General features: G+C 44.5%; 1 protein-coding gene across 1 annotated transcript; it reads left to right on the forward strand.

Annotated features, from left to right (window-relative positions):
• The first annotated feature begins 226 nt into the window (after positions 1-226).
• LOC140724167 (NACHT, LRR and PYD domains-containing protein 3-like) lies at positions 227-26,891 on the forward strand. Its single transcript, XM_073038652.1, has 13 exons — positions 227-379; positions 1,792-1,886; positions 3,911-4,192; positions 6,005-6,171; positions 11,514-11,685; positions 11,786-11,851; positions 22,213-22,405; positions 23,264-23,950; positions 24,985-25,071; positions 25,227-25,397; positions 25,553-25,723; positions 25,879-26,046; positions 26,189-26,891. The coding sequence occupies exons 2-13, from the start codon at positions 1,877-1,879 to the stop codon at positions 26,274-26,276; spliced, it is 2,262 nt and encodes a 753-aa protein (XP_072894753.1). The 5' UTR covers positions 227-379; positions 1,792-1,876; the 3' UTR covers positions 26,277-26,891.
• The last annotated feature ends 41,186 nt before the right edge of the window (positions 26,892-68,077 follow it).

The raw sequence follows: 68,077 nt of genomic DNA on the forward strand, positions 1-68,077 counted from the left end.
CTCTGATATCGTATGTTACCATGACTGAACGATGACTCCTTCATCTCAGGTTCTGTGATGTGTGAGGGACAATTACAGATTTATTCACTGAGGTTGTTAAATTTGTCTTTAATGTTTAAATTTCAGTGAGTTTTGCTTTCAGGATATTGAGCACAAATGTTTTGTTCTCCTTTATATTGTTAACATGCTTTATTATCTCTCTAATTAAAGTTAGACCTGCGGTGAGAGATTTATTAGTAGAAATGCCCACATCTGGAAGCAAACCATGACTGAAGACAAGCGAACAGTAACAAGTGAACGAACCTGAGGATTGAGAGTATCAACTGGAGAGAACCCATCTGACTTAGATTTGCCACTGATTCAGTCAGGAGAGAGTTCGGTGAGTACCATTGAAACACTGGTCCTTTAGATATTATATACCGGTACAATGGAAGGTAAAAAATAGTTGGAGTAAGACTGATTGTGCCCAGAAGTACCAGTTATGCCACTGCCAGACCCAGTTGCAATCACTTCAGGTCTGGTAATGTGCTTTCAGCAGCCCAGCTCTTTAAAACCACTCACATTCCCTCAGTGTTTGCTCATTTCAAATCTTGCATCTTCCGATGGTAACTTGTGCTCGGTTCCGATGCTTCCTTGCTTGTCTGTGTTACCGCATAATCATCTCAAAATGTGATAACGATTTATACCATAAATGCTTTGCGCTGTGGTGATTGCAGAAATATGGAATTACCATGAGCTACAGTAACATGTCATTGACCGCTCTGGTTGTTGCAAGCTGCAATATTTACTTACACTCGAGTATATCGACATAGAAGCCTCTGCTGATAGCAAACCTTTTTGTAACACAATGTACAAGCACCACAGTTCATTCAGTCCTCACAAGCAAATGACAACCAATGCTTTATATTTACGCACCCTGACGTCATCAAGTACTTTTCTACTAATTGCATTGTCAGAACCTGTGAACCAGACATTAAGCAGAGGTGAAAATTCGAAGATATTTTCCCATGGATGTTCTGTATTAGACTTCAGCAAAATCTTTGATAAGATCCCACATGGCAGCTTGGTCTGAAAGTTTAGGCCCTTCATGCGGACAACAGAAAGAGCAAGTTAGATGGATTTAACTTTAGCATAAAGTAGCAAGCAAAGTATAGTGATTGAAGTTTTCTCCTCGTGATGAAGGTGGGTAACAAGTGGTGTGCCGCCAGGGCTACAGGCTATGAACTTTTAAAATTCGTTATTTTGTGTGCAGTGATTTGAATGCGAGTGCAGAAGGCTTGACCAGTAAGTTCACGGATGACATAAAATTAGTAGACTGTGCTGACAGTGAAGATTGCCGTAACTTATAGGTGATCTAAGTTGGCAGGAGTGGTAAATAGATTGCAAAACCAACAATGGTTTCATGCAAGAGTTTGGTGATTATGTGAAGGGAACTGCCAGGGGAAGTGGATGAGGCAGGCACAATTGTCTAATTACAGAAGCAGTTGGGATGTGTAGATGGAGTGCGGAAGCCAGGAGAGAAATGGATCCATCATAGGAAATTGGGTCCATCTTGGTGGGCACTGTGGTTGGCATTGTCTCATTGGGCAGAAGGGTTTGTATCAGTGCTCTGTTGATCTGTGACTGTATCAATAGGAAGCGTCAGATATCACTGGACAGACTTACAAAAGTTGATAGAAACGGGGACGGGTTGGCCCCTAATCCAACTGCTGCTCTGATACAGGGGATGGACCTGTTGTCATATTTTCAATCATACTCTGACTCACTGTTTGCTTGTTGTGTAATTCACAGCATCACCAGCAGGTGGGGCTTCCCCGCACCGGAAACATAGTGTAAACAAGTCGACGACAATTAGCAATCTTCAGTCAGAATCAGAATGGCTACAGGTATGTTCACTGGGAACTTTATAATTAAACTTCCGTCCTGTTACTGCACAAGATTTTAGATGAAGAAACTTGCACAGATGTTAAGGTTTCATCCAAAAGGGCCATTGATCCTACTGGTATTGCGGCCTTGAGTAATTGATCAACGTAACAGGTGCAGCGCAGGGACCTGTCACCGGTAATGGTGAAATCACTCCGCTCGCCATGCAAAGCTTCTCTTCTGTGAAAGAACCAGGAGGTTCTGAATTAGGTGGTGGTGAGTGAAACAGGAATGCAACAGCAGGTTTGTAGGTTATGTAAAAGTCAAGAGTCAGGGTCTGTTTTGCCTCTAGAGAGGTACTGATGTGTGAGACATCTCCAACTTTCATTAATAAAACTCAATGCCAGCTGATAGGAACTTTTCCGCAATTTCAGAAATTGTGTGATAACACAGCATTTCATGTTTTGGAAAGGCAGCTATCAACACCCTCCGGGTTTTCTTGGCTGCTGCGGAAAGGAGATGAGGGGAGTTTACGAAATGTATTTTTTGTAGCCGAGCCGAGAACATTGCCAGCGTTGGGAATGGCAAAGGATCAGGAGACGACTTACTGTAGATATGTAGATATACTTGTGGTTTGTTTCAGTGTTTTACTACCCCAATGAATGTGTGCGCTGTGGACAAATGGTGAATTTGGTTTCTCAAAAAAAAGGGAGTTTGAATGCTGAAATGTCACAGGAAAAATAAAACAGCAGGAGACAAACATTGAATCAAAAAAAAAGAATCGGGTCAATGTAATGTTATCGGTGTGTCGGAATAAAATGAATCCCACTGCATTTCAAGGTGGGATCTAGAGCGGGTAACACATACACATACAATGATGGAGGAACTCAGCAGGTCAGGTAGCAACTATGGAGGGAAATGAATAATCTAAGTCTGAGCTGAGACTCTGAATCAGAAAATGTGCTCATCCAATCCAATCTCTTGTAATTGAAATGTTCAATTTGCAAACTCTCCGGTATTAATACATCCTTCCTGTAGTGTTGTTACCAGAAACGCACACACTATTCCAACTGATTCAACCAACAGTTTATAGCCTTGTCACAAGATCTCCCTGTGCCTGTATTCTGCGCTGCAGCTAATAAAGGTAAACATTCTGTCGACTCCACACATTGTATACCTGGAAACTTCGGGGTTCGAAGTTAATTGAATTTATTATCAGTGTACATATAGACACCACAAAAAATACTGAGGTTATTTTCTTGCGGGCAAGCCAGCCATCTGGATACAAAACTGACTAGGAGGAAGGAATACGAAGGTTAATAATGGCGGGCTATTCAGTTTGGAGGCTTATGACCTGTAGTGTGGATGGGCACAAGGTCTACTGTTTGCTCCTTATTTTAAAGATTAGGTAGGTAAAGTTGTTAATGTTGTTCGGAAGTTTGCAGGTGTCAGCAATATTGGTGGTAGAACGGACAGTGAAGGGGGTTATGTAAATTTACAAGGGGTCTGAGATGAACGTGAAAAGTACACCAAAGAATAGGTTCATTTTGTAAAGTTAAAGAGAGCAGGAGATGCATAGCAAATAGTTGTTTTTCACCCAGTGGTGTGGACAGTTTGTTGCACAGTGAATGAAGTATGTGTGATCAAACGGATAGAACAGTCTGTAATCCAGTGACTCATCTGTGTGTGACACAGGCGATTGGACAGCGTGTAACCCAGGGATTTTTCTGCTTGTGGAAAATACACTCAGTAATATTTCCCGGTATCACCTGACGCTGTTCCCTTTAGATTCCCTGGTCATCAGCACCAAGTTAGTGATCAGTATTACTGTGTCTATCCTGTTCTTTTTCTGGGAGTGCATGTGTCCTGTCACCGGCTTATCAGAATCAGTAACTAGTAGGAAGTGCAGTTCACGTTCACCAGCTCAGTCCCAATCCAAATCTGGTCAGCCAGAGTTTCGGCTCAGTTGTACCCACCCATTGTGAATCCTTGTTCTGCTCAGCTCCAAATCACTCCAGTATAACCTGCAATTCATCATTTATTTCAGGTGGGAAATGGTTCTGGACAGCAGTCAAGAGATTCTTCCCAGGCAATGCATCGATGGAAGATAATCAGGACACGGGAAGCAAGGTACCAAAGCAGCTTCGGATTGAGAGCGGTGTCCCAGGCGGATGCAGTCCGGCCGCAGAGAAAGCCGAACAAAATCAGCCCAGACACAGAGGTATCAGGGACACTGATCCGTACTCTGGAACCAGCACAAGTGGGGTCACTGTCTGTGATCTTGGAAGCTCATTAAAGACGGAATTGTCAAATCCCCAACAAGGAGCGGGTGAGTGAAATATGAGGGTGATGTGTTCGCAGAATGCGGCAGGGAGGAGAACATAAAAACATAAGAGCATAAGAAATAGGAACAGGGTAAGGCCATCCAGCCCATCGAGCCTGCCCCGACATTCTATTAGATCATGGCTGATCTGTCTGTAAACTCAGTTCCATCAACCAGCGTTTTCCCATGAACACTTAATTCCCTTACTATGTAAAAATCTATCTAACTGTATCTTAAATATATTTAGTGAGGAAGCCTCAACTGCTTCCCTGGGCAGAGAATTCCACTGATTCACCACTCTTTGGGAAAAAAGTTTCTCCTCATCTCTTTCCTAAATCTTCTCCCCTGAATCTTAAGGCAATGTCCCCTAGTTCTAGGCTCACCGACAAATGGAAACAACTTTCCTACTTCTGTCTTATCTATCCCTTTCAAATTTTTGTATGTTCCTATAAGATCCCCTCTCATTCTCCTGAATTCCAGAATATAGTCCCAGGCAACTCAATCTCTCCTCATAGATTAACCCCTTCATTTCTGGAATCAACCTGGAGAACCTCCTCTGCACTGCCTCCAAAGCCAGTATATCCTTCCTCAAGTATGGAGAGCAGAACTGCACGCAGTACTCCAGGTGCGGCCTCACCAGTACCCTGTATAGTTGTAGCATGAGCTCCCTGTTCTTGAATTCAATCCCTCTAGCAATGAAGACCAACATTCTGTTTGCTTTCTCAATAACCTGTTGTACCTGCAAGCCAACTTTTTGCGATTCATGAACAAGCACTCCCAAGTCCTTTTGCACAACAGCATGCTGTAATCTTTCAACATTTAAATAATATCTGTTCTTCTATTATTCCTTCCAAAGTGGATGATATTGCATTCAGCATTGTTATATTCCATCTGCCAGACATTGACCTACTCTCTTAACCTATCTATATCCCTCTGCAGACTCTCCACATCCTCTGTACAATTTGCTTTTCCACTCAGTTTTGTGTCATCAGCAAATTTTGCTACGCTACACTCAGTCCACTCTTTCAAAACATCAATGTGAATGGTAAACATCTGCGGGCCCAGCACCAACCCCTGCAGCACCGCACTCAACACAGACTGCTGACCGGAGAAACACCCATTTATACCAACTCTCTGCCTTCTATTTGTTAACCAATCCACTATCCATGCCAATACACTTCCTCCGACTCCATGCATCCATATTTTATTCTTAAGTCTCTTGTACGGCAACTTATCGAACGCCTTCTGGAAATCCAAGTATACGACATCCACCTGTTCCCCCGTCTTTTGCTACATCCTTTTTTCAAAAAGTGATGTGACATTTGCTGTCTTCCAATAGGGAGGGTAAATGTAAGGTCTTATTGGAGGGTAGGTCAGAGGGGAGGGGAAATGTGTGGGACTGGTACATGTGATGTAGTGGTGCACCTGTTACCCCACTACTGGAAATGTGTATTAGAAAATATGGAGCTGTACAAATGAAGAGTGCATTTCCAGTATGAGAATTAAGGGACACCTGGATGGATAGAGTATCTCTGGGAAGTGAATAGCATTGGCAGCCCCATCATTTATTGCCCATCCTAAATTGAACCGAATGAGGGGGTGGCGTGGGGAGGTTGATTTCTCGCAAATGTAGTCCTTCTGGTAAAGTAACTCCCAGAGCGTTGTTGGGTTGGCTTAAAGGCTAGTGTTGGAGTTTGGGAGAAATTCTGTGTTTGTAGCTGAAGGCAGGAGTTTCGAGACATGATGTGAGTGCTGTAAAAGCGGTGGAGAAGAGGCATATTTGGGTTGGTGCCCACTTGCTCCTTTTTATATTCGCAGACTCAGAGTCTACAATCTCTGACATCCCGGCAGAGGGGGCTGAATATCGACTATACCAACTGACAAAATTCTACAGGGTCAGACTGAAACAAGCGATAGAAGAAGGTGTTGAAGGACTCAGTTGGATGTTGAGACGGGAGGGGCATTTCACTGCACAGGAACATGGGGTGAGTCTATTTAATGTATCGTCACTGGTATCAGAGGGAAAAGTGATCAAAATTAATCTCCGACATGTTCTAACATTTCTACATGGCCAACGAGATCCCTGAATTGTCTGCAGAAGATCTGGCCTCAGCTGTAAAACCTGGTAAGTTGTGGAGCGTTGGGAACTACAGTTTCAGTGTCACATTTTCCTCTCGCACCGGTATTTATCAGTGGGGTTTAAGAACAGTGGCTGTATATCTGGACTGTTGGAAAGGCATTCAGACTACAATTCAATCCTCATCTCGTCAGGGCTGTCAGTCAAATTCAGTTGACCCACTGGCTTCACTGCAGTCAGTGAGGGAAGGAGGGAGGGAAAGCTGCCAATCACACCTGCTCTGCTGTCCATCTGAGTTCCCAAACAAATGGGTGGCTGACCATTCAAAGAGTCATAGAGAAGTACTGCACCAGCTATATCATGCCGAACCATTTAAACTGCCTACTCCCATCAACCTCCAAACAGACCACAGCCCTCCATACCACTACCATCCATATCCATATCGAAACTTCCCTTAAACGTCGAGATCCACCTGGCTTGCTCCACTTTCATTGACCGCTTGTTCCACACTTTCACGACCATCTGAGTGAAAAGGTACCTCCTCGTGTTCCCCTTGAACATTTTGTTTTAACCCATGACCTCTAGTCGTAGTCTAACTGAACGTTAGTGGTAAAAGCCTGCTTGCGTTTATCGTATCTGTAAACATCTATCAAATCTCCCCTCAGTCCTCTATGCTCCAAAGTATTCTGAGCGAATTCATTTAGTATTTCCTTATAATTCATGCCCTCCAGTCCCAGTAATATCTTGGTCAACTTTCCCTATGCACCTTCAATCTTATTTGCATCATTCCTGCAGATAGGTGACCTAAACTGCACACAGTCCTCCAAATTAGGCCTCACCGGCGTCTTATACAACCTCAATATGGCATCCCAACTCTGTAATCAATATTTTGATTTATGAAGGCCAGAGACCAAAAGATGATTTACGAACTATCTACCTGTGCCGCCTCTTTCAATGATTTAAGTACCTCTATTTCCAGATCCCTTTCTTCTACCACACTCTTCAGTGCCTGGCCATTCAGTGTGCAAGACTTACCCTGGCTGGTCCTTACAAAGTGCAACACCACAATTGTCTGCATTAAATTCCGTCTGCCATTACTCAGCCCATGTTTCTGGCTGGTCCAGATGCCACTGAAAGCTCTAGTGTTCCTCGGTGTCCACTGTAGTACCAGTCTTTGTGTCCTCCGCAAAATCTGCAGAACCAGTTAACTGCGTTATTACACAGATCATTGATATTGTCTGCAAACAATAACAGACCCAGTACCAATCACTGCGGCACTCCACTCGTCACAGGTCTCCGGTCAGAGAGGCAAATATCTGCTACCACTCTCTGGCTTCCCCCATGAAGCCAAAATCTTATCCATTTTATTAACACATCTTGAATGCTGAGTGACTGAACTTCCTTGACCGACCTCCTATGTGGGACCTTGTCATGCGCATTGCTAAAGTTCATGTAGACAACATCCATGTCTTGCCTTCAGCAACTTTCTGGGTAACTTGCTTGAAAAAATCTATCTGGTTTTTTTTTCTAAGAACCCTACACTTCGTGATTTTTTATAAATGACCTGGAATAGGAAGTGGAGGGATGGGTTAGTAGGTTTGCTGATGACACAAAGGTTGGGAGTTTTGTGAATAGTGTGCAGGGCTGTCAGAGGTTACACAGGACATTGATAGGATGCAAAACTGGGCTGAAAAGTGGCAGATGGAGTTCAACCCAGATAAGTGTGAGCTGGTTCATTTTGGTAGGTCAATAATGATGGCAAAATATAGCTTTAAGGATAAGACTCCTGGCAGTGTGACGGATCAGAGGGATCTTGGGGTCCGATCTGTGCCTCTGTGAAGGCATACAGTGCATTGATCTTCAAATTGATTTTAAGAGCTGAGAGTTAATCCTGCAGCTTTACAGGACCCTGGTCAGACCCCACTTGGAGTACTGTGCTCAATTCTGTTCGCCTCACTATGCGAGGTATGTGGAATCCATAGAAAGGGTGCAGAGAAGGTTTACAAGGACGCTGCCTGGATTGGGGAGAATGTCTTAAGAGAATAGGTTGAGTGAACTCGGCCGTTTCTCTTTGAGTGATTGAGAATGAGAGGTGACCTGATAGGGATGTACACGATAATGAGAAGCTTTGATCATGTGAGTAGTCAAAGGCTTTTCCCCAGGGCTGAAATGGCTAGCACGAGAGGGCATAGTTTTAAGGTGCTTGGAAGTAGGTACAGAGATGTCAGGTAAGTTTTTGTTTTACACAGACAGTGGTGAGTGTGTGGGATGGGCTGCCAGCGGCTTTGGGGGAGGCGGAAGCGATAGGGTCCCTTAAGAAACTCCTGGATGACTACATGGAGCTTAGAAAAATAGAGTGTTATAGGTAAAGCCTAGGTAGTTCTAAGGTGGGGACATGTTCGGCACAGCTTTGTGGGCCGAAGGGCCTGTATTGTGCTGTATGTTTACTATGTTTCTATTCGTTAGACATGACCTGCCACACATGAAGCCATGCTGACTATTCCCAATCACTCCACGTCTATCTAAGTACCAATATATTCCATCCCTTGGAATACCTTCCAGTAACTTTCCCACGACTGGTGTCAGGCTCATCAACCTATAATTCCCTGGGTTATTTTTAGATACTTTCTGAAACAGCAGAACAACTTTTTTTTTTAGGTTATGAGGACACTCAGTCCTCGTTTATTGTCATTTAGAAATGCATGCACATATTAAGAAATGATACAATGTTCCTCCAGAGTGATACCACAAAAAAACAGACAAAACAAAGACTCACACTGACAAAACCACATAATTATAACATATAGCTACAGCAATGCAAAGCAATACCATAATTTGATAAAAGCAGACCATGGGCACCGTTAAAAAAAAGTCTCAAGTCCCGATCGACTCCAATAGTCCCGATATCAGGCAGCAGAAAGGGAGAAACTCTCCCTGCTATAAACCTCCAGGCACCAACAACTGATGCATTGGAAGCACCCGACCCCAGCAGACTCTGAGTCTGTCCGAAAACATCGAGCCTCCGACCAGCCCCTCTGATACAGCCTCCCAAGTGCCATCCTCTGCCGAGGGCCTTCGACCTCGTCCCGGCCGCCGAAACAAGCAAAGCCGAGGTCTCAGAGGCCTTCTCCTCCGGAGATTCCGGACCGCACAGTAGCAGCAGCAGTGAAGCGGGCATTTCAGAAGTTTCTCCAGATGTTCCTCCACGCTCTCACGTCTGTCTCCATCAAATCAGAATTGTGCACGGTAACCTACTTAACAAATAACAGATATCGTTCACCGGAGAGACCACGCACGCTGCGTCACGCCACCATCTTCTCCTCCCTCCAACTTTGATTATCCTGTAATCCTTTGCTTCTTCTGCTATCGCTAAGGATGATTTTATTATCTCTGCCCGGGCCGTGGCAATGTGCACACTTGCCTCCCGCAAGCAACACCTAGTCAGGCCTTCGGGATTTATCCACCCTGATTCACCTCAAAATAGCAGACACCTTATCTATAATGTGTATAGATCTTATGAAGTTGATGCAGTTTGGCCTCACTTCAAAATACTTTGTCCATCTCCTGAGTATATATAAGTGCAAAGAATACATTTAAAATCTCCCCCATCTCCTTTGGTTCCATGCATGAATTACCATTTTGATATTCCAGAGGACCAATTTTGACCCCTGCAATCCTTTTGCTCTTAACATGTATGAGGAATCCCTTGATATTCGGAATCACCTTGTCTGCTCAAAGAACCTCGTGCCTTATTTTGGTCCTCCTGATATCCTGATTAAGTGCAATCTTGTATTTTTTCATGCTGACACAACTGTATTTCTATGTTATATTGACTGTTGTACATATGTTGTACATGATGACAAACACCAGAAAATCTGCAGATGCTGGAAATTCAAGCAACACACACAAAATGCTGGTGGAATGCAGCAGGCCAGGGAGCATCTATAGGGAGAACAGTCAACGTTCGGGTCCAGACCCTTTGGCAGGACTAAGAGTCTCGACCCGAAACATCGCCAGCGCTTCTCCCTATAGATGCTGCCTGTCCTGCTGCGTTCCACCAGCATTTGGTGTGTGTTGCTACTTATTATCAATTACTTCAAGCTACACATTGCACATTTAGATGGATACGTAACGCAAAGATTTTTACTCCTCTAATATATTAAGGAGGTAAGTGGTAAAGTCAATTCATTCAATTCATGTCATGGATGCCACACAAAACATGACTGTAAGGGCAGGACAGGGGCTGCATGTCTCTCGTTTAAGTGAATCCTTTCATTACTTTGAAGATGTGAGTTAGGAGTGCGATGGTGCCGCCGGCATTTGCCTCGGCATGTTACCCCTGCAACAGCTGAAGCTGAGCATCACGCGGGGTAGATGGTTCTGGCATCAAGTTAATGAATATTATGTATCCTTTTGCTCCGTCAGGAACTGCCTGCAGTTTGTGCAGAAGTTCAGCAGCACTGATTGCATCTCCCAAACCTGCAAATCCATCAAACCACAGCTAGGCAGTGGAAATGTTGCTCACTGCCACCTGGCGCATCCACTTCAAGTCTCAGCTCAACCTGACTTTGGGAAATCTCACCGTTCCTTCATCAGCACCGGGAATTCATCCTGGAGATCCCCACTCATGGCTGCATGATTTATCTTCATCAGCAGTTATAAACTGTTACTCCTCAACGGACAAATAGGGATGAAGAGTCAACAGTTGGTTTGTAATGGCAGTTATTTAACATGCATTTTCAGATATGATTCCCACCCGTATCTGTTCCAGGCCATGCTGAATGCCTGTTAATCTGAATGTGGCTGTTCTGATTACCTGCATTGCAGCTTCTGAGAATTCAATTTTCTCCTGATGTGTCTGAGATTCGGTCCCAAAATCCATTTTTTTTTGCTCCCTCAGTCCCCCCTCTCTTTTGCTTTTGTTGTTACATGCTGGTTTACTCTGCTTTGTTTCCACATAATTGTGTTAATGCAGACCCCATCAGGAATGTCCCTGGAAATTTTTTCTTTGGATGAAAAGTAACATTCATAGAAGTCTTTGCTGCACTAATCCTCAAACCTATGGCTAAATATGTGATGTAGGTTTTATATCAGCAGTTGTTGTGCCAGAAGAAAACATCTAACATGTCAGACATAAATTCTTAAATTTATTCAATTCTTATTAAAGCAACAGGAGCTGACAGGATCATGTGAAAACTCTTTATGATTTTCTATCTGCTCCACAATAAATTCATTGTTTTCCTTTTGTAGAAAGTCACTGAACTGACAGAGAAGGGAAACCGGACAGAGAGTTCCAGACTCTTCCTCAGTTTGGTGATGGGCAAAGGCTCCCAGGCCCGGAGGGCGATGTGGGAATCCTTTGTGATGTGGAGGACTGAGTTACCGAAGTTGGACAGAATACTGAGGGAAATACAGGAACGAGGTATGTTAAAACCACGCACTGAACACAAAGGCACATTGAAATAAACAGTTTAAATTATTTTAGTTCTGTTTTCAAGGACGTTTTTCTTTGAATTAAACAGACCCTGATCCAGAGGAATACATTAACATCGCCCGAGGGTTATCTGAATTACCCACTCAACTGATAGGTGAGTGATGACATTCCCAGTCATGGGTCACTTCTTTATACGTTATCTGTCTTTCTTAATCATTCAAAATAATGCAAGGGCAAGTGAAGCGATCATTCCTCAGGCCATCATTGCTGTGAGTGGGTCAGAGTGTGATGTAGTTTTGGCTCGTCAGGCTTGGGCTATGGGAAGTATCTGGTAAGATTCCGTTTTTGTTCTTAATTCTTCATTCCTTATCTGTTAGGGCATAGGAGTGGAGTGTGGAGTGAGAGTACCTCCAGGGGCAGTCTTTTGTACTGTGCTGAGATGTACGAGTTCTTGGAGACCTCCAGTCTCCTGGACAACCACAACAGCAGCAGGTGCACCCAGCTACAGCACTGGAGTAGCAGCTCAAGGACCTTTTGCTCATACGGGAGAATGAGGAGGTGATAGATAGGAGCTGCAGGGAGGGGGCAAGAGACAGGGAGCTGGGTGACTGTCAGGAGAAGGAAAAGAAATGCACAATCAGTGCAGAGTATACTTGTGGCCGTTTCCCTCTATAATAAGTATACCACTTTAGATACTGTTGAAGAGAATGTCTAACCAGGGGAGAGCTGCAGTCACAGGGTTTCTGGGACTAAGTCTGGTGTTGTGGCTTAGAAGATACGAGAGGTGAATAGGACGGCAGTGGTGATAGGAAATTCCATAGTCAGAGGATAAGCGACGAGGTTCTGTGGGCACGATAGAGATACACAGATGGTATGTTGCTTCCCAGGTGTCAGTGTCATGGATGTCTCAGAATGGATCCATAGCATTCTAAAGCAGCCAGAGGTCTTGAAACAAATTGGCACAAATGACACAAGTAGGAAATGTGATTAGGTCCTGAAGAGAGATTTTATGGAGTTACGTAGAAAGTTGAAAATCGGGACATCTAGGTTAGTTATCTCAGAGTAAGAGTACAATGAATTGAAAGGTAAATTTCAGAGGAACTCACGGAAGGGGCAGGGGATTGTCTTGCTGCTTGATCCTAATCCAACTCACATACTTTCACTTCTTCATTGGGCAGAAGATATATAAACCTGAAAGTATCAAGGACAACTTTAATTCTGCATTTCTAAGACTATTAAAAGGTCACATTCTATGTTAAGATGAGCTCTTATTTACAACACATATAATAATATCAAAGTAAAAAGTAAGTTTATTATCACCACTTATATGTCACCATATGCGACCCAGAGTTTCATTTTGTTCCTGGCCTACTCAATAAGTACAATAACCATAATAGGACCAGTGAAGGACTGTACCGAACAGGTTGGACAACCAGTCTGCAAGATACAAAAGACTGCAAATACAGAAGAAATACATAATAATAAATATATAAGCAGATTCATAGGATGTGGGAACAATCCTATGGGGCAAGTTTAGTTTCCGCTCTGTTTGAAGAATTATTTGTTGAGGGATAATAACTGTTCCTGAACCTCTTGGCATGAGTCCTGAAGAGGTTCAGTGTTTTAAATGTAATGTAAATCAAAGTCTCAGTTCTTTTCTCCATAAATGTGATATGATGCTTTGTTGAAGAAGAGCTGAGAGGTTCTTGCAACGTCAGCACCACTAATCCTTCAGCAGCACTTGTAAAAAAACTGACCATCTGATCAATTGATTCATGCATGTGTTATTTAAATTACACTTCTTGCAGAGTGTTGGATTCCATCGGATTGTATTGTCCGTGTTGTTGATGGGTTTTCTTTCCCTGATTTGCAATTGATGCAAATTGATTCAGGAGCAGCTCCTTCTCCTTCTGAACCGTCCATGAACATGACCTTGCTAATCCTGCTTTGCGGTATATAGTTCTTTCATTTCTTATTGTCAATTATACTAGTTTTTATGTCCTGCGCTCTACTGTGCCAAAAAGCAACACATTTCATAAAGTTTCTTAGATATAATAAGGCGTATTCTGCGAGTTGTAAGCCACTGGCATAAAACAACAGAGCAAATGACCTATTCTGGAGTTTTATTCACATGATTTATGAAGGAAGACTGAGTTTATACTTGTTGGAGTTTAGACATTTAAGATTAGATTTCAGTGAAACATAAGATCCTCAGACATTTTATTAGGGTGCATCTGAGGGGAGTGGGGAGGACGTCCCCTCCTGTGGGGTTATCCAGAAGAAACATCTGCTCTTTAATATTAAAAAAGTCCATATTTGAAAGAGGTGAGATAATAATAATTACTTTTGAATAATAAGATAAAATGGATCTTTTGCCTAAAGGAGAAATCACAAATAACCCATCAAAATAGCCTCCTATTGTTTTACAAACTAAATATGAAATTGTAACATCATGCATCTCACTACTAATCACCGCTCATTTAGGTAACCACAGTATACTTGCGAAGAGCAGAAAGTGTGCAGTAAGGGTATGAAAAGCTGTAAGGAACAACTGAGAATAGCCAATTCAAGCCAACAGGAAAAGCAAAAAATCATTCACTTTGTTACATTGACTATCAAAAACATTCGATTCTGCCCCACACTCATTGTTAATAGAAGTTCATAATGTACACAAATACACCCAACACTTGCGAAATTCGCACAATATATGATGAGGCATTGGCGTGCTCCAATCGCTCTGTCTATTCTCAATCAAAAAAGAACAACCACCAATAAATAAAACGAGATATTTCTCGGTGCGACTCTTTAAATCCACGGTGGTTTTGCCTGGTTTTAAATTTTCTCTCTAATTTACTGAATTGTATAAAGATAGGGTAACAAATTAGCAAAATGAAACATACAGACAAACAAATTATACCTTGGCATACCTTCTATACATGGATACATGGATGAATTAAAATTATACTCTCCATCCATAAAAGGTAAAACAATTAATTCAAATAGTAGAGCTATTTTGAAAAGATAGAAACATCACCTTTGGTCTTGATAAGTGCAGAACATACAACAGATTTTGTAGTACCATTAAGAAGGCCACTCATGCAAGCAGCCCTGATGGAAATAAATCAAATATTCTCATGTTAGATTTCCAGAGCTGGAATCCACAACTAAACACTTAAATAATGCAGCAAGCAACATCATGTTAAGGTGGTTAAAATCTCTATTGCTACTCAAAGCTGATAAATATCGTATGGTGGTCTCCAGACGCTAGAGCGCTTCCCCTTTACGGAAAGCAGAAAGCAGAAACTGGGCTGGATTAAAAGTTTGTTTACGGAGAAGAGGTTTCTTACTTGCATATGCTATTTTGCTGACAGATATACAGTTTCTGGAAAATATAATCGAAGTTTGCAGAGGATGATTGTTGTTCAGAGGGATATTCCGGATTGTTGTGTTCTTCTGCTTTCGGGAGACCTGGATATCCCCGTCACTCTAGATGCAGTTTTACAGATCGCGGACATCACATTTACTATCAAGATGGGACTGATGAATATTTCAAAGGCAGAGGAGTAGGAGCATGCTTCATTATCCACTGCTGGTGGTGTACAAACATGGCAGTTCTGTTCCAGTCCTGCTCTCTGAACCTGGAAGATCTTGGGAACAACTATACTCCACTTTATCTCTCATGGGAGTTTTCAGCCATCATCTTGGTGGCGGGGTATAGCCCACCACAGGCCCGAGTCCAACAGTCTCTATTGAGCGGGGCGACAGGCATCAATAAACAGCACACCCTGATGTTTTCCCCGTCGTCTTGGGGAATTTTAACCGAGCTAGCGTGAAACAGTCTCTAAATAGTTATTAACAACATATCACTTGTGGAACCAGAGGAGTAACACATAGGACCACTGTGATGCAACAATCATCTCACTTACTGTGCCATTCTACACCTGTAATTTGGAAAGTCTGATCTATGGATAGATATTGAAGACCACAGCAACAGTAGAGGGGACCAATTAGGTTTAGATACAGGAGACACAGGAGCACTTACAAAACAACTTTGAGTTCATAGACTGGACTGTTCAGCATTTTTATTCAAATCTGAATGAATACTCCCCAGTTATTACTGACTCTAAAAACCTGTGTGGATGTGTCTATGCCTACCAGAATATATTATACATAGCTGAATCAAAATCCGTACATGAACCAAGAGATTTGTAAACGTCTGGGGAAGGACAATATCGGTGCATTAAAGTCTGGTGATCCAGGACTGCGCAAGAAGGCCAGGTATGACATACGGAGGATTATCTCAAGAGCAAAATAACCATTCTGATTGAGGTTGGAGGCGTAATTAGATGCACGTCAACTCTGGCAGTGCTTGCAGGCCATTACTTCCCACAAAGCGCAAACACAATGAATTGCGGAGATGTTTCGCTCCCGGTGGGGATTAACAGCTTTTATGCAGGCATTGAAAAGGAGAATACAACTACTGCAATGAGAGTCTCTGCAGCATCCACTGACCCTGGGATCTCTGACTCGGAAGCCGATTTTGGAAGGTCTTTCAATACGTTAAGTGCTTGCAAGGGAGCAGCCCCGATGCCGTACCTGGTAGGGCTCTGACATTCTGTGTCAACTAACTGTCGTGTGTATTCAATGGTATTTTCAACTTCTCATTGCTCCGATTGTAAGTTCCCACCTGCTTTAATAGGGAGAAGTCATACCAATTCCCAAGAAGAACAGGGTGAGATGCCTTAATGACTATTGTCCCACAGCACTCAGTTCCACAATGAAGGACTTTGAAAGGTTGACTATGGCTTGAATCAACCCCTGCCTCAGCTAGGACATAGACCCAATGTAATTTGCATATCACCACTATTTGTCTGCAGCGGATGCGATTTCATTGGCTCTTTCCGCGGCCATGGATCACCTGGAGGATAATAATACTTACGTCAGACATAACACGATCGTTTGAACAGGTATGATCAAAAAGCTCCAGAACCTGGGCTGCCGAACATATCACTGCAAATGAATCGTTAAGTTCCTCACCAGAAGACCACTGTCTGTGTGGAATGGAAATAATATCTCCACTTGGCTGATAATCAAGACTGGCGCAACTTAATGATGAGTGCTTATCCCACTGTTCTTTTCTCTCTGCATCCATAATTGTGTGGCTAGGGACAGCTCTAGTGCTATCTCTAACGTTGCTGAAGACACAACTATTATTGTCAGAGTTTCAGATGGTGATGGAAGTGCGCAGAGGAGCGAAACATTTCAGCTTGTTGAGTGGTGTTGTAGCAAAAATCTTGAGCACAATGTCAGTAGGACAAGGGAATTGATATTGGACTTCACAAAGATTAAGATGAGGGGGCACACACCTGTCCTCAAAAAGGTGTCAAGATCTCTGAGCATCCTACCTGATCCCAACATTGTCTACCTTCAGATCGTTCATCTTCCAAAGAACCTTCTCTCTAGTAATGGTAACTTCAGGTACTCATGACCCGTCAATACCTGGAACTTCCACCATACTGCTGATGTCTTCCACATGAAGATTGATGCAAAATACTTTTTCAGATCGTTCACCATTTGCTTGTTCCACATTAGTACATCTTCAGCCTCATTTTCCAGCGGTCCAACATCCATTCTTTCTTCTCTTTTATGCATCTGAAGAAACTTCTGGAATCGACTTTTTATATAATTGTCTAGCTTACTGTCATATTCCATCTTTAACTTCATGATTTTTAGTTGATATTTATTGATATGTAAAAGCTTCCTCTAATTTCCCACTGTTTTTTGTTCTGTTATGCTCACTCTCTTTGGGATTGACTTCTTTTGTTAGCCACGGTTGTGTCTTCTTGTTTTTGGAACACTTCTTCCTCCATGGGACGGATATATCATGTGCCTTCTGAATTGCTTCCAGAAATTCCAGCCATTGCTGCTCTGCCGTCATTCCTGCCAGTGTTATTTTCCAATCAATTCTGCACACCTCCTATCTCATGCCTCTATAATTTCCTTTACTCCACTGTAATATTGCACTTCTCCTTCTCAAATTTCAGGGTGAATGCCATCATATTATAGTCACTTACCCCGATAGGGTTTTTTACCTAATGCTCTCTAATCAATTCCAGTCTATTGCACAATATGCAATCCAAAATAGCTGATCCACTAGTGGTCTCAACCACAGGAATTCAAGAGATTCCCCCTCTTGGAATCCCACAACATCCTGACTACCAATCCTACCTGCAAATTGAAATCCCCCATGACAATTGTAACATTGTCCTTTTGGCATGCATTTTCTATCTCCCGCTGTAACTTGTCAATCACATCCTTTTACTGTTTGGGGGTTTGTATATAACTACCATTAGGGTCTTTTTACATCTTCAAAGCCCGATGCTCCAAAGAGGCACATCCATCAGTTAGGAACCGCATCACTCATGCCATGCCCAATTCTTATTGCTACAGTTGGGGAGGAGGTACTGGAGCTTGAGGACATTCACACAAGGAACCACTTTTTCCCCTGTGCCATCAGCAGAATACAATGCAACCGATGGATGAATATGAAATATATAAGGATTGTCGATATCAACAAACAATGAAAATACCTCATTCTGCAATAAAGGGAAATGTTTAATTGGAATTTACTTCAATGCTTAAGAAAATCTGCGATGCAATCGTCAAAATGCAGCAAAGTGATAAATGCTTTCGGTATACCTATATTAATATTCTTTTGGTGCAATATGTTGGCCTGTTACCGATCTGGAAAACTTACAAAGAAAAAAAGAGGGACTGAATGAAAAGTTTTAGGAACACATTATGTGCACTCGAACGCACTGAGGTTAAGCAATAGCCTATAACTTTCCTTTGGACTTGGAGGCAATTTGATGCGGCAGGGCTGAGGCCGAGAGCCAGGAGAATCCCGAAGTCCGATTGACTTGTGCACCAGGCCGAGTTGGAAATGTTGGGTACAGTTCCCCGGAGTATTGAAGCGACAGAATCAGATGTTTGGAAGGCACTGGGTGCCGGGTTGAAATTGAAAAGTCGGGTACAGGACGATACCGGAGTCTACGCCCCCAGACCGTATCGAAGTGAGTGAAGTGGTGCTTGGATGATGATTTAAGCTCTTGGCCAGACTGATAAACGTTAGAGTATCAGGGTCTGAGGCGAAAGAGAGGGGCGGTTCAACACTGAGGAGTCCAGTAGAACAGAGGGATCTAGGAATACAGATACAAAATTCCCTAAAAGTGGCGTCACATCTAGACAAGAGTAGTAAAGAGAGCTTTTGGTACATTGCCCTTTATAAATCAAAGTATTGAGTATAAGAGTTGGAATGTAATGGTGAGGTTGTATAAGACATTGGTGAGACCGAAATTGGAGTATTGTGTGCAGTGTTGATCACCTAATTACAGGAAGGATATTAATAAGGTTGAACAAGTGCAGAGAAGGTTTACCAGGATGTTGCCGGGACTTGAGAAACTGAGCTACAGAGAATAGTTGACTAGTTTAGGAATTTATTCCCTGGAGCGTAGGAGAATGAGGGTAAATTTGATAGAGGTGTATAAAATTATGATGGGTATAGATGAGTGAATGCAAGCAGGCTTTTTCCACTAAGGCTAGGGGAGGAAAAATAAACAGAGGACATGGGTTAAGGGTGAAGGAGGAAAAGTTTAAAGGGAACATTGGGGAAGGTGCTTCTTCTCGCAGAGAGAGGTGGGAGTGAGGAATGAGCTGCCAGATGAAGTGGTAAATGCGGGCTCACTTTTAACATTTAAGAAAAACTTGGACAGGTACATGGATGAGAGGTATATGGAGGAATATAGTTCAGGTTCAGGTCAGTGGGACTAGGCAGAAAAATGGTTTGGCACAGCCAAGAAAGGCCAAAAGGCCTGTTTGGTGCTGGAATGTTCTATGGTTCTATGGTTCTAAAAAGATAACGAATGGAAGAGCATGTCCTTCCATGGAAGATATCGCCACGATTTGAGCAGACTAGATTTTGACAAGAACGGCTGGCTCTTAATTGAAGGTTTCATCCCAGAAACAGAAGGATTCCAACCACACCCTTTTACTGCAATTTTTGGCCTACCAATGATGGATAATAAGTGTTTATCCGCTTCATTCCAACGAATGATTGCATTTATTACACTAATGGCTAGAAGATCCATTTTACTGAATTGGAAAGAAGCCAATCCTCCAACAGTATCTCAGTGGTTTTCCCAAACTATTTCCTGTTTAAGTTTAGAAAAAATTAGAAGTGTGGTTTTCGATCCTTCAGTTAAATTTGAGGAAACTTGGAGACCATTTATCCAGCATTTTCATATGAATTATACGGTCTGATCCTGAACCTTATTGTCACTATCCTGAATTGTGTGGATGGAGGTTGGGAGTCATAGGCACTACTGTATATATATAACATTATGCGATTGCCCATGTTGGTTAGTTTTCTTTTTCTATTTAGTTGTTGTTTTTTTTGTTTTTGTTTTGGGGGGGGGGTTTTCTTAATCATTTATATTATTATATGAGTTTGAGAGATTCTATGTATGGATCAATATATATTTGAATGTTTATCAATCTATTATGTACTCTCAAATGTCTTGTAACAATATTTTTCTTCTGTTTTTTTTTCAAAAAACTAATAAAAAGATTTGAAAAGAAAGAAACAGAAGGATTTCTTATGGCAACATGGGAACAGTTGGTTAGCACAAAAATATCTAAAATACAAAAACAAAAGACCAACAAATTGAAGATGATAAATTCAGACAAAGACAAGAGATACAATCCAACACATTACAAGATCCTGCAGCATTGATTAATTACAGTGGAAAGCATCATTCATCAAAATATTGCTTCACAGTGCACATTCTTAAAAGACACAGTACCTTACTATAAATACAAACCTGATTCAGTTTTAGAATCAAAGTCCTGCAAATTACACTATGGCTGATCCATCATTACAGAGAGGACAATGTATCCAGGATAAAAAGTCAAGAAGAACTTACTTACTGAATAGACATAACCATTCCAAACACACGTGACATACAGAAATCAATTGCTGAAAAACACCAGAAATCTGCTGAATTAGCAAAATAAACTGAAAGACTGTGCAGCACGCTGTCCCAATAGTAATATCTGCAACTGGTATCATCCCAAAGTCACTACATAATAACATTAAACAATTAGTTCTACAAAGAAATATTTATGTAAATCCACAGAAAGCAACAATGTTAAACACCACTAGAGTAGTCCGGAATTTCCTATCAATTGAGAGATGAGTGTGTTTGGCTTGCCTGCGCCTCAGGAAAAACCAGTTTGAGCTTAGAAAAAATAAATCATAACCTATTAATAAAGCAATTCTTACCCTGACGATGTAGTTCATAGTGCATTACAATGGGATAAAGTGCAAACTAGGAAATAAAAGACAAAATGAAGGTTCAATATAAAGGCTTTGCATTGGTGTTTAAAAGTGACAGCTTCAGTCTGCATCCTTTACACATTAGTAGCAAATATCCGAGTCTATGCGGTTTATATATATATATATATATGTGTGTTTGTCTGTACCTCAGACATTTGCACAGTACAGTAGTTTTAGGTGAGGATCTCTGCAGTTTAGGAGCGTAGTTCAATTAAAATCTGACCTGCCAATGACCCTTTGGCCTTGTACCTTATTGTCTGCCTGCTCTGCATTTTCTCAGCAACTGAAACACTGTTTCCCTGAGCTATTCTGTTTTCTTTTTCCTTGTATGGCCTCATTGCACCGATATGATGAAATGATGTATTTGCATCTCATGCAGAAAGGTTGTCTATTGTACCTCGGTGCATGTGCCAATAATATGGCAATTTACCGATTTATTGTTGTCAACAATACAGCGCCTCACAGAGTGATCGTCACCAGTTGCCAACACTTCACTAAGCTCTCTGACAAATACGACGTCCATCACTGAGACGCTTCTGGTCTCTCCCATTCATGGAGATTCATCTCCACTTTTCCACCCCTCCTCCATCACTGAAATTGAAAACTATCAGCTTTCTTTCTTCTCATTCCGTTGGGTTATCATTACAAAACATCACTGTGACTCTCTCCACAGAGGCTGCCCGACCGGAGTATTTCCCGCAATTTCTGCTCCTGTTTTGATGCAAGAGTAGTGGACACTTACCAAAATGCACAGTGTCCTGCTCTCCATATTTCCACAGCAGATGAACATTAACATCGTCTGATAATGATGCAAACAATGCGTTAAATAGTGTGAGATGTTGTTGTGTTGGATGTGCAGTCAGGATTGCAATAGGATATCAGGGGAATGTTCGCCTTCACATGTAACTAGTATCACAATATCAGTATTGTATCTTTTCTAAGACATACATCGCTGTAAGTTCCGATGTCTGTGAACAGCATTTTACTTTATGTCCTAATATCCATGGATGCAATGAATTAATTCATGTAATCTCAAACACTGAATCTTGAAATGCAGTTATAATATTCTTTGTCAGTTGAGCTACTGAACTTTTTGACTATGTTCTCTGTTCCCATGAAAGACGTTCAACAGATACACAAGGAGACTCTGCGGGCACAGACTGAAACACTGAGAGTGAACACGATCCTGATGACGGAGAAGGTGAAGGTTTTCCAGCTGGTTGATCGATACGCTGAGCTCACGGTCATTTCTACTGTTCAACATCGGAGTCTGATGGAACATGAGCTACTGGCAAGAGGCAGAGTCCACGAGGAGTGGAGACTGAAGCATCTCAGTGGAGAGCTGGAAAAAATCGGGATAGATCACTTGTTCCAGAGCACCTTTTCCCAGACTAAATCCAAATCTGGGAGTTCTGCAGCATTGGTCGGAATCCCTGGGATTGGGAAAACAACAATGGTGCAAAAGATTGTTTATGACTGGGCCGCAGGGAAAATATATCAGCAATTCCAGTTTGTCTTCAGTTTCAGATTCCGGGATTTAAACACCATTAATTGTCGAATAAACTTGAGGGAACTGATTCTGGATCAGTATCCTTACTTTGGGAACATCCTGAGAGAGGTCTGGAAGAACCCAGAGGGATTGCTGTTTATATTCGATGGTTTGGATGAATTTAAGCACACAATTCATTTTGCTGACAATCGAAGAGACACAGAATGCCACCACCAGTGCTCAGATCCCGAGTGGTGGTGTGAAGTGTCTGACATTGTGTACAGTTTAATCCAGGGTAAGCTGCTCCCAGGGTGTTCAGTGCTGGTGACCAGCCGAACCACTGCATTACCCTTACTGGAAAAGGCAGAGATTAGTGTCTGGGCTGAAATCCTGGGATTGGTTGATGAAAAACGGAAGGAATATTTCATCAGACATTTTGAAGATCAGACGGTGGCAGCAGCTGTTTTCAAATATGTGAAGGAGAACGAGATCCTGTACACCATGAGCTACAACCCCTCCTACTGCTGGATCCTCGCTCTGACACTGGGTCCCTTCTTCACACAAAGAGTCAGGGACCCGCAGCGAGTTCCGAAGACCATCACCCAACTGTACACCTACTATATTTACAACATCCTGAAAAACCACGGCCGTGAGATTGAGAACCCCCGTGATCTGTTACTCAGGGTTGGTCAGATGGCCTTCAGAGGAGTGTATGATAGGACGATTGTGTTTACAGATGGAGATTTGATCAAGAACAATCTTCAGCCTTCCCAGTTCATGTCCGGGCACTTGATGGAGCTATTGGAAGGAGGGGATGCTCCCCCGTGTGTGGTGTACACATTCCCACACCTCACTATCCAAGAGTTTGTAGCTGCAGTCGCACAATTCCTGAATCCACATCCTGGGGATATCCTGAAATTCCTCACTGAAGCCCAGAACACGACAGATGGGCGATTTGAGGTATTTCTCCGTTTTGTTGCTGGTCTCTCCTCCCCAATGACAGCTCGGGGCCTGGAGGAGTTTCTGGGTCCATTTCCTCATGAAACAACCTGCCAGGTGATTGACTGGGTGAAGGAGGAGGTTAAACGCCAGAGTGTAAACACGAGGAGTGAAGCTGGTAAAAAGAGCCTCCTGAACACATTGCACTACCTGTTTGAGTCTCAGAATCGCTGGCTGGCTCAGGCCGCACTGGGATCTGTGAAAACACTTTCATTCAGTGAAATGACACTGACTCCGATTGACTGCGCAGTCCTGTCTCATGTCATCGGAATCTGTGATACAATAAAACACCTTGACGTGGAGAACTGTCACATTCAGTGTGAAGGAATCCAGCGGCTGGGACCCGGGCTGCACAAGTGCCAGGAGTTGAGGTAACTTGATTTGTATCTCTGAACTATGAAACTGTTCCATTGTGCTGTTTCAATGTAAAACGATTTGGGTAAAACTGTAGGATATCAGGTAATAAAAGACTGTGTTAAATGACCAGGGTATAGGTCAGTAATTCCCAAGGACCGGAGGGTTCTGTGGTTCCTTGTGAAGGGATGTTGGAGACTTTATCAGATCAGTGGACAATGGCCATTGGTTTAATGGTAGTAAATCACAGGAATGGCCATGTTTCTCACTGCCTGTGACACGTCCATTGACAATATTCCTTCTCACTGTTACTGACACCCAGACCGACACTGACTGCAGCAGTGGGTCTGAGATTCACTCCCCCTTCCCGGTGAGGGCCAAGAGACCATCAGCAGACTGTCCCAGTGAGAAGGAAAGAAATATCATTGTGAGATTGTCCTCCCCTGCCCTTCCCCATGTGTGACTATCACCATCACTCACTACTAGATACTCAGACTCCATGGGCTCATCTCCCCTTCCAAATTTGGGTCTCAGTTCAGACACACCCCTCCCGTGCAATATTTTACTGGATCATCCTATCATGTTGGACTCTTCCCCATTCTCCTTCCTCCTGTTGGATCTCTCTTCCCCATCCCCTTCCACCTGCATGTTCTGTCTTCCTATACCTTTTCCTCAGGTGGTGACTCTTCCACATCTCCTATCGGAATTATAATTTGTGAATTTATAATTCACAAATCCTCCTCACTGTGGGTATATCTCCCACATTTCTGCCCTGACCCTACCAATGCTCTCAAGTCAGTAACACTTCTTTTCACCGTCTGGGAGTGAGACAGAATGTGTGGAGTTTACAGGGTCACACCGACAGACTAAGTTACTGACATTCGGTGAATACCCTGGAGCTGGTCAGTGAGGGACATTGACAGTGATGGGAACTCCAATCAGTGATTTACTGAAGATTTTAATGTTTCCTGAAATATCCGAGTGAGAGAGGTTTTCTCAGACTCACGGTTTTTGAATCACTTTTTTCATCAATCTGTCTGTTTGGCTTTAGACTTGGGGCAAATAAACTGGGAGATTCTGGAGTGAAACTGGTGTCTGCAGCTCTGAGGAACCCAGAGTGTAAAATACAGCAATTGTGGTAAGTACCAGGCTGTCGGAGATTGTGTTTACCGTCACTGGGTGTCTGACACTGAACATTAATGTGATCAGTAATTGTGTTACTGAAAAACACTGGGGATTTGTACTGTCTCCGGTCTCTCTGTGTCCTTCACCCTCACTCTCTCTCATCTCCAGGCTGAACCATGTTGGTCTCACAGATTCTGGTGCCGAGGATCTCGTCTCGACTCTCAGAACAAACCGATTACTGACGGAGCTGAACCTCAGTGAAAATGAACTGCGTGATTCAGGAGTGAAACTGGTGTCTGCGGCTCTGAGGAAACTGGAGTGTAAAATACAGACACTGGAGTAAGTACCAGATTGGTGGAGATTTTATTTACAGTCACTGGGTGTCTGACACTGAACATTAATGTGATCAATAATTGTGTTACTGATAAGCACTAGGTGTTTGTACCGTCTCCTGTGTCTCTGTGTTATTCACTGTTTGCCTCTCTCATCTCCAGGTTGAGGGATGTCGGTCTCACAGATTCTGGTGCTGAGGATCTCGCCTCCGCTCTCAGTACAAACCCATCACTGACGGAGCTGGACCTGAGTGATAATAAACTGGGAGATTCAGGAGTGAAACTGGTGTCTGCGGCTCTGGGGAACCCGGAGTGTAAAATACAGAAACTGGAGTAAGTACCAGACTGTGGGAGATTGTGTTTACAGTCACTGGGTGTCTGACCCTGAACATTAATGGGATCAGTAATTGTGTTACTGATAAACACTGGGGATTTGTATCGACCCTGTCTCTCTGTCTTTCAATCCCACTCTCTCTCATTATCTGCAGGCTGAGGAAGGTTGGCCTCACAGATTCTGGTGCCGAGCATCTTGTCTCCGCACTCAGTACAAACCCATCACTGACGGAGCTGAACCTGGGAATTAACTCCCTCACAGACCGATCTGCACCTGCTCTCTGTCGCCTCATATTGACCCTCCCAAATCTAGAGTGGATCCGGTGAGTGTTTGTGTTAACGTTCAATGTGATAAAATATCAGGGGTATTGGTCTGTGAGCATGTTGAAACATTATCCCCATCCCCTGTTACTGACACTGATGTGTAAACTGTTTATTTCATCTCTGTTCTTCAATGTGTTTCAGACTGGTGGGGAATCGGTTCAGTGAGACCGGGGAGAAGGAACTAAGATCGGTGCAGGATCACAGACCTGGACTGATAGTGATCCTTTGAACATCTGAATGCGTGAACATCCCCACACTTATGGTGACATTTTCACCGATTCCCCAAGCTCCTCTTTAATGCCCGCACTCCAGGTTTGATTCCTAATGATTCTAACGGAACGGGCTCTAGTCTCGCGCTTTGTGACTTTTGAAGCTGTCCTGCAGTGACGTATTTCCTCCTCTTGTCCAATGCCTCTGATTCTGACGCATGACCAAGTTCGAGATCTCACACAAGTTAGGCTCTGCAGAATTGCACAGTCAGGAAGAGCCCAGTGGCCGGGTTCATTCTAGGACACGAGTATCCCGGGGTGGGATTATCCGGGGAGAGAATCCTTTTGTTTACTTTGCTGAGGACAGTACTTTCGGCTGTCTGGCTGATACAATGATGTTAAATTGACAAATACTTCGGCAGTGACCCTGGATCTACAGGGATCTCTGAATTGTGATTTTGTAATCATCGGTTCCCCGATGCAGAGTGACGGTGAGAAACGGGACTGATTATTCAACCGGTCACTCCTTGTCGCCGGTCAGTTAATTGTGTGTGACTGTGAGTGAGTCGGGAGCAGCTTATTTATTCCCGCACGTCAGCAGCTCACACGTTGTACATTTGTTGATGAAATCAATAAACAGCTGTAACTTCCTGTCTTGTCGGACTTTAGAGGAGAAACAGTGACCTGGGGTTACTGCTGCCCCCCAGCACCCGGTGAACTGAAATAATGGGTCTGAGCTCCTCACACTGGTACAGCAGCGTCTCAGCTGAGGGATGTCAGTCTGGTGGCGTCTGGTCTTCAGGACCTCTTCACTCCTCATCCCCCAGTCAGTCTGACACACCACTTCCTCATACCCCAGAATCACGCACTCCCCTGACCCCCGCCTTCCTGCGTGCTCTCCTTGCCCCCGCAGACAAATACGACAAAAGATATTGGAAGCTCATACACTGTATGATATCTGACCTGCATCGACAAAGGTTGCGAACAAGACAGGGATGGGGAATCGAACAGAAGCAATCAACACGGAGTGAAGCTCCCTCTACACCGCCCATCTCATACTCCCGGTGTCTGACACTGACTAAGCTCCCCACGAAGGATCCCATTACACACTCCCAGGTCACACACATAGTGAAGCTCCCTCCACGCCGTCCCAATACACACTCTCCGTGTCAGGCTCAGAGTGAAGTTCCCTCTGCATCTCCCAATCACGCACTCCCATTGTCAGACACTGACTGAAGCTTCTCCTGCATATTCCCATGACACACTCTGAGGATCAGTCACAGTTTTAATCTTCATCCTCCCCATCTATTCACACAGTCCCGGTGTCAGAAATAGAGTGTACCTCTGTCCACATCATCCCATCATACATTTCCGGGTCAGACGCAGAGTGGTTCATAAAACACAGTCCAATCACACATTCCCAGGGTCAAACACAGAGTGGACCTCTCACAACGGCATACCATCACACACTTCCGGGGTTAGGCAAAGGATTAAGCTACCCCCAACCTTTCAGAACGCACACTCCCAGTGTCAGACATAGTGTTAAGCTCCCAAAAGAATGTCCCAACAAATAGTCCTGGAGTCAAGCACTGAGTGAAGATCCCTCCGCATCGTCCCATCATACACTCTGGGGCTCGGATGCAGAGAGAATTCCCTCTACCCTGTCCCATCGCACACTCCCAGAGTCGGACTTTGAGAAAATCTCCCTCCAGACAGACCCATCATAAAATTCCTGTGTCAGACACAGAGAGTGGCAGCCTCCATGACATAGGAAGGGAAAGCAAAGAGGTCCTGAAAAGAAAATTTTTAAATCCAAGTCGAAAGCTGAGAAGCAGGACCTCCCAGTTGGTAATTTCTGGATTGGTGTCTATGCCACGGACTTGTGCAGAACTCTGTGAATGTTAATTTGCATGTGGAGTCAGTGGCGAGGAAGGTTCTAGAATGCAAGAGCAGGGATGCAATGTTGAGGCTTCACAAGGCACCTGAGAGGTCTCACCTTGAGGATTGTGTACAGTTTTCGGCTCCTCATCTTAGTAGAGATAAGCTTGTGTTGGAGAAGTTCAAGAGGAGGTTCATTAGGATAATTCCAGGAATGAAAGGTTTATCATACCAGGAACTTTTGATTGCTCTGGGTCTGCACTCGCTGGAATTTAGAACGAAGAGGAGGATCTCGTTGAAACCATTCGAATGGTGAAAGGCTGAGGCAGAGTAGATGTGGAAAGGATGTTCTCCATGTTGGAAGAGTCAAGGACAAGACGACACACCCTCAGGTTAGAGAGGCGTCCTTTCAAAACAGAGATGCGAAACCAAAGGGCGGTGAATTTTTGGAATTGCATATGTAACCCCCTGGGTCGCCTCAGGCTCGCTCAGCTCGTTCTCGTCTAGGGGGAGCAGCCTTCAGCTCCGCCAAACTGGGTAATCAGCCGGTGTGGATGCTGTGTGATGTCCCTGCCTCGCCATAAACAGACAGTACACCATATGCGATTAAATGAGTACAATTTATAAAGGTTACTATAACTAAGTGATTAATAACGATACAGTATATATGAAGGAAAAACAATAAAGAAAAGGCGCCAAACTTATCAAAGTCCAAACCACTTCGTGCACAACCGTTGGAACTCAATTACTGAAGTCTTCTGGCCACCATTCGATGCCCTTCGAACTCCTCGACTCGCAGCTCAGGACCACCCGAAGTGGTTAACCAAACACATCTATCGTCGTCTCCTCTCCTCAGGGTACCTCCTGACCTCGGACCCCCCCCCCTTGGGGTCCGTTCCTCGCCCAGTTTACAGCATCGCGTCCTCTCTCTCTCACCCCCTCGCGCCGATCTGCCCAAAAGCCTGCCAACAATAGCTTACAGACTCAGAAGAAAAAACAACATTAATCCCAATTGGTTTACAAAGGAATACTATTCTCGTTATCAGTAAATTTTAACCCAAACAAGCTTCTAGCACTCTCTCGCAACAAAGAAGTATTCCTACTTTTAACAAAACAAAGAAGCCATTTTGATTACATACACAGTAACAAAGAAAAAGAAGAAATCCCCTTTACACTTATACTGCTGTGGAGGCCAGATCGTTGGGTGTTTTTAAGGCAAGGATTTATTGGTTCTTAATTGGAGATGGCATCAAAGGTTACAGGGAGAAGGCCGCGCAATGGGGTTGAGGAGGAGAAAAAAATGATGTGCGACGATTGCAAGGCTGATCCTTCTCGATGGGCCAGATGGCCTAATTCTGCTACTATGTCTGAAGTTCTTATGGTCCGCGGAAACGGAGAGAAGGTTAGACTGATCCATGGAGCAATCGCTGGTGGTGGGGTGGGGGGGGGATCCCCGACACTGCTGGGGTTGGCTGTACTGTTGAGCTCGAGGATTCTCTGGTCCTGATGTCAAACAGGTGAAAGCGCGGTAATGCGACGTTGGGCTGTGAGGGGGAGCTCCTCGATGGAGAGTGGGGAGTCGTTGTATGGTCTCAATTTCCCTCGGTAGATTTCTTTAACGATTTATGGAATAACCCAAACCCAAACCACATGCAAAATATAATACAACTTATATTTTACTGTGATTCACTCTGTTCCAGCAGCCTCTCTTCACAAACGGAGAGCATATTCTGATTGCACAGCCCCCTGTTAGTACCCGAAGTAATTCCTCTGTCCCGTCATATCTTCCGTCGGCCCCCAAATTAATTCTATTGCCTCGTGTTCTCCCTACAGCCCCATATCAGTTCCCAAACTAATCCCACTACCCTGCTCATTTCCCCTGTCCGTGTCAGACCTTAAACTAATCACACTGTCGCAGTCTCTCGCAACAGCCAGGGTCGGTGCCCGAGCTAATCACACTGTCTCACTCTCTCCCCACAGCCCGTGTCAGTCCCCGAACTAATCACACTGTCCCATTCTCTCCCCACAGTCCTGTGTCAGTCAGAAATAGAAATATAGTCAGCAGTAACTCTCTGAATGCGCCATTATAAAGATGCTGTGCAGGATATGGTTCAGCTGCAACAGATCAGATGCCCCCGAGCCCACATCCCATTCTTCCGATGCTATGTGGGATACGGTCTGTTTGGAAGTGGACAGCAGGAATTCACAGTGTTGCGGGCTCAGTCTCTACACTCCGGCTGGAGAACAATTACGAAATGGAATGGCGGTGGATTGGTGATCTTCGACAAATTAGAGCGATGCGCGGTGAGCAGTCGATCGCTCCTGTAAACAACACCATTTCCATTATTAGAGGTGAAATAGCTGAAGGGATTGTTTGTAGCCGTGATAAAGTGGAGTCAAATGATACAAAACACAATTTATCATTTACTGACTTATGTTAAAACAGACCTACGTGTCGAAAATAGACTGGACCGTCATTTAAATAAGCTGCCACGTTGTTATAAGGTCGAAGTGTCTGCACTGATAGAGACTCGAACCTAGAAAAGCAGAGACCAGCATCACTTCAGAAAGCCTAGCGAGGTGAAATTATGAAACAGTGACGATATCGGCACCAACTTAATTCACAACAGAAGAAGAAAACATTGCGATCGAAGTATGGAAAATGTAAAACCATTTGATGCCTGAAACCTCCATTCCGGAAACACGTTTCAGCCGACGGTAACATCTGTGCTCAGTAACAGTGCGAATACCGCAGCAGAGTAACGACGGCACCATTCATAAAGTGAGCAGCTCCGGCATCTTACCGGGGACACCAACCGCTACAAGTGTGGGATAGAAAATGGCCGCGATGTAGTAAATCGTCGAATATTCCATATTCCGTCAAAAGCGGCGTTCAGTTGTACGGAACGTTTCAGCTGCTCAGATGGGCTGGTGATCGGTTTAGCAGACTTTTATTGAGGTGAGAGCAATTCCACTGAGGCAATTAGCGTGGCGATCACGTCAGGGACATTAGTGACAACCAACTGCACAAACACTTACGTTAATCTATTTTTACTCGCTGTTCCCGCGTAATGAATTTCTCTCCTCAAGGGATATTGCAATCTATTTACTGTAAAACAAAATATGATGTGAATTTTCCATGAAACCTGAATTCAGCTATTTAAATAGAATATTTTTATATCATTGTTGCTTTAAAACAGACATTCATCTTGGAATCGATTTATTTTGTAACGTTTGTCGGAGCACATTCGCTTCTGAAATTGAGGGAAGGAGTTTGTTCTGGCGGGTGAAATGGAGAACACTTCTTTATTAAAGGGGAACATTCGTTTATTCTTTTCTTTCGTCCGTTCCAGTCATTCCGGGCGGTGTGAGTGATGGAATAAACAATGACAGCTGGCATGTATTAGAATAACACTACACTTATATTCCTCCACAAACAATTTAAAAGATCCATAGGGATAGTCCAGAGACCTGTGATCAAAAAGGGAGCGTGTCTTCGGGAAATTAGCGAGGGCTGTGGATAGTTTGAGAACAATGTTTTCCAGCGCACACATGGGCCGTTTGGCAGGAACCTGACCTCTGCCAGTGAATGACCTGACCACCCCACTCCCGTGACGTGCGATGCAGTCTATTTAACTTTAAAGTTACTCTCAAATCTGCCACAATTCTACCACCATTTCTCCGTCCATTCTCAGTTTGAACAAATATAGTAAGTAAAATCTATGCACAATCCGCAGGTTCTCAGTCTGTTGTATTATTTGCCACGAAGTTGGGATATTTTTCTCCCGATTTACTTTCAGGTATATTGCCTTTCGAGCGTCACTATAAGTCTGTGCAGAACAGCGAATGTGGTCAAGCTCACCTGTCAATCACACTTCCTTCTGCTCCTGCAGTGCACCGCTCCGTGCCGATTGTGGTTCTCGTACCGATGAGCTGCCCTCGGCTTATTGGAGAAAGTCTCATCACTCTTGTTTCCATTGTGGAACTCGTACTAATGTGCGACCCTCTGTTGACTCGAGAAAGTATCACCTCTGCCTTCAAATCCATCCTTCCAAAGTGAATCACTTCGTAACTTTCCGGGTTGAACTCCATCTGTAACTTCTCAGCGCTGCTCTGCGTCCTGTCACCTTCCTGTTGGTCATCTGTGATACACTTCCATACTCTCCGTAATTGCATCAACCTTCAATTCTCTGAAAATACAATAAACCACCCTTCCACCTCCTCATACAAATCATTCATAAAAGCACAACAATCCGGAGGTTCATGGACATCCAGGGAGAATTTTTTCTATCCACAACTATCCTTTGCCTTCTGCAAGTTAACACACGGTCCTTCGAGGGAACATACCCTGAAACGGCTTTTCCTGCCGATTTTTCTGAGTTCTCACTGGGCACAAATCAAACAATTCTTACAATAATGTACATCTCCGCGCAGATTTGGACACCAACGCAGATTCCTCAACTGTTCCATCGATCTATCTGATCCTTGATGCCCACAAATGTCATGGTGTCAATGCATCATCTGGTTTCTTTCACAATTCCGCTCCTCAAATTTACCACTCTCAAGTGTAATCCAAATCCATGCCTGTATCCATCGATATTTCCCATAAATATCAGAATCCTCTCCTGTTTGTACCTTTTCTAACTCCTGATCCTGTTGCTGTGTCATGACTAAGTCTATGTGTGTACAGATTGCTGGTTTTTCTGTCATTCCTACCTCTATATCTGGATTCCATTTCACCACCCAACTTGAATCTAGTTTGGCTAACTCACCAGCACTCCTGCTCCCTTCCACGGATGTCTTTAAGTGATCCTCCATCTTTTTAATCCATCAGTGGTTTCTCTTGCCTTCTCAAATATTTTCTTCAACAAGGGAGCCGATGACAAAGGTTTGCCTTCTATTGGGATACAACGTCTAGATTCCCATAACGGTAAATATTCAGTCAAAGCAGATGAGCATCCAGTGAATGAAGGGAGACGGGTCATGTACAGTCATCAGAGTTTAGTCTCATTCGGTATCGTGTTCAGTGCAGAAGTAGTGAGTCACAGGGCTTGTTCCTGTTCTCTGCTGTTCCATGAACTCAACATGTCCAGGTGATGTGTTCATATTATAATGTCAATCTGTTCACCATCTGCTGTCCATTCACCCCCATTCATCTTGGTCTTCTGTACTGACGGGTGTAACATAGGACACGGTATCTTGCAACACCGGAACAAGCTCTCCCGCCAGCCATATCCCTGACGAGCGGGACGTTCCTGGCTGTGCAGTGACGTAGCACTGACAGCAATTTCTCAGAGTTCATCAGTCAACCGCGTGCAGCAATGTGGAACTTTAGAAGATTCCAAATGTCAAACTTGAGCTTCCCTCGCAATCCGACTCACAAACTCTCTCAGTGCTGCACAGAACAACGTAGTTACAATTTTCTCAATCAAAAATTCATGGCATATTGCAGACGAGTCCGAAACTGTCATAAGAAAATCGAAATTATTTATGAGTGGGAATCAGCAAACGTAAGAGTGCAGAGATACACGGTGAAGGAGCAATTTAGAATTGCTGAGGGGAATGTATTCATATAAATGATGTTGCTACACGAAACAGGCTGTCTTGGTGTGTTTTATTTCGATCGATTTATGAAATTAATTACGCACTTATTTATTTAAATTAATTAATATATTTATTTTGTTTATTTTCATTCAACCTTTCAGAAGTTGTGTTGCCAAAACATAGAGGTTTACGGATCAGATGCTGCTCAGTTGGCTCTGAGCGGTTTAGCAACGTATAGCATGCAGAATGGTCTGTTTGCCATATGACCCTTTGGCGCTGAATGTGTTGCCCAGTACAACCGTCATTATTCATCAGTGCACTGTCTCTCTCACAATTTTAACATCATCCAATTGTAGCAGGCTCTTGTTCTAAGAAGAGCTCAGTGAATACAGATTCTAATTTAAGAGGATTCACTAGATTGCTAGAACAGCGGCAAAGGAGGAGGAAAAAATAACACCGGCTCACACTGAGTCAGATACTCACAGGTACGGGACAGAGACAGCAGCAGTAACGCTGGAGCAGACAGATACAGCATGAAACCCACACTCTCACACTGTAGCAGCGACTGACAGACACAGAATGAAACCCACACTCTCACACTGTAACAGAGACTGACAGATACAGAATGAAACCCACACTCTCACACTGTAACAGAGACTGACAGATACAGAATGAAACCCACACTCACACACTGTAACAGAGACTGACAGATACAGAACGAAACCCACACTCTCACACTGTAACAGAGACTGACAGATACAGAATGAAACCCACACTCTCACAGTGTAACAGAGACTGACAGATACAGAATGAAACCCACACTCACACACTGTAACAGAGACTGACAGATACAGAATGAAACCCACACTCTCACACTGTAACAGAGACTGACAGATACAGAATGAAACCCACACTCTCACACTGTAACAGAGACTGACAGATACAGAACGAAACCCACACTCTCACACTGTAACAGAGACTGACAGATACAGAATGAAACCCACACTCTCACAGTGTAACAGAGACTGACAGATACAGAATGAAACCCACACTCACACACTGTAACAGAGACGGACAGATACAGAATGAAACCCACACTCTCACACTGTAACTGAGACTGACAGATACAGAATGAAACCCACACTGACACACTGTAACAGAGACTGACAGATACAGAATGAAACCCACACTCTCACACTGCAGCAGAGACTGACAGATACAGAATGAACCCCACACTCACACACTGTAACAGAGACTGACAGATACAGAATGAAACCCATACTCTCACACTGTAACAGAGACTGACAGATACAGAATGAAACCCACACTCACACTGTAACAGAGACTGACAGATACAGAATGAAACCCACTCTCTCACACTGTAACAGAGACTGACAGATACAGAATGAAACCCACACTGTCACACTGTAACAGAGACTGACAGATACAGAAAGAAACCCACACTCTCATACTGTAACAGAGACTGACAGATACAGAATGAAACCCACACTCTCACACTGTAACAGAGACGGACAGATACAGAATGAAACCCACACCCTCACACTGTAGCAGAGACTGACAGATACAGAATGAAACCCACACTCTCACATGGTAACAGAGACTGACAGATACAGAATGAAACCCACACTGTCACACTGTAACAGAGACTGACAGATACAGAATGAAACCCACACTCTCACACTGTAACAGAGACTGACAGATACAGAATGAAACCCACACTCACACACTGCAGCAGAGACTGACAGATACAGAATGAAATCCACACTCACACACTGCAGCAGAGACTGACAGATACAGAATGAAAGCCACACTCTCACACTGTAACAGAGACTGACAGATACAGAATGAAACCCACACTCTCACACTGTAGCAGAGACTGACAGACACAGAATGAAACCCACACTCTCGCACTGTAACAGAGACTGACAGATACAGAATGAAACCACACTCCCACACTGTAACAGAGACTGACAGGTACAGAATGAAACCCACACTCTCACACTGTAACAGAGACTGACAGATACAGAATGAAACCCACACTCACACACTGTAACAGAGACTGACAGATACAGAATGAAACCCACACTCTCACACTGTAACAGAGACTGACAGATACAGAATGAAACCCACACTCACACACTGCAGCAGAGCCTGACAGATACAGAATGAAATCCACACTCACACACTGCAGCAGAGACTGACAGATACAGAATGAAACCCACACTCACACACTGCAGCAGAGACTGACAGATACAGAATGAAACCCACACTCTCACACTGTAGCAGAGACTGACAGATACAGAATGAAACCCACACTCACACACTGCAGCAGAGACTGACAGATACAGAATGAAACCCACACTCTCACACTGTGACAGAGACTGACAGATACAGAATGAAACCCACACTCTCACACTGTGACAGAGACTGACAGATACAGAATGAAACCCACACTCTCACACTGTAACAGAGACCGACAGATACAGAATGAAACCCACACTCTCACACTGTAGCCGAGACTGACAGATACAGAATGAAACCCACACTCTCACACTGTAACAGAGACTGACAGATACAGAATGAAACCCACACTCTCACACTGTAACAGAGACTGACAGATACAGAATGAAACCCACACTCTCACACTGTAACAGAGACTGACAGATACAGAATGAAACCCACACTCACACACTGTAACAGAGACTGACAGATACAGAATGAAACCCACACTCCCACACTGTAACAGAGACTGACAGATACAGAATGAAACCCACACTCTCACAGTGTAACAGAGTCTGGCAGATACAGAATGAAGTGCTTACGAAATGTTCAGAAAAACAGGTAATAATAATGAACCAGAAGATTTTAATGCTAGTAGGATGGAGATTAGGATCGAAGTCACGAGAGCCTGAGGTGCGATGACAAGGCCTTTCCGAGCAGTATGAGTGAAAACCTAATGGCTGTCTAAAAGTATGTGAAGAACAAGATGATAAGATGTGAGAGAATAGTACCAATCAATGGTGAGCGTGGAAAAGTGTGTACGGAGCCGGAGGAGATAGTAATACTTAATGAATACTTAATGAATACTTTGCTTCAGTATTGACTACGGAAATAAAAGGATCTTGGCGATTGTAGATATGACTTGCAGTGGACTGAAAAGATTAAGTGTGTAGATGTTAAGGAAAAGGACGTGCTTGTTACAACGAATGACGCGAACCCAAGTGCAGGACACAGGCACGGAGTATTGGTTAGGATGCAGACGTGAACGGAAATCAGGAGGGAGAGCAGGTAGGCGGGAGACGTCGGACAGACTTTACCTTGAGTCGGAGCGTCGAGAAGGAAACGGCGGATAAAACTCTTCTTAGTACGGAGAGACAGAGTTACACTGAAGTAAAACATTAGAAGACTTATTTTGATGCGAACAGGCTGTGTTTCACGGGTAAACCTCTGAAATGGAATTCAACTTAGAAAGCTGAACTTGACATGAAGAGATGGAGTTTCGCAGGCAATTCTCGATACTGTAGAAAAGCTTAGAAGATACTGTCCTAAGCGGTCGGGAAAAGTTAATTACCACACAGGCAAAACCAACGATCAGGCAACTAGTGGGTGCAAATCCGCGGTTCTTTTACTGCAGGTCCTGATGAAAAATAGGCATGCCGTTATCAAATGGATTTAGCAGCAAATGGGAAATTAGCAGTCGGAATCGTGGCGCAATCAAAGGAAAATAAAAGAAAATACGGAATTGACGATCAGGACTATGATAGTACCAACTCCCCCCCCCCCCCCCCCCAACGGGAGCTTCCAGGCAGAGATACACGGTGAAGGCACCAAATTAGAATCGCTGAGGGAAACTTATTCATACAAATAATGCTGGTACATGAAACAAGCCGCCTTGGTGGGTTTTATTTTGATCAATTTATTAAATGTGTTGAGCAATGTGTTGCTCAATACAACCGTCATTATTCATCAGTGCACTGTCCTTCTCACAATTTTAACATAATCCAACTGCAGAAGACTCTTGTTCTCCAGACTTGAGAGACAAATTGGAGACCCCGCTCAGAAATAATGTCCGAGGGAATCCCATGAAGGCGGAAGACGTGATGAACAAGGAGGTCGACTGTGTCACGGGGTTTAGGGCGTTTGGGAAGGGCTGCGAAGTGCGCTGCTTCGGAGCAGCGGTCCACCACGGTGAGTACAGCAGTGTTACCATGTGAAGAGGGTAGCAAACAAGGGACAGGTAGGGGACGAAGCAACCCAGCAGGTTGTCGATGGGTGGCTTTTCCGTGGCTACATACAGAACAGGCAGAGACCGAGGAGCGAGTGTCAGCATCCATGGAGGACCAACAGAAATGTCTCTTCAGAAGGGACAGAGACCGACCGATTCCGGGATGTCAGGCGAAACGAGAAGTGTGGCCCCATTGGAGAACCTGAGACCGAACATAGTCGGGCAGAAAGAGACGACAGTCGGGTCCATTCCCTGGGTCAGGTTGAGTCTGATGGGCCTCGCTGACTATGGATTCGATCTCCCAAGTGAGGGCAGCCACCACAGAGGATGGTGGAAGGATGGCCTCGGGGTCCGGAAGGCCCTCCTCGGAGACATATTGACGAGAGAGAGCTCCGGGCTTCCCTTTCTTGGAATCAGGTCGATAGGCGAGTGTGAATCTGAAACGGCCAAAAAAGGGCTTAGCGGGAGGTCAGGCGTTTAGCGGTTTGGATGTATGCGAGGTTCTTGTAGTTCATCCAGACGATGAATGGATGTTCAGCGCCCTCTAGCCAATGTCTCCACTCCTCCAAAGCGAGTTTGACGGCCAGTGACTCCAGGTTCCCTACGTCGTAGTTCCGTTCGGCGGGGTTTAGGCAGCGAGAGAAGGAGGCGCAGGGATGGAGCTCTTGGTCTGGGCTGGAGCGTTGGAAGAGGACCGCTCCCACCCTAGAGTCGGAGGTGTCGACTTCCACAATGAATTGACTAGAAGGGTCAGGTTGGGCCAGGATGGGAGCGGAAGTGAAAGCATCTTTAGCTCCGAGAAGGCCGAGTCCGCTTCGGGGGTCCAGTTTGAAGGGGTCGCAGGAGAGGTGAATCGAGTAAGAGGCGCTGCCACCCGGCTGTAATCCCTGATGAAGCGACGGTTTAAGTTTGCGAACCCCAGAAATCGCTGGAGTTGCTTAAGCGTCGTGGGGTTTGGCCACTCGGGCACCGCCCGGATCTTTTCGGGATCCGTCCTCAATTGCCCGCCCTCAATGATGTACTCCAGCAAACTGACGGAACGGGCTTGGAACTTGTACTTCTCTGCCTTAACGAATAGCTTGTTCTCCAAAAGCCTCTGTAGAACCTGACGGACATGGTGGGTTTGTTCCTGAAGACTGCGGGAGAAGATTTAGATGTCGTCCAAATAAAAGAAAACGAAACGGTTAATAAATTTCGTAAGGACATAGTTTATCAGGGCTTGGAAGACAGCGGGGGCATTGACGAGGCCGAATGGCATGATCAGGTATTCGAAATGACCAAGAGGGGTGTTACAAGCTGTTTTCCCACTTATCTCCCTCCCTTATCCTGACCAGGTGATAGGCATTCCGCAGGTCCAACTTGGAGAAAATTGTGGCTCCGTGAAGGTGCTCGAAGGCAGAGTTGACAAGGGGCAGTGGATACTTATTCTTTATGGTAATGCTACTCAGGCCACGGTAGACAATGCAGCGGCTCAGTGAGCTGTCCTTCTTCCCCACGAAGAAGAATCCTGCGCCTACAGGGGAAGATAAGTGTCGGATAATGCCCACCGCGAAAGAGTCATTTAGGTAAGCCTCCATTGCTTCCCTTTCTGGTCGGACAGGTTATACAGCCGACAGATGGGTAGAGGGACCCGGGGAGCAGGTCCCACGCTGTAAATTGTCCAGAATGTCCCATTACTACCATGACTCAGTATGTTTCATCATACTACTTTGCGGCGTTCGTAACAGGAGCCAATGGATGTGATCACAGAAACGGAGAGAGGGTGAAGACCGCGAAGACCAGTTTAGGAAAGCGAGATCGAGGATACGGTGTGGGAAGGAGAGTGGTTAAGCAGGCGGGGTGAGAGAGGACAGCGAGATGACACGGGTTGCTTGTTTCAGAAGGACTTTAGAATGGAAGCGCTGTAATCCCAGAATTCCCTGCAGGAAGGAAAGTCCTCTAATCACTCAGTGCATTTATGGACAGTATTCTCTGTCACACTTTCCGACCTCATGCCAGTCTCTTTCTCAACCCGTAGTGTCTATTTCCCTCCCAAGTATTTTACTTTCGCGTCTCTCTGTATCCACAAGTCTCCCCAACCCACCACCCCCGGCCAATTTCTCTCCGTACCCGCTTTTACTCATATCTTACGCCCCACAACGGTGTCTTGGGCTCTCCCCTTCCGAGTTCTCTTCCAATCTTCCTCGTCACACTGATCTTTCCACATCACAAATATCTGTTCTCATTCCAGATCTCTGGACATTCCCGGTCTCCCTCCCCCTGGTCTTTCTCTAAGCCCTTGGTCTCTCCCTCTACCCCGCCCCACCCGGTCTCGCCCTCTGCCGTTTCTCCTCTCCTGTCCTCGGCTGCGTCTCTCTCCCTCCCGTCCTTCTCAGACTCTCGCCGCCGTCTCTTTACATTCCCCAGTCTCTTTCTCCTCAGTGAGGAAGACTAACGGAGCATTAAGCGGGATCTAGACCAACTTGAACAACGGGCTGAAAAACGGCGGGTCGGATTTAACACATACACAAGTGTTAGATGTTGCACATTGGGAGGACCAGCTAGGTTTGATCTGACACAATGAGAAACAGCGCACTGAGGAGTCCGATAGAACAAATGAATCTGGAAATGCAGGTCCATATTCAATGAAAGTTGTGGCGCAGTTAGACAGCGTCGCAAAAAAAAAAGCTTTTCTTACATTGGCCCTCATAGACGAAAGTACTGAATACAGGAGTTGGGATGTTATGTCGATGCTGTTTAAAAAAATTTTGAGGCCTAATTAGGAATATTGTTGTATTTTTGCTCAACTACCAACAGGGCAGGTATAAATACGTTTGAACGAATACAGAACAAAGTTACCCGGCTATTGTCGGGACTGGATGTTTTGAATTAGAAGGAAAGATTACGTATGTTAGCACTTTATTCCCGAGCCGGTAGAAGACTGAGGGGAGATTTGATAAAGGTATACAACATTAAGACGCGTATAGAGAGTATAAATGCAAGCGGGTTTTCTCCACTGATGTTGTGCGAGAATACAACTAGAGATCATGGGTGAAGGGTGAAATGTGAAATGATTAAGGAAAATAGGAGGGGAAACTTCTTCACCCAGATGGACTCCAGAGTGTAGACAGTGCTGCCTACGCAAATGTATTGAGATTCCGATGTGAACATTTAAGAGATGATTGGATAAGTACTGGGATATGGATGGCCACGGTCCGGGTGAAGTCGATGGGAGTAGGCAGTTTAAATAAATCCTCACTGACTGGACGGGCTGAAGACCCTGTTTCTGTGCGGTGGTTTCCTGTGGCTGTCTGACTGTATATCTGGGTTAGAACCTTAATGTCTCACAGCACCGACCAATCTAGAAAGTCGGTGGTACTGTTCGATCCCTCTGTCCTTGCACACACTGGAGCATGGAGACTGAGTTAATGGATGGTTATAGCATGAGGAGATGGAAACTTTTGAAATTGTTTATTCTGTATTCTCCAATTGCCTGCGGTGTCTTTGAAGGAAGACAAGTGTGAGCCCAGATATTTGCTTTGCCTTCGCTGCGTTTTTAGTTTGTGTAGATTTGTATCTTTCATTTATTATTGATTCCGCACTGGCCATGTGGATTCAGGGTTAAAGGGATCGAAATATGAGCGTATCTACACCAGATACATTAAAACCACGATTCAAAGGTAAATTGGTATTAGGATAACTTGATGCGTACTTGAACTGGGAATTTGGAATTGGCATTTTGGAAGGCTAGTTATTTTAATAAGCAGAAAAACCTGCTGCTGAACACTTTGAAATGCTGTTTTTAAGTTGTAGGGTTCCATTGGAAATGATTGCTTTGAAGTCATTGCAGCATCTGCCCTGTAATATGTAAATGACAGGTCAGATTAGATAACGTGGCGGTTCAGTCAATAGCTGAGCGATCTGCTTACGTCTTCAGCCCTATTTCCGTAAATTAGCATCTTCTCCTTAACATGTAAATAACGGGATAGTGAAGATAACGTGCCGGTGCAGTCAATAGCTGAGCGATTTGCTTACATCGTCACCCCTAATTCCATTAACTTTCCAGCTGTTGCTGGGTGGTCAAGTTAAATCGGTTATTTCACTCAGCCCTGTTTCTCGGAACACTGTAACTGCAGAGTCCAAAATAGAGTTGTAACTTATACCACAATTTTGACCCTCCGTGCGGAACACGGTTGTCCGCGGTCTTCCAGCAAGAATTCACCCTATTTACCTTCTGTTAGGAAGCCAAATCTGAATCAACGCAACCAGGTTTCCCTCGATCCCATGCCTCTGACTTTCTGAATGAGTCTACTATGGGGAACTGATCAAACGCCTGACCAGAATTAATGCACCCACATCGACTGTCCTGGTTCATCTGTTGGTTTCATTTTCTTTTTTTTCAAATAATTCAATCTGGCTCATAAAGTACAACATGCCATGTTGTCTCTCCATAGCCAGACTACGTTTCTCCAAATATTCAGAATTTCCTTCTTCAATAATCCTCCCCAGTAGTTTACCCACTACTGATGAGAGGCTCCCTGGTCTGTAATTCCAAGAAGTATCCTTATTATCTTTCGTCAACAAATGAATAATATTTTCCACCCCCCGCCCCCCCATGTCATCCAGTTCTACTTCCGTGGCCAGCGAAGAGTCAAAGATGCTTTCCAAAAGCTCAGGAATATCCTCTCTCGCTTTCCCAAATTACCTGGACTATATCCCTTCTGGCACTGGGGAATCATCCATCATAATGTTTTCGAAGTTTCCCCCGAATCCTCTTTCTGAGCGTCTGCCGTTTTACGCTGTGTTCACATTCATCAATGTATTCAGTGAGGAGCTTCACTGCCTTTTTGGACTCCAGATACAAGTTTTCATCTGATCTGCCCACACTCTCTCCAGTCTCCCCCTGTTCTTCACAGTGCAATTCGCCAAGAACTTCTCAAGTCCCCTTCTACCTCTTCTAACTCCATTGTTAAATTCTTTTCTTTCTACATTCTGACCCGCTATAGCCTTACAAGATTATTTCTTCCTAATCTTTGTATCGTTCTTTCTTCCTCTTGAGGAGTTGTTCCAACTTTCTTATCACCCAGAGTTACTTTACTCTATCATCCTTTCCCTTCTTCACGGAGACAAGCCTATACAGAACCCTATGTCAGTGCTCCCTAAACAATCCTCTCACATTCTTTGCGCATTTCCCTGAGTACATCATTTCCCAATTTACCTTCCCAAGTTCCTGCCAGGTAGCACCATAATTCGCTGATCCCGAATTAAATAGATCCCATGCTCCCTGGTCAAGGTAAATGGAGGGGAGTTGTGCCCTGTTGTTCTGTAATGCTGAGCGGCGGAAAGATCTGTCACCTGATCCGTTTCATTTTCTAATATTAGATCCGGTACGGACTGTTCGCTAGTCTACCTGTCTTCTTATAGTGACATTAATCCTTCCTGGACACAACTGAGAAATTATGCTATACCGAAACATTTCACCTTGGTGAATTGCCAAATAATATTATGGAAGTTTCAGTTACCCATGCCAATAACATGGCAAATGTCCATGTCCCGCTTCCCCATCGTTTCCTCACTGTTCCCGTTGCAGGTGTTTTTTTTTGCTAGAGGGGCGGCTGTATAGAATAATCCGAATGAGGTGATCACATACCTCTGATTGTCTCACTGCTGCCCTCCGTATCTGCAGCTGCGATACTATCCCTGGTTTCCCATCTCATTCACTTTCCACTTTGTTACCCGAACCTGTCTATTTTGAAACATCTAATCCCCGGAAATTCCTGAAGCCATCCCTGCCCATGTGACAGTCGAGTGTCTGTCATAGTTTGGAACAGATTTCAACCAGTACAACAATCACGCCAGCAGCAGTGAGCGTATGTATTGCTAACGACCTGAACTGTATGAAGTCAGCAATCTTCCGGCAATTCTGCAATTTCCGGATGACCAGGCATATGATTGTTTGAATTAATGACATATTGGCCAAGCCTGTTCATTGTAAAACGGCTTTATTTGAAAATTCCACTGAATTGTCAGTAGATACGGGCGTTATCTACACAGATGGCCATTTAATGTAAACACATATGTCATTCCATTCCTCAGCTCTTCTCTGAATTTCCTCTGTGTCAGTGTATAGATACAAGTATTGGTGCACATGCTGAGAATTTGCACCATGAACCCTAATTGTTGTAGGATGTATTCCGGGGAACTCAAATATCTGTCCTCGTAAAAATGGTTTTGCACTTGCCATTTCAGAGAATAGGCTACAGAGGGCATCCAAAATAATATGAAATTAGCTGATATAGAAAACAACAAAATCATCGATTTTCTGCGATTTTCCACCTCGGCATCTTTCTGATTGTCGCTGCTGTGCCGAAGCCTTCTGCGGACTCTATTTGCCACAACGATATGTCTTACAGTTAACCCGTTAAACACCAGGATTAAGCCGATTGGTAGCAATGGTGTTAAAATACGGTCCAGTAATGCGTATCCTCTCCACACAGGTGAAGTAGCGTGTTCATATGTGACGGTGCACCGCCACGGCGTGTTGTCAATGATGACGTAAGGTTCAAGGGCAAAGTAAAACGGGACACATTTCCCGCAGCTCACTATAACCACGGTCACCATAATCACCGTTGCTGTTCTCTCGGTGCAGTATCTCTCCCGCAACTTTCGGCAACATATTGCGATGAAGCGATCGAAGGTAAAACTGACCGTAAACCAAACAGAACAGTCCCTCGTTATGACCCGAAATACAAGTGTCAGAGCGCACACGGGAGTGATGAGCAGGAATCTGGAATAAATGTGGATATTGTTGGTCTGTTCCACTAAAGCGACAACGATAACCACCATCAGATCCGCTGTTGCCATTCCAACCAGGTAACGGGAAATGCATTTGGAGAGTCCGCATTTTCCCCGAGAAAGGATCACAATCGCCGTTAAATTAACTGCAAGAAATTTGGAAACAAAATAGAAATATGGTCAGTTCCCTGAATGCCCCCATTCTACCGATGCTATGCAGGGTATGGTCTGTTTGGAAGTGGAAAGCGGGAATCCAGTGTGTGCGGTCTCCGTCGCTGCACTCCGGCTGGAGGACAATGACGGATGTGAGTGTCAGTGGATTGGCGACATTCCCACAGTTTAGAGCGAGGCATCCGAGTTCTACGACTCACGTACCGGTGAGCAGTCGATCGCCACAACAAACAACACCATTTCCATTATTAGAGGTGAAAGAACAGACGGGATTATTTGTAACGGTGTCAAAGTGCCATCAAGGAGATATAAAGCACGAGTTCTAATTTACTGTCTTACAGAAGAATAGACCTAGTAGAGTGGACCGTCATTTAAATAAGCTGCCACGTTGTTATAAGGTCGAAGTGTCTACACTGATAGAGATTCGGTTCTGGAAAAGCAGAAACCAGCATCACTTCAGAATGCCTAACGAGGTGCAATTATGAAACATTGACAATATCGACACCAACTTAATTGAGAAAAGAAGAAAACACTGCGATCGAACTACAAAACTGAAAATGAAACCATTGAACGCCTGTATCCTCAATTCCGGAAACACGTTTCACTCGACGGTAGCATCTGTGCTTAGGAATAGTGCGGATACCGCAGCAGAGTAACGACGGCACCATGCATAAAGTAACCAGCTCCGGCATCTTACCGGGGACACCAACCGCTACAAGTGTGGGATAGAAAATGGCCGCGATGTAGTAAATCGCCGGATATCCCATATTCCGTCAGAAGCAGCGTTCAGTTGTACGGAGCGTTTCAGCTGCTCAGATGGACTGGGGATCTGTTTTGCAGACTTTTATTGAGGAGAGAGCAATTCCACTGAGGCAATTAGCGTGGCTATCACGTCAGGGACATTAGTGACAACCAACTGCACAAACAATTAAGATAAACTAATTTTACTCACTCAATCCCCTTGTCATAAATTTGACTCCTCGGGGGATTTTGCAATGTAATTACTTTAAAACAAAATATGATGTGCTTTTTTCCCATGTTATTTTCAATGATACCTGGCTTCAGCTATTTAAATGAAGATATATTTTGTCATTGTTGCTTTTAAATCAGGCATTCCGCTTGAAGTCGATTTATTTGGAACATTTGACGGAGCACATTCGCTTCTGAAATTGAGGGAAGGAGTTTGTTCTGGCGGGTGAAACGGAGAGCACTTCTTTATTAAAGGCGAACATTCATCCTCTTTTCTTTCGTTCGTTCCAGTCATTCCGGGCGGGTTGAGTGATGGAAATGACAGTGACAACTGACATGTGTTACAATAAAATACACTGCACATATTCCTCCAAACACTGTAAAAGATACACAGCGATATTCCAGAGACCTGTCCTCAAAAAGGGAGAGTGTCCTCGGGAGATTAGCGAGGGCTGTGGACAGTTTGAAGAACAATGTTTTCCAGAGCACACATGGGCCGTTTGGCAGGAACTTGACCTCTGCCAGTGAAGGACTTGTCTGCCCCATACCCGTGACCTGCGATGCAGTCTGTTTAACTTTAAAGACATTCTCAGACCTGCCACAATTTTACCGCTATTTCTCCATCCATTCTCTGTTTGAACAAATATAGTAAGCAAAATCTATGATCAATCAGCAGGTTTTCAGGCTGTTGTATCATTTGCCATGAAGTTGTATTTTCTTTTCTCCTGATTTACTGTCAGGTATATTGCCTTGCGAGAGTCACTATGAGTATGTGCAGAACAGCGGATGTGTTCAAGCTCACCTGCCAATCACACTTCCTTCTGCTCCTGCAGTGCACCGCTCCGTGCCGATTGTGGTTCTCGTAGCGATGAGCGGCCCTCGGCTTATTGGAAAAAGTCTCATCACTCTGTTTCCATTGTGGAACTCGTACTAATGTGCGGCCCTCGGTTGACACGAGAAAGTATCACCTCAGCCTTCAAATTCATCCTTCCAAAGTGAATCACTTCGTAACGTTCCGGGTTGAACTCCATCTGTAACTTCTCAGCGCCGCTCTGCGTCCTGTCACTGTCCTCTTGTAAACTCTGACTACCTTCTATACTATCCATAATTCCTCCAACCTCCACATCATTACAAATACAATAAACCACCCTTCCACTTATTTATTCACATCATTTTAAAGCACAAATATCTTGGGGTCTCAGAACAGATCTCTGCAGGACACCACTGGCACCAGCATCCGGGGAGAAAACTCTCCATCCACAACTACCCTCTGCCTTATGGGGCATCAGTCCTGAATCCACAAGCCAACTTTCCCAGGATACCAAGCCTTCTGAAAGGTCCTAACATGCTTAACAGTAGTATAACCGTCACATCCTCACAGAATTGAACCAGGGTCGTGAGACATGATCTGCGCCTCACAGAGCTATGCTGACTCTCCCAAATTAGGTAATGTTTCTCCAAATTCTCGTAAATCCTGTTTCTAAGAAAGTTCTCTGATAATTTGCCCATCACTGAAGTGGGACTCACCGCTTCCCGCAGTCACTCAGGCTTTCTCCCGACCACACAAGAAGACGTATTTAACCTGCTGGTTTTTTTTTCCAAAAGTTCCAGTGTATCCTCTCTCTTAACTTCGGTATGTTGTCGCACATCGGCCTGTTTAACACCCTCCTCGCAAGTATCCCTCTCACTGGTGAACCCGACCTTGTTTCATCTTCTATCTCCGACCGGTCCTACACTCATTCCAGTAATCTTTTTCTTCACATACATCTAGAATGGCTTGGGGTTTCCCTGAAAGCCAGTGCAGACCTTCCATAGACGTTTCTAGTGATCCTAATTCCATTCTCCAGTTTGTCCCCGGCTACTTTGTAAATCTACAGTCATGTCTGATCCTTGCTTTCTAATCCTGAGGTCAGCTTCCTGAAGCTTCTTTCTTCCTCTTGAGCAGATGTTTCACATCTCTTGTCAACCATGGTTCCTTCACCCTACAGTCCTTCCCCTGTCTGAATGGGGCAAACCTGTCCAGAACCCCGTGTAAGTGCAGCCTAAAATATATTCACATTTCCGATGTGTATTTCCCAAGACATATCCGTTCCAGATTTATGCTTTGATGTTTCAGCCTAATATCTTCTAATTCCACTTACACAGTTAATTACCTCGGGAAATGACACAGAGCTGTAGGACGAGAGCGGGTGGAGTGATTAACTTGAACCCTGACAAGGGGCAGTAGGCAGAGAGTGTGGCAATGGGATGGGTATGGGGAAACACGAGGTTGTGGGGACAGAGCGGGGCATTGAGATTACTTGGTGACTGACGCGAGCTTGTGCCTTTTACGAAAGGAGGGTGCTGGGCCCCTTATGATTTGTCTACCGACACAACCGATCGACAGACGGCGCAATAGACACTGCTCTACATACCGTCCTTACACATCCGGAGAAGGATGCTTATGTGGGGATGCTATTCCTTTGGACTACAGTTCAATATTCAATACCATAATTCCCCCCAGGCTCGACAGGAAGCTCAGAGATCTCGTCCTTGACCCTGCCTCTCAGATCGCCAGGAGGTTGGAAGAGTGGGCTCCCTCATCTCCGCGCCTCTGACTTTCAACACAGGAGCCCCTCAGGGCCATGTACTGAGTCCCCTCCCTTACTCCCTATATACCCATTACTGTATCGACACCCACAGCTCCAATCTGTTAATTAAATCTGCCAACGATACTATGTTGATTGGACTAATCTCAAAAAATAACGAAGTGGCCTACAGGGAAGAAGTTACCTCTCTGACACAGTGCCGTCAAGTAAACAACCTCTCCCTCACTGTCGCAAATACAAAAGGGGGCTTGTTGTTGATTACAGGAGGAATGGAGACGGGCTAACCCCTATTGACATCAATGGATCTGGGGTTGAGAGGGTAAACAGCTTTAAGTTCCTCGGCATCCAGATCACCGAGGACCTTACGTGGCCTGTACATACTGGCTATGTGGTGAAAAAGTCACAACAGCTCACTTAGAGATTATAAGCTGTTTTAGGCCCCTTTTCTTAGAAAGGATGGGCTAACACTTGAGTGAGATTAACAGAGGTTTATGAAAATGATTCCAGGATTGAATACCTTGTCATATAAAGACATTTTGATGGGTAATACAATTCAATCCTATCGTATGTCCCCGATGGGCTGGATGTGGAGGGGCTGTGTCCTATGGGTGGGAGAATCTAGGACCAGAGGAGACAGTTTCCATTTGCAACGTTGACGAGATTAACCAGAGTGTGGTGAATCTGTGGAATTCGTTGCCACAGGCAGCTGTAGAGGCCAAGACTTTGTGCTTATTTAAGACAGAGGTTGATAGATTCTTGACTTGTCAGGACATAAAGGGATATAGGGAGAAAGCTGGAGATTGGGTCTGAGAGGAAAATTGGATCAGCCATGATGAAATGGCGGAGTAAACTCGATAAACTAACTCTGCTCCCATGTCTTTTGGTCTTATGTTTAATATCCATCTATCAGTTGTATCGTATCTGGCTGATCTGGTTCATACATTGCCAACTCTATTGCAGCGTTCATAATTTTGCTCTGCACTGACCCTGTCTAAAGTTCATGTCTTTTCCTTTAAAATATAGTTCAACTATTTATTTAATTAATTCTTCTACCTTTAATGATGAAGGAACGAGCGACTGTCCATACAGGGTATGTCAACCTATAATAATTATTACTATATTTTACTTGTTTCTCAGCTCAAGCTGGTACAATGAGGTAGAGCCATCGCGAAACACACTCATTTTTCAGTTTGCTAGGAAATCGTGTGTTCAAGTTGCTGGGATGTCTTCTCTGGACGGACATGAGTGGTTCACTTGATCTTCCATAGTGACCATTTCTTCATGTTTCTAGATTCTGCTCTCATTTGAGTTTCGTGGTGTGTATTTTGTATTAGATTTACACATGCTGGCATGCAGTGCTCAATTCTGGTTTAGTTAAGAAAAGCATATCCTGAGGAGGTTTTTTAATTAACACCCCTTCCCATCTCCCAGTTTCACCGATGAAGTACCTCCTTGTTATTCTTCCTCCCTTGCCCACTACACTTCTTACTCTGACACTTCATCTCCTTTTCCAAAAAAAAGCCAATAATTCAAGAGTATCGTGGACAGAAGAGAGTATAAATGCCATTACTAATGAGAAGCTGGAACACCTGGATGTAGATAAGAATCCTGGACCAGATGATGTACACCGCAGTGTTCAGAAAAAGGTAGTTGAAGAGTTTGTGAAGGTATTAGAGTCATGGAACATTACAACGCAGGGAATGCCATTCGGCCATTCTAGTCTGTGTCAAGCCATTAATCTGCCTAGTTCCAGCATCATCTAACGGGACCATAGTCATCCATTCCCTCCCATCCGTATACCCATTCAAACTTCTCTGAAATGTTGACAATCGACACTGCCACTTGCTCTGGCAGCACATTCCACATTCTCACCGCCTGTGAGTGAAGACCTTCCTCCCCCACCTGTTTCTCTTAAAGCATGTGTAATGATCTTTCAAGAGTGTCTCGATTTTGGAATGTTTCTGCCGAACTAGGAAGTTACAAATGTCACACAGCTCTTTAAGAAGGAAGGGAGGCAGAAGAAAGGAAATTATAGAACATTTAGTCTGTCCTCAGTGGTTGGATTCCATTAAGGATGATTTTTCGGGGTACGGCGCATGCTAAAGTAGGCCAAATTCAACATGGTTTTCTTCAGGGTGTATATTGCCTGAGAAATCTCTTGGAATTCTTTGACAAAATAACAAGCAGAATAGAGAAAGGAGAGGCAGTGGATGTTTTTGTTCTGGATTTTCAGATGGATTTTAAGGACTTGCTGCACATGAGGCTGCCAAACAAGACGACAACTCTTGGTATTACAGGAAAGATAGTGACACGGATCGAAGATTGGTTTACTGGCATGAGACAAAGAGTTAGAACAATGCGAGACTATTCTGTTTGCTACCGGTAACCAATGGAGTTCCTCTGGAGTCGGTAATGAGATTGCGTCTGTTCATGTTAAAATGAACGATTTGGATGACAGAGTTGGTGGCTTGGTGAAAGACTTTGTAGTTGCTACGAAGGTAGGTGCCGGATAGGCAGCTTAGAGCAAAGTGTGTGTCTGCAGAAGGACTCAGACCGGTTTGAACAACAGACAATGAAGTGGCAGATGAAATACAGTATAGGGTCTGCAGTCAGGTACTCAGGTTCACTCAGCGTAATGTTGCACGAACATTATCAGCAAAACACTCTGACACGATACGGGTTTCATTTTGTTACAGACAAAAAATTCCGGTTTGGTGCTACAAGTAAACTACATTTCCACATTGGTGGATAAGTGTGCTGACACCCCTCGCTATCTGTAAAAACTGTGACGGGATCCTAATGTTTATTTAATATGGACTGTGCCTTTAAAAATGAAAGAAAGTGGGTGTCCACCGATTCTGAGAGAGTGAGAGATCACCGAACAGCTCGTGAGTCTCCATGGTTACGGAAGGGCGGAGCTATATAATGGACAGCTGATGTTCAGCATGTTTGGTATAGATACAAGGTCAGCTAGATTTTCAGACGGAAGACACGGACAGAAATACAGAAGAAATAGACACTGGTTTAGCTTTCAGTGCCCACGAAAGGCTGGGTTTTGCTCGCAGTGTGGTAAGGGGGTGACCGGAGGAAAGCTATCGGAGAGTTTAACCCTTGCCTGGGTAGACAGCTTTACTGCGTGAAAACGGAACTCTCTTTTGTGTGGTCACAGTCGGTGATTTTAACGGAGACTTCGGAGAACAACGTGGGAAGAATCGACGGCATCGGCAGCTGGAAGACAGAGCACCTCTCTCTCTCTCTCTCTCTCTCTCTCTCTCTCTCTCTCTCTCTCTCTCTCTCTCTCTCTCTCTCTCTCTCTCTCTCTCTCTCGCTCTCTGTCTGTATATATGTATATATATATATACACATATACTCATCTAACCTGTTTGATTTACATGATTTTATATTCAGTATATTTCGTAGATACTAATAAAATAGAGTTTGTAGCAAAAGACTCAGACTCCAGGAGTGTTCGGTTTCTGGTGGTCCTTTTAACCAGTTACGGGGTACATAACAAAATTGGGACCTGCGTCCAGGATATGAACAAATTGTTGGGAGCTATTCTGAAAATTTGGGGGCTTGTTGATTGCCTGATTATCATTCTTATTGTTCACGTTCCTTTGATTATCTTGTGTGTGGAAAGCAGCAGAAATGGATGTTGAGCAATTTCTGGAAATTCAGACCCTGTGGCTTTGTGAAAGCTACAGAGGAAGAATTGTGGAAAGCTGTTAATGAATTGAAACTTAAGGCAAAGAAGGGTATGAAAAACTGAGAACTCCGAAGGATAATAGCCGAGCACTATATTTCTACGGGAGAATTTAGTGAGGAGGAGTTAAAAGTGTTCCCTTTAGGTAAAGAGGAACTCCAGTTGCGACTGGAACAAATGAAGTTAGAGAGACATAAATTAGATAGAGAGTTCGAGAGAGAGAAAAATGGAAGCGACAGGTTCAAACGCCAGGTAGGGGTAATGAGCTGGTGGTGCCGTTTAATATCAGCCAAGAAATTAAGTTAGTACCACCATTTGATGAAGCCGACGTCGACAGGTATTTCCTACACTTTGAAAAGGTGGCCCGGAGTCGGAAATGGCCGAGGGATGAGTGGACTGTCATATTACAAAGTGTGTTGAAGGGGAAGGCTCAGCAGGCGTATTCTACCCTGACCCTTGAACAGTCAGACGGTTATGCCACAGTAAAAGATGCAGTGCTTAAAGTTTACGAGTTGCTTCCGGAGGCGTTTAGACATAAGTTCAGAGATTTGAGGAAGTCTTGGAATCAAACCTATGTGGAGTTTGCCCATTAAAACGGGTGTATTTTGATCGTTGACCTACCTCAAAAAGGGCGAAAGAGAATATTGACAATTTAATAGAGTTGATATTGATCGCAGAATTTAAACCGGTGGAATGCTGTCGGAGTGTTTAACCCTTGCCTGGGTTGATAGCTTTACCGCGTGAAGACGGTACCCATTTGTGTGGTCACAATCGGTAACTTTAACAGGACTTCGGAGGACAACGGAAAGATCGACGGCATTTGCTTACTTGGGAAACAAATCACCTCTCTTTCTCTGCTCTATTCTACTCATCTTAATAACACGAACTGAACTGACGTCATTGCTATATCATCGTAAGAATATTATTTACCACCTAAGATTGAAGTTTGGGTTTTTATATTTACACATTTATAGATGCATAAACTCTGCTAACCTGTTTGATTTATCTGGTTTTATATTACTATATTACGTAGATACAAATAAATTGAGTTTTGTTTGTAGCAATACCAGACTCCAGGTGTGTTCCATTTATGCTGGTTCTTTTAACCTATTACGGGGTACATAAGAAAACCGTTCCAACCCCTACATCACAACGCATTTCTGTAAACCCCTTGGACCCCTATAGCTCTCGGCATCTCTGCAAACCCCCATCATCCACCCCTATACATACAAACGACAGCAGACCCGAGAAAGATACCGTCGTATCAGATTGCATGGCTCATAAAACACTATTGGCCAGAAGAAACTACAGTCTGATCAAGGACAGGAAAGCAGACAAACCAGTTCTCTCTGTTCACCCCCCACCCCCCCCCCCCCATTTTGTGAACTATGAACACTGGAATAATTGAATCAGAGGAACTGAATGTGGACACAGGGAGCTTCAGGTAATGTTCTGCTAAACTTGAGACCATTCCCAAACAAGTCGCCATTTGTTATGTGAAGGCCGTGGACTCTGAACTGATTCTTGACTCTGGGACAATCTAATCAGAGCAATAAACCTGAGACCATGCTCAGAGGAGCAGCTACTTGTTGTGTAAAATGCCAGACATATCAAAGAAGCAATCTGTAGTCTCGTTAGACTCTGTCTGGGTTGCCTCATTTAACTGGTTTGGACCAGTCAGGGTGTAAACATACGAATACACAAGGCTGGGGTGTGCAGAGCCAGGTACAATATGTTGGTTGTAGCTCTGTACAATGATCAGTAAATAGGTGACCCAGGTAGGTCAGTTGACCTTGAGCCAATGGTTTGGAGATCCAATGGTTCAATTGATGAGGAACAATATAAGATTCCGGAGCTTCAGATCTGCAGGGGTGATAACTCTCCAGCGGTCAGAGACCAACCATTGCCGAACGGTAGGACCACACGGCAACGTGGAGATCGGGAAAATGAGGATCGGAAGATGATGAGAGGCATTGATCGTGTAGATAGTCAGAGGCTTTTTCCCAGGGCTGAAATGGTTGCCACAAGAGGACACAGGTGGAAGGTGCTGGGGAGTCGGCACAGCTGAGATGTTCGATGTTACTCAGAGAGTGGTGAGTGCCTGGAACAGGCTGCCGGCAACAGTGTGAAGGCGGATACGATTGGGTCTTTTTAAGAGACTTTTGGATAGGTACATGGAACTTAGTAAAATAGAGGGCTATGGGGAAGCCTAGTCATTTCTAAGGTAGGGACATGTTCGGCACAACTTTGTGGGCCGAAGGGCCTGTATTGTGCTGTAGGTTTTCTATGTTTTCTATGTTTCTATGGAATGTTTTGCCAGCGTAGATTTTTTTCCCGGGTGATACCTTTTCTCTTCATTGACTGTTCGTGGAGTTTCAGGGTTTCCAGTTGGGTGCACACAGGAAGAGAGTGTGTAAATCTACGTGCTTTTAGTAGAAATAATAAAAGATACTTGTTGTTAAATACAGATTCTCTTTATCTCATTGATCATTGTTACAAGGGATGATTCTTGTCACAGTGGCGTCCATCATTAACATTGCCCACTAACAGGACGTGCCCTCTACACAGTGTTACCATCGGAAGGAGATACAGAAGCCTGAAAGCTCAGGCTCAGCGATTCAGGAACAGCTTTTTTCCCGCTGCCACCTGTATCTCAGTTTTTTTTTCCTCTATATTTATTTATCCTGTATTTCACTGTACTGCTACCGTAACGTTAACAATTCGCGACGTATGGCTGTGATACTAAATCTGGTTCTGATTCTTTAAATGTACCTTTGAAACCTTTGATTCTGATTCAGATGCGGGGGGGTGGGAGTGTTAGATCGAACTTAAATTAGTTGAAAGCTTATGCAACCTCGTGTACAGTACAGTAATATTCAATGTTCTATGCTCGATCGAGCGTACCGAATCTTGCTATAGTTAAGTAAGTCGATTAATTACTTAGAGCTATGACGCCTTGCTTGTCCAGACTACTCTCAATGCGTCGGATACTAAAGTGAAGGAGAATTTAAAAAAAAAACCAATAGGGCAAATATATCAGTGCCGACCGCTGGATGATCTCGATAGCTTTGCTTGGAAGGGACTCGCCAAGTATTATGTAATGAGGAATTGCCCTCGGTGTTCAGACTACGCTGCTCATGGGGTATGAAGGGAAGTATCTGGACCAACAGGAACATTAGCGTTAGTCAGTATGGGCCAGTGCGTAGTAGGTCATGTCTAACCCATCTCACAGAGCTTTACGAGGTAGTTACCAGGAATGGTGTGGAAGGCAAGGCAGTGGATGCCGTCTAACAAGGACTTCAGCCAAGAATTTCTCAAGGTTCCGTAGGGGAGGATGCTCGAGAAGGTTCAGTCCGTTGACTTTCACGGTGAGGTAGCAAATTGGATTCGCCATTGGATACGTTTGGGAAGCTAGAGTGTGGTAATAGATGGCTGTCTCTCTGACTGGGGACCTGTGATGAGTGGAGTGTCCCAGGCATCGTTGCTGTGCCCGTTGTTATTCTTAAACTATATCAACGATCTGGATAATAATGTCGTTATCTGGATCAGCAAATTTGCCGATGACAGCAACATTACGGGTGTAGTCGACAGTGATGAAGAGTACCAGAGCATGAAGCGGAATCTGGACCAGCTGGAAAAATGGGCTGAAAAATGTCAGATCGCATTTAACGCAACAAGTGTTAGATATTGCACTTTGTGCGGAGCAGCCAGGGTTCGTCTGAAACAATGAGAAATAGGGCACTGAGAAGTACGATAGAGCAAACGAATCTGGGAATGCAGGTTCACAATTCAATGAAAGTTGCGGCACAGTTAGACAGGGTTGTAAAAACAGATTTTCGCACATAAACCAAAGTACTGAGTACCGGAGTTGGGACGTTATTTTGTTGCTGTTTAAGGCTTTATTGGGGCCTAATTTGGAATATTGTGTGCAAGAAAGATGAAAATATTATTAAAATAATGCAGAAAAAATTACACGGCTATTGCCGGGACGACTGAATGTTTTTAATTAAAAGGAAAGATTACACATTTTAGCAGTTTATTCCCGAGCGCGTAGAAGACTGAGGGGAGATTTGATTGAGGTATACAACATTATGAGGCTTATAGAGAGTGTAAATGCAAGCAGGCTTTCTCCACTGATATCGGGCGAGAATACAACTGACGATCATGGGTGATGTGTGAAATGTGAAATGTTTAAGGGAAACATGAGGGGAAACTTCTTCTTTCAGAGGGTGGTCAGAGTGTAGACAGAGCTGCCAACACAAATGGTAATTGAGATTCTGATGTCAAAGTTTAAGAGATGATTGGAGAAGTACACGGATGAGAGGGATATGGATGGCCACGGTCCGGGTGAGGTCGATGGCAGTAGGCAGTTTAAATAATTCCTCACTGACCAGACGGGCTGGAGACCCTGTTTCTGTGCAGTAGTTTCCTATGGCTATCTGACTGCGTATCTGGGTTAGAACTTCAGTGTCACACAGCACCGACCAATCTAGAAAGTCGTTGGTACTGTTCGATCCCTCTGTCCTTGCAACACTGAAGTAATTTGGATGGTTATTCTGTATTCTCCAATTGCCTGCGATGGTTTTGAAGGGAGACAAGTGTGAGACTGATTATTTGATTTGCCTTCGCTGCGTTTTTAGTTTGTGTAGTTTTGTATGTTTCATGTATTATTGATTTCAGAGAGAGACACGCATTCCACACCGGCCATGTGGATTCAGGGTTAAATGGATCGAAATATGAGCGTATCTACACCCGATATGATAAAACCACGATTCAGAGGTAAATTGGCATTCAGATAATTTGGTGTGCACTTGAATTGGGAAATTGGAATTGGCATTTTGGAAGGCTGGGTCTTTCAGTGAGCACCAGAAGCTGCTGCTGAACACTTTGAAATGCTGGTTTCTAGTTGTAGGGCTCCACTGGAAAAGATGCTTTGAAGTCATTGTAGCATTTGCCCTGTTATATGTAAATGACAGGTCAGTTTAGAAAACGCGCTGGTGCAGTCAATCGCTCAGCGATTTGCTGACGTCGTCAGCCCTCATTCCATTAATTATCCAGGTGCTGCTGTGTGATCAGATTAAATCGATTATTTCCTCAGCCCTATTTCTGAGAGCACTGGTAACTGCAGACTCGCAATAGAGTTGTAAAGTGCAGCAGAATTTCGACTCTGCTTGAGGAACACGGCTGCGCTCTGTCTTCCAGCCAGAATTCACTCTGTCTACTGCATCATCTGCCTTCTGTTAGGAAGCCAATACTGAATCAACGCAGCCAGGTTTCCCTCGATCCCATGCCTCCTGACTTTCTGAATGAGTCCATTATGGGGAACTGATCAAACTCCTGACCAGAAGTAATGCCCCCACATCGACTGTTCGGATTCATCTGTTTGCTTTATTTTCACTTTCAAATAACTCAATCTGACTCATTAAGGACAACATGCCATGTTTTCTCTCCGCAGCCAGACTACGTTTCTCCAAATACTCATAAGTTCCTTCTTCAATAATCCTCTACAGCAGTTTACCCACAACCGATATAAGACTCGCTGGTCTATAATTCCAAAAACTATCCCTATTATCTTTCGTCAACAAATGAACAACATTTTCCATACTCCAATCATCTAGTTCTACTTCCGTGGCCAGCAAAGACACAAATATTCATTGGAGCGTAGAAGGTTGAGGGGGGATTTGATCGAGGTATTTAAAATGTTGACAGGGATAGATAGAGTTGACGTGAATAGGCTGTTTCCATTGAGAGTAGGGGAGATTCAAACGAGAGGACCTGATTTGAGAGTTAGGGGGCAAAAGTTTAAGGGAAACACGAGGGGGTATTTCTTTACTCAGAGCGTGATAGCAGTGTGGAATGAGCTTCCTGTAGAAGTAGTAGAGTCCAGTTCAGTTGTGTCATTTAAGGTAAAATTGGATAGGTATATGGACAGGAAAGGATTGCAGGGTTATGGGCTGAGTGCGGGTAGGTGGGACTAGGTGAGATTAAGAGTTCGGCACGGACTAGGAGGGCCGGAATGGCCTGTTTCCGTGCTGTGATTGTTATATGATTGTTATATGGTTATATATCCTGTCCAAAAGCGCAGCAATATCCGAGATCGCCTTCCAAAATTACCTGGACTATATCCCTTGCCGCATCGGGGAAACATCTATCATAATGTTTTCCAAATTCCCAGCGCATCCTCTTTCTTAGCGTCGGCATCTTCGAGCATATCTGCCTTTTGCCGCTGTGTTCACATTGATCAATGTATTCAGTGAGGAGCTTCACCGCCTCTTTGGACTCCAGACACAAGTTTTCCTCTTTTACATCTGATCTGCCCACACTCTCTCCAGTCTCCTCCTGTTCCTCACAGTGCAACTCGTCAAGGATTTCTCAAATCCCCCTATAAGTCTTTTAAGTCCATTGTTAAATTCCTTCCTGTCTACATTGTGACTCGCTGTAGCCTTACCTGATCCTTTCTTCCTTTTCTGTATGTATCGATCTTTCTTCCTCTTGATGTGTTGTTCCAACTTTCTTGTCTCCCAGGGTTACTTTACACTGTCATCCTTTCCGTGCGTCACTGAGACAAGCCTATACTGAACCCCGTGTAAGTGCTCCCTAAACAATCTCCACATATCTGTTGCGCAATACCCCGAGTGCATCATTTCCCAATGTACGTTCCTAAGCTCCTGCCAGGTAGCACCACACATCGCTGACCCCTAATTAAATAAAACCCATGCTCCCTGTTCCTAACTCTGTGCAAGGTAAATGTCGGGGAGTTCTCCCTGTTGTTCTGAAATGCTGACCCGCGGAAAGATCTGTCACCTGACCCGTTTCCTTTTCTAATATTAGATCTGGTATGGAAAGTTCGCCAGTCAGCCTTTCTTCTTACAGTGACATGAATCCTTCCTGAACACAACTGAGAATTTATGCCATTCCTAAACATTTTACCTTGGGTCGGTGCCAAAGACTATTAGGGAAGTTGCAGTTGCCCGTGTCAATAACGGCTCATGGCCAGTTTCCGCTTCCCGGTCGGTTCCTCACTGTTTCCGTTGCGTTTTTTTTGTTAATCTTCTGGGTGGCTGTACAGAAAACTCCAAATGGGGAGATCGCGCCCATTTCAAAAGGGAGAACAGAAGCAGTGTTCGTCTCCCAGTCTATTAACAAACGAACGCTCCACGTTGTCCTCCCTTTCTGCAGCTGCGATATTATCCCTGGTTTCCCATCGCACTCCCTTTACACTCTGTTACCCGACCCTGTCCATTTTGAAACATCTAAAACCCGGAAATTCCTGCAGCCATTCCTGCCCTTGTGACAGTCGAGTGTCTGTGATAGTTTGGAACATACTTCAACCAAAGTGACAATCACGCCAGCAGCATTGAACGTTTATGTAGCTACCTACCTGAACTGTGTGAAGCAAAAACTCTTCCGCCAATTCTGCAAATTCCGTATGCCCAGGCGTGTCATTGTTTGAATAGATTGTTTGAATTTATGACATATTTGCCAAACCTGTTCATTGTAAAACGGCTTTATTTGAAAAAAAAAGCTGAATTGCCATTAGACGCGGGCGTTATCTACACAGATGGCCATTTAATGTAAACACATTCTTCATTCCATTCCTCAGCTCTTCTCTGAATTTCCTCTGTGTCAGTGTATAGATACAAGTATTAGTGCACATGCTGAGAAATTGTAACATGAAACCAAGTTGTTGGAAGATATATACCGGGGAACTGAAATATCTGTCCTGGTAAAGATGGTTTTGCACTTGCCATTTCAGAGAACGGGCTACATAGGGCATCCAAAATAATATGAAATTAGCTGATATAGAAAACAGCAAAATCATCGATTTTCTGCGTTTCCCCACCTCGGCATCTTTCTGATTGTCGCTGCTGTGCCGAAGCCTTCTGCGAACTCTATTTGCCACAACGATATGTCTTACGGTTAACCCATTAAACACCAGTATTAAGCCGATTGGTAGCAATGGTGTTAAAATACTGATCAGTAATTGGTATCCTCTCCACACGGGTGAAGTAACGTATTCATATGTGCGGGTGCACCGCCACGGCATGTTGTCAATGATGACGTAAGGTTCAATGGCAAAGTATAACGGGAGACATTTCCCGCAGCTCACTATAACCACGGTCACAATAACCACCGTTGCTGTTCTCTCGGTGCAGTATCGGTCCCGCAGCTTTCGGCAGCATATTGCGATGAAGCGATCGAACGTAAAACTGACCGTGAACCAAACAGAACAGTCCGTCGCTACTCGGACAAATACAAGTGTCAGAGCGCATACAGGAGTGATGAGCAGGGATCTGGAATAAAAGTAGATATTGTTGGTCTGTTCCAGTAAAGCTGCAACGATAACCACCATCAGATCCGCTGTTGCCATTCCAACCAGGTAACGGTTGATGCATTTGGAGAGTCCGCATTTTCCCCGAGATAGGATCACAATCGCCGTTAAGTTAACTGCAAGAAATGTGGAAACAAAATAGAAATATTGTCAGCTCCCTGAATGCCCCCATTCTACCGATGCTATGCAGGGTGTGGTCTGTTTGGAAGTGGAAAGCGGGAATCCAGTGTGTGCGGTCTCCGTCGCTGCACTCCGGCTGGAGGACAATGACGGATGTGAGTGTCAGTGGGTTGGCGACCTTCCCACAGTTTAGAGCGAGGCATCCGAGTTCCACGACTCACGGACCGGTGAGCAGTCGATCGCCACAGTAAACAACACCATTTCCATTACTGGGGGTGAAAGAGCTGAAGAGTTTGCAGCGGTGACAAAGTGGAATCAAAAGATGCAAAACACAATTTATCATTTACTGACTTATGTTAGAACAGACCCACGTGTCGAAAAATAGACTGGACCGACATTTAAATAAGCTGCCACGTTGTTATAATGTCGAAGTGTCTGCACTGATAGAGACTCGGACCGAGAAAAGCGGAGACCAGCATCACTTCAGAAAGCCGAGCGAGGTGAAATTCTGAAACAATGTCAATATCGTCACGAACATAATTGACAGAAAAATCACTTCGATCAAAGTACGAAAATAAAAATAATACAATTCAGCCGATGGTAGCATCTGTGCTCAGTAACAGTGCGGATACCGCAGCAGAGTAACGACGGCACCATACATAAAGTAACCAGCTCCGGCATCTTACCAGGGACACCAACCGCTACAAGTGTGGGATAGTAAATGGCCGCGATGTAGTAAATCGCAGGATATCCCATATTCCGTCAGAAGCAGCGTTCAGTTGTCCGGAAAGTTTCTGGTGCTCAGATGGACCAGTGATCGGTTTAGCAGACTTTTATTGAGCTGAGAGCAATTCCACTGAGGCAATTAGCGTGGCTATCACGTCAGGGATATTACTGACAACCAACTGCACAAATACTTAGGTTAAACTATTTTTACTCACTGTTCCCGTGTCGTTAATTTGACTCCTCAAGGGATATTGCAATCTATTTACTTTAAAACAAAATATGATGTGAATTTTCCATGTTATTTTCCATGATAACTTGCTTCCGCTATTTAAATAGGATATTTTTTTTAATATCTGTGTTGATTTGAAGGTAGACATTCATCTTGATGTGGATTTATTTTGTAACATTTGACGAAGCACATTCACTTCTGAAATTGAGGGAGGGAGTTTTTTGGGGGGAAATGGAGAACACGTCTTTATTAAAGGGGAACATTCGTTCATTCTTTTCTTTCTTTCATTCCAGTCATCCCGGGGCTTCGAGTGATGGAAATCACCGTGACAGCTGACATGTGTTTCAATAAAATACACTTCACATATTCCTCCATATACTGTAAATGATCCACAGCGATATTCTGGAGACCTGTGATCAAAAAGGGAGAGTGTCCTTGGGAGATTAGCGAGGGCTGTGGACAGTTTGAAGAACAACGTTTTCCAGCGCACACATGGCCGGTTTGGCAGGAAACTGACCTCTGCCAGTGAATGACCTGACCACCCCACACCCGTGACGTGCAATTCAGTCTAGAATTCGGATCACTGCAGGACTCCACTGATCACAAGCATCCAGGGAGAAAACGCTCCATCCACAACAATCCTCTGCCTTCTGTGGGCGTCAGTTGTGAATCCACCAGCCAACCTTCCTGGATACCAAGTCTTTTAACGCTCTGAACGGTCCTACTATGGTTAACCGTACTAAGTGCCTTGTTAAAGTCCAGTTATACCATATCAACTTCTCTATCTTTATCAGCGTGCTGTGTCACCACCTCAGAGAATTCAGCCAGGCTCGTGAGTCATGACTTGTCCCTCACAAATCCGTACTGATCCTCCATAACCAGGTTATGCCTGTCCAGATTATAGTAAATCCTGTTTCTAATAATCTTCTCCAATAATTTGCCCGTCATTGAACGAGGACTCACTGGGTTGTAAATTACAGGGTTATCCCTGATCCTGTAGATTCTGCCAGTGATAACGCAAATATCATCGCAAAAGGGCGCAGCAATCTCTTCCTCCCGCTTCTCGCAGTTTATATAAGTTTGTATAAGTCCTCATACAACTTATCTATCCAAGTGATTTTTCTTTCAAAAGTTGCAGCACATCACCTCTCTTAACCTAGACATATCGCACATCAGCCCGTACAACGCTGTCCTCAGCAAACGTCAAGGTCTCTCTCACTGGTGATTACTGAAGGAAAGATTTCATTGCGGATCTGCCATCCCTCCCCCCGCCTCCACGTGTCCGTTTCATCTTCTATCCCTGACCGGTCCTACTCCCACTGTAACCATCCTCTTCTTCCATACACCTGGACTGCTTTGGAGTTCACCTTAAAGTTACTGAATACCTTCTGTAGAGGTTGAGGTGAACGGTTACCCTCGACCCGGCCCCTACAGGGCACGAAAGGGAAGAAAGGCTGCTCTGTACATAGTCCCGGGGAGGTCCCTTCAGGTTCGATCCGTTTGAGCTTGGGACAGAAGCATGCCTCAGGCCTAAAATGCTAGGCTGGAGGCTGCGGGTATTCTGGGTCGCAGGAGGAGGCTAGGCACCCGGGGTCTTCCTTTCGAACAGGAGAAGGAGTTGGGAGCCGGATGCTGCGATGTATGGGCGACTATGACCCGCACCAGCTTCTCGCTCAGGGAGGGGAAGATTCCTCTCGGGCACGCCTCCAGCCTGCACTTAGCTCCAGCTGCGGCTCCAACCAGCTGACGGGACAGAAGGCCGACTGTGTTCACGTACTGCATGATCACTCAGGGCCGTCCCGTCCGAGAACTGCAGGGGGCGCCGCACAGGGCAGGTAGGCCTATCTCTGCGGAGTGTAGGAGACAGAGGGAGTGAGGGTCAGGTAGGAGAGGCAGGACGTCACGGAAGTGGTGATTGTGGAGGCAGGAAGGGAAGGTGATGCTGGCGAAGACCGATTGGGGAGGGAGATCGCGATACGTGTTGGAAGGAATGGATTCAAGTTGTCGGGGAGAGAGTGGTCAGCACGATGGAAAAGAGCGAATGTTTCACAGGGACTGTACAATGATGGGAGTGCAATCCCATAATATCCTGCGTGTCGGAAAGCCCTCGAAATCCATAACGAGCAGAAGCCTTTTCACCGATTCATAAAGCCGCACCCTTCCTCATCCCCGTCTCTCTCTGTCAGCCCCGAGTCACCCTGTCTCTAACCCCGACTCTTGGTCTGCCGTCCCTCTCTCACTAAAACGTAGTTTCGCCCCCACCCCTACCAGGCTCGCTCATAATCTCTCCTCCCAGTCTCTCTCCCGCTACTCGCTCTCCAGCCCTGGCGTCTCTCCCAGTCTCTTGCTTCCTCCCGTGTCCCTCTCTCCTCCCCCCTCGCCACTATCCTGATCGCCACTGTTTGCCCCTGAAAGAACATCCTCCTGTCTCACTCGCATCCCACTTTCTCTACGTTGTTTTCCCTCGACTCTGTCTTCCTCCTTCATCTTTGTCGTCCATCTCTCTCTCTCTCTCTCTCTCTCTCTCTCTCTCTCTCTCTCTCTCTTCTCTCTCTCTCTCTCTCTCTCTCTCTCTTCTCTCTCTCTCTCTCTCTCTCTCTCTCTCTCTCTCTCTCTCTCTCTCTCTCTCTCTCTCTCTCTCTCTCACATATCCCCTGTCTCTGCCCATGCCTGCGTCGCTCTCTTACTCAGAATCTCTTTGCATCGTGTCTCTATCGTTCAACACTTTCTCCGTCTCTCCTGCGGCCCTCTCTCTCTCTCTGCCGTATATTTTCCTCGATTATCTACCGAGATTTTGTCCCTGTCTCTCTTCCCTTTTCTTTGCCCTCCGTCACTCTCTTTCCCATCTCTCTCTCTTCTCTCCTCTCCGTCCCCGTTTCTCTCTCCCTCACGCCTACCCTGTTTCTCTCCCCCGTTTCTCTTCCTTCCATCTTTCTCCCGTCAGTCTCTATGTTCTGGCAGTCTCTCACTTCTGCCCCGGTTGCTCTGCCACCCCCACTCTTTCTCATACCCTCCGTTTCTTCTCTCACCCCACAGTCGCTCTCTCTCTCTCTTTCCCAACAAGGCTCTGTTTCACTCCCAGTCTATCCCGTCCTGCCAGTTGCTGGTGCCGTGGTGGGTCAAGTTGTCGGCGCGAGTGGTCGCAGCCGCTTCTTCGAGGTCAGCAAGAGTTGCCGAAGTTGTACTTAAGCGTAGGTTTAATGGTGGCAATGTCCTGCTGTACGTTAAGAACGCCAAGTGTTGTAGGTGTGCACCAGCAGCGAGTTGCTCGCAGTCGGAGATACTGAAGGACCAGCGCAAACTGCTGCCTGACTCGATGGAGGCTCACAGTTAAACAGCAAGTCGCCGGCACGGCCTATTTCCTTGTGATCGCAAGACCGCTTTGGACGTTGTTAATCGGGTACGCTGCAAGCTTGATTCGTTGATTTATTGGGTGTGATCAGCGGGCGGATGGAGGGGGACGAATCCTCGGTCGTAGCGAGGGCTAAACCTGAACCGACGCTCTGTGCAGCCGCCCGGAGTGAGTTCGTAGCCTCCGCTCTTCACCGGGGGCTGTGTGGCGCGGAGTCCAGACAGAGCCGGAGCTACTTTCTCAGGGTTTCACTCGGCAGGAGACAATCTGTTTTGTTATATCGGCAGTCAATGGACTCGGCCTAAAGCTGCGGGTCCGGTTGCTTTTCAGCCGCCGGGTATGAGGCGCTCGACCTTCATACCCGGCGTAGGGCAACTGCGGGGACTAAAGATTTAAAATGGACTGAGGAGTCTGGACTGTATATATATATATATATGTATATATATATATATATATATATATATATATATATATATATACACCATACTTTGTATATGGGAGGACTGGGCTTCAAAGCCACCGATTCGCCTGGTGAGAGTCGGGTAGAGGGATCTCCTAGTGGCCACCAATTTTAATTCCACTTCCCATTCCCATTCCGATATGTCCATCCATAGCTTCCTCCACTGTCGTGATCCGTCCACACTGAGATGGATGAGCAACACCTTATATTTATTTTGGGTAGCCTTAGACTTGTTGTTAGGAACATCAATTTCTTGAACTGTCGGTAATAAACCCCAGCCCCCTTCACCATTTCCGATCCCTGTTTCCCTCTCTCACCTTATCTCCTTGCCCGCCCATCTCCTCCCTCTGGTGCTGCTCCACCATTTTGCTTTCTTCAATAGCCATCTGTCTCTTTCACCAATCAATTTCCCTGTTCTGTACGTTACCCCTCCTTCTCCAGGTTTCACCTGTCACCTGCCGCTTCTCTCCTCCACTACCCACCGTTCAAAACTATTTCTCAGCCTTTTTTTTTCTCTCCAGTCCTGCCCAAGGTTTCGGGCCCGAAACCTCGACTGTACTCTTTTATTTCCAAAATGCTGCCTGGCCTGCTGAGTTCCTCCAGCGTTTTGTGTATGTTCATCTATAATAATTGTCCCGATAGAATGTTACAGGATAAACAAGTAAAAACAAACTTACTGAACAGATCCGATCCCGACCCTGCACAACTTTCTGAATTCCGTAAATGAAAACACAGCAGAGACATGTTGAAAGAGGAAATTGCAAGGCTCTGTTACATGAACAGAATGCACATTGTCCCAATACTAACATCAACAACTGCTTTCGTACTACAGTTATTAAACAACAGCATTAAACAGTTAGGCCGATACGGCAGTATTTAAGTAAATCTCCGGAAAGCTAAAATAATAAACACCACTACAGTGATCAGGAAGAAATCAGGGGGTTTTCTCCATAGAAATCTACACAATTATGATCCGAATGCACGCGTTCCATGGTATTAAACATTTCTCCATAATAGGTCTATCTCATGCGAAGGACAAGTTTAGCGTTTACAGTAAGTTCGTGCAGACTGTTTTGATTTCCGTTTTCATTTCATTTTCATGCAAATAGCCTAAAGTAGCGAATGAGTTGCATTACCGCCGGTTTGGTCTTGAATGTCCCCAGATCCTGACCCGCTCTGTAATTGCCAAACAGTGGTGTGGCGTTGACGAGAGGCGGGAATATTGTGTGAAAAAACTGAAAATTAGGATGAGTTTAATAGTTGCTTGAAGGTGGATGTCTCGAGCTGCAGGTGTTACCTACCCGACTCCCGTCCCGTGGAGCTTCACCATCCACAATCCCAATGTCCTCTGATCCCGACAGGTTTACAACGACACGAGAGGCACTGCAGATGATGGAAATCTTGTGCGATACACAAAATGTGCTGGGGTAGCCCATCAATGTGGCCAGCCCAAAATGTGCTGGGAATATGCAGTCGGCGGTCAGGCCGAGACCCTTCATCAGGACTGGAAGAGAAGAGCGAAAAGCTTGGAAAAGGAAGATTTATACTCTCTCTCTCTCTCTCTCTCTCTCTCTCTCTTCTCTCTCTCTCTCTCTCTCTCTCTCTCTCTCTCTCTCTCTCTCTCTCCTCTCTCTCTCTCTCTCTCTCTCTCTCCTCCTCTCTCTCTCTCTCTCCTCTCTCTCTCTCCTCTCTCTCTCCTCTCTCTCTCTCTCTCTCTCTCTCTCTCTCTCTCTCTCTCTCTCTCTCTCTCTCTCTCTCTCTCTCCCCACGTTGACAAACACGGTACGGCGGAACAGGCTCAGGAAGTCTAGCTGCAATGCCAATAAAAAGTATTCACCACCTTGGAGGATTTAATGTTTTATTGTTTTACAACAGTGAATCTCAGTGGATTTAATTTGGCTCCTTTGACGCTGATCGACAAAGAAAAAGACTCCTTCGTGTCAAAGTAAAAACAGATCTCTAGAAAGTGATCTACATTAATTACAAATATAAAACAAAATAACTGTTTGCATACGGATTTACCCCCTTTAATTTGACACACCTAAGCATCACAGCTGTGGAGAATATTTTTTTTTTAGCCAGAGAGTATTAAATCTGTGGAATTCTCTTCCACAGACTGCGGACGAGCCCAAGTCCAGAAGCTGATCGTTACCTGATTGGTCAGGGGATCAACGGATATGGCGAGAGTTCAGGTGTATGGTGCTGATTGGGATCCAGGATCAGCCATGATGGACTGGCGGAGCAGACTCGATGGGCCTTAATGGGCTAATTCTGCCCCTATGTCTTCAGGTCTTATGGTGCAGCCAAGGAGTCACATAAGTAGTTCAATAGAGACCAAAGAGTGCAGTCGAGGTGTTTCAATCGATGTTAGTAAAAATGCATTTGCTTCAGAAGGTCCAACCGCTGCTGAGTCGGTATCCTGGCAAAAACTAAACCATGAAGACAAAATGACACTCCAATCAATTCCACGGAAAGGTTATTGAAAGGCAAAAGTCAGAAGACGGATACAAGAAAATTACTTGCCGAGTCACTGAATATCACTTGGGGAACAGTTGTTAATGATCAAGGAATGGACAGAATATGGCACAGCTGTAAATCAGTCTAGAAGCAGAGGTGTCGAACTCAATTGCACATGGCGCCAAAACTCAAAGCACACTTTAGGTCGCGGGCCGAACAGGATAAACATTTATTGAACACACTAAAACTAAACATTTTCTGAACATAATATA

The sequence above is a fragment of the Hemitrygon akajei genome, unplaced genomic scaffold (assembly GCF_048418815.1).
Source record: "Hemitrygon akajei unplaced genomic scaffold, sHemAka1.3 Scf000168, whole genome shotgun sequence".
Taxonomy (NCBI): Eukaryota; Metazoa; Chordata; class Chondrichthyes; order Myliobatiformes; family Dasyatidae; genus Hemitrygon; species Hemitrygon akajei.

Coding starts and splice junctions, on each gene's coding strand:
- LOC140724167 (XM_073038652.1), top strand. Junction 6,172..11,513: donor TCACTGCACAGGAACATGGG/GTGAGTCTATTT, acceptor TTCCTTTTGTAG/AAAGTCACTGAACTGACAGA. Junction 25,398..25,552: donor TGTAAAATACAGACACTGGA/GTAAGTACCAGA, acceptor TCTCATCTCCAG/GTTGAGGGATGTCGGTCTCA.